This window comes from Corvus hawaiiensis, chromosome 3, assembly GCF_020740725.1.
Source record: "Corvus hawaiiensis isolate bCorHaw1 chromosome 3, bCorHaw1.pri.cur, whole genome shotgun sequence".
In the NCBI taxonomy this organism is placed as follows: Eukaryota; Metazoa; Chordata; class Aves; order Passeriformes; family Corvidae; genus Corvus; species Corvus hawaiiensis.
In genome coordinates, this window is record NC_063215.1 from 1,419,521 (window position 1) to 1,488,566 (window position 69,046).

Sequence of the window (69,046 nt, forward strand, 5' to 3'; positions counted from 1 at the left end):
GACAATCCCTGTTGTTATCCTGGAATGGGACAGAGCCCTTCTGGAATTTTTGGAGCACCAGAGGGGGAATATCCCTTGCTCCTTGAGGGAATGGCCTCAGGGATCACCACGCGAAGTTTCAGTTGGATTTTGGGAACAATTCCTGCCTGGAAAGGGTTTTCCAGCCCTCGCACAGCTGTCCAGGGCAGGGCTGGAGTCGCCGTTCCAGGTGGGATTTAAATCCCTGTGGATGTGGCCCCTGGGGACGCGGGTGTGGGGTGGCCCTGGCAGCGCTGCGGGAGAGGTTGGAAAAAACTCCAGAGGATTTTTCCAGCCCAAACAGCTCTGATTCCATGATTGCATGCCCAGAGATCCCAGATTCCATTCCCTGCTGGTCTCTGTGAGGGAGGAAAGCGGAGAAACCAAGGGAAAACTTGGATAAATTTGGGAGAACCCAGCTTTTCCTCGCCCACAGAAACAGCAAATCCCACCTGGAATTCCCCCTTGGAGAGAGCAGCTTTCCCTGGAAGGAGTGGGCAGGTGGGAAGATCCCAGCTCCAGCCGGCTGCCGCAGGATGTGTGGGTGGGAATGTCTCATCCCAGCCGGGCCAATGCCGGGAATCACCGAGGATGCAAAAAAAGGCGAAAAAATAAAGGAAAAGCATCGGGAATGAAGGAAGCGCCAGAATCCCAAATCCCGGTTGCCCGGACAATGACCCCGGAGCCCTTGGATGAGTCAGTCCTGGATAACGACACCGAGGATGGGCTTTCCCTGCTGGAATCTCGGCTTTCCCAAGGAGCCGGAGCGGGAGCAGCCGATGCCTCACCCTGGGCTCGCCTGCTCCGGACCCACATTCCCGGTTTCTGGCCAGACACGGATTTATCCCGAAGAACCAAAGGAATCCAAACAAGAATTGGGACAGGGGACATGGGACAGGAGGCTCCAGGTCCTGCAGGGATACCCTGGGAAGGGAATCCAGCATGGGAATCAGGAAGCAGCAGCAGCTATGAATCTCCATCTCCCACTTCCTGGGGAATTTTGGGATTTTCCTCCCGTTTCCAGCCTGGGAAAAAGTCACTGGCAGGATGTGCCTGTGGCCTGTGTTTAAAATTCCCTCAGGTGTTGCTTTTTTATTGGATATTTTGGATTTTCCACTTTCCGGCTGCTGGCATCCCTCCACTGACCCATGCTCCCACCGGATTGGGAATATTCCAGGCAGGAATAAATAATTCATGGAGCACGACCATGGAATGAGGCACCCGGAGGACACAGGGAGAGGCCAAATGGAATTCCTGGCTCCAGTTGGATCCCAATGCCGGCACCTGGCAGGGCTGGGAGCGGGATGTTCCTGCGGATCCATCCCAGCCGCTCCATCTGGGAGATCGGGATTTCCATCCTGGAGATCGGGGTTTCCATCCTGGAGATCGGGGTTTCCATCCTGGATATTGGGGTTTCATTCCTGGAGATCGGGATTTCCTTCCTGGAGATCAGGGTTTCCATCCTGGAGATCGGGATTCCCATCCTGGATATTGGGGTTTCCTTCCTGGAGATCGGGGTTTCCATCCTGGATATTGGGATTCCTGTCCTGGAGATCGGGATTCCATCCTGGAGATTGGGATTCCCATCCTGGATATTGGGATTTCCATCCTGGAGATCGAGATTACAAGCATGGATATTGGTATTCCGTCCTGGATATTGGGATTCCTGTCCTGGAGATTGGGATTTCCTTCCTGGAGACTGGGATTACCATCCTGGAGATCAGGATTCCCAGCACAGAGATCAGGATTCCCAGCACGGAGATCGGGATTTCCGTCCTGGATATCGGGATTTCCATCCTGGAGATTGGGATTTCCATCCTGGAGATCAGGATTCCCGTCCTGGAGATTGGGATTTCCTTCCTGGAAATCGGGATTACCATCCTGGAGATCAGGATTCTCAGCATGGAGATTGGGATTCCATCCTGGAGATTGGGATTTCCATCCTGGAGATTGGGATTCCCATTCTGGAGATCAGGATTCCAAGCATGGATATCGGTATTCCGTCCCGGAGATAGAGATTTCCATCCTGGAGATTGGGATTTCCTTCCTGGAGATTGGGATTCCCATCCTGGAGATAGGGATTCCATCCTGGAGATTGGGATTTCCTTCCTGGAGATTGGGATTTCCTTCCTGGAGATCAAGGTTCCCGGCATGGAGAGAGGGGAGGAACTGGGATTTGAGCTGGGGAAGCTGGAGGGTTTGGGATGGGGATTGATGGGAATTTTCGGTCAGGCTGGGGATGGATGGGAATTTTCCAGGGGCTTGGGAGGGAGGAAGAGCTGGTGACAATCAGGATATGGATCCCAAGGGGCCGGGATAAGGAATCCTCACTGGAGCCATCCATACCCAAATCCATGTCTAGATCCAGGGATGGGGTGAATCCAGGGAAAGTGTGGATCCAGCTGATCCCTGTCTGGATCCAGGGATGGTGTGGATCAGGGATGGTGAGGATCCAAGATGGTGAGGATCCAGGGATAGTGTGGATCCAGCTGGTCCCTGGCTGGAGCCAGGGATTTTGTGGATCCAGGCAAAGTGTGGATCCAGCTGATCCCTGACTGGATCCAGAGATGATCTGGATCCAGGGATGGTCTGGATCCAGCTGATCCGTCTCTGGATCCATGCTGTGTATCCAGGGATGATCTGGATGCAGGGATGATCTGGATGCAGGGATGGTCCCTGGCTGGATCCAGGGATGGTCTGGATCCAGCTGATCCCTCTCTGGATCCATGCTGTGAATCCAGGGATGATCTGGATCCAGGGATGATCTGGATCCAGGGATGGTCTCTGGCTGAATCCAGGGATGGTGTGGATCCAGCTGATCCCTGTCGGGATCCAGGATGGATCCAGCTGCTCCTTGTCCCGAAAGAGGCCATTGCCAGATCTGGTCCAGATCTTTGTAGGGAAGGAGTCCGGGATATTTCAGGAAAACCATTCCCAGTAGGATTGGCTGCTGTCCTTGATTCCCTTTGCAGGATCCTGTCCCACCTGGAATTCCCATCCTATCCCAGTTATCCCAGTGGGACAGTGACAGCCCTGGGGCCCGTAAAACCGGGATTCAATCCATCCTGGAGAAGGGGAACACCCCTACTTCCACAGCTTCCAAAGGCACTATTCCAGCCGGGAGGAGCTGGAGCCACTTTGGGATGTGCAGCTACAAATCCCAGAGCTTTGACTCATTCCTTGAGGAATTTTTCCCTGGAAAAAGCCCTTCCAGAGGGCTGGAATGTGGCGGGGAGGGGGGGCCTGGAATGTTTTTGTGTCACCTCCGCCGGAGCTTTTCCAGCTGCTCCCGTGCCTCTCCCTGGCGACAAGGAGGGAACACGGCACCGCCGGATAGGGATGAGCTCCCGGATTCCTGCTGGGAATGACATCCCTGCAGGCAGCCCCGGCGTGGTCCCGCTTCCAGCCGGGACAGGGAAATAAATCCCAAGGATCGGAGCTGGATCCCCACAAAAGCACCTGGATTCCTGGGAATTGCGTTATCCCTTGACTTCCTGGGGGAATTCTTTCTCCTTCTCGTTTTTTGGGTTATCTTTGTCTCATTATTCCAATAGTTTGGTGTTGGGAAGTGCCTGGATTTCTGCTGTGCAGGGAATGATGTGGTTCCAGAAAGGAAAGTATGGAATGGAATAAAATGGGTTTCAATAAAATGGGATGGGATGGGATGGCATGGGATCAATGAGGTGGGATGGAATGGGATGGGCTGGGATGGGATCTATGGGATCTATGGGATGGGATGGGATCAATGGGATGGGATGGAAGGGGATGGAATGGGATGGGATGGGATGGGATGGGATCAATGAGGTGGGATGAGATGGGGTGGGATCAATGGGATGGGATGGGATCAATGGGATGGGATGGGATAGAGTGGGATGGGGTGGGATGGGATGGGATCAATGGGGTGGGATGGGATCAATGGGGTGGGATGGGGTGGGATGGGGTGGGATCAATGGGATGGGGTGGGGTGGGATGGGATGGGATATTTTCATTTGGAAGGAACCTACATGGATCAAATGGCCTTGGATCAGGGACACCTCCCATGATCCCAGGGTGCTCCAGCCTGGCCTTGGACACTCCCAGGGGCAGCCACAGCTTCTCTGGGAATTCCAGCCCAGCCCCTCCCCACCCTCCCAGTGGGAATTCCTTCCCATTATCCCATCTATCCCTGCTTTTTTCCTCCTTGTTTGATTTCTGCTGGAGAAAATCCTGTTCCCGAAGTCCAGTGCAGGGTTTGGAGCAACTTCCACCCCCTCCAGTCCACCTGGAGCAGTGGGGAAGGCAGGAAAAAGTGGCAAGGAAAATCCATGGAAAAAACATTTCCCAGAGGGATCAGCCTGTCCTTGCCTGGAGGAGAAGCACAGGCGGAAATGGGGGAAAATCTGGGATAGTGGGAAGTGTGCCCTGCCCATGGAAGGGGTTGGGATGGATGGGCTTTGAGGTTCCTTCCCACCCAAACCATTCCACGATTCCCACCCAAACCATTCCATGATTCTTACCCAAGCCATTCCACGATTCCCACCCGAACCATTCCACGATTCCCACCCAAACCATTCCACAATTCCCACCCGAACCATTCCACGATTCCCACCCGAACCATTCCATGGTTCCAAGGGATTCTGCACTGTCCATGTCCCCCCATGGCACCAGCTTCCCACATCCCTCCCTGGATCCTGCTCCGGCTGCGTCTCCGCATCCCTGGAACCAGCAGCAGCCGGAGGCAAGGGCTGCCTTTGATCTTTTTCCAGGAAATCCAAGGACATGGAATAACCGGGAGAGGCCCAGCGGGGCCAGCAGGTGCCTGATGGAAAACAGAGACGGCTGCAGGCGCTTCCCAAAATTTAATTAGGGATTGTAAACAGCTCTGCTGGGCTGGGCCTGGACACTGGGAGAAACCCTGTGGAAAATGGTCCTGGGGGAAGGGCTTCCTGGGAAAAGGGGGATTTTTGGGGCAGCCCAGGGAGGTGGGGGAGGGAAAACGGGACCAAACTCAGCCCAGTTCGGCTCCGGGTCTTCCCCAGTGGTGGGGGAGGAGCGGAGGGTGGGAAAATGGGCGGCCGAAAATGGGAGCCTCTGGATCCTGGCATGGCTTTGGGAAGTCACTTGGGACACGGAAGTGATGCCACGGCCGGACATCCGGCGGGGATTTGGGTCCTCCACCTCTGGATTTGGGACCTCCACCTCTGGATTTGGATCTGCCACCTCTGGATTTGGATCCTCCACCTCTGGACTTGGATCTGCCACCTCTGGATTTGGATCCCCCACCTCTGGATTTGGGTCCTGGGATGGCCTGAAGTGCCACTGTCCATCCCATCCCATCCCATCCCATCGATCCCATCCCATTGATCCCATCCCATCCCATCATCCCACTGTGTGCAGATTCAGGGAATCATGGAATGGTTTGGGTGGGAAGGAATCTTAAATCCCACCCAGGGCCACCCCCTGCCACGGGCAGGGACACCTCCCGCTCTCCCAGGGCGCTCCAAGCTCCATCCAGCCTGGCCTTGGACACTCGCAGGGATGGGAATGGGACCCCAGCAAGGAATGTTTTCCTCATTTCCCGCTATTTCCGGGGCACAGGGACAAATCAATCCCTTTTTGTTGCAGTTTTGGGGGAGCCTTTCCCTGATCCCACCCTCCTCCAGCTGCTCCTGATCCTGCACATCCCTTTTCCAGCCACAGAAGGGGATGGAGATGGGATGGAGATGGGATGGGGGAACAGGATACGGGAGGAGGATGGAGCCAACGGGCTGGAGGGGCAGGAGGCAGGGAATGTCTTCCCAGTGGGAAAGGAGAGCTTGGGGTGGGATCTTGGGAAGGAATTCCTGGCTGGGAGAGTGGGGAGGAGCTGTGCTGGAATTCCCAGAGAAGCTGTGGCTGCCCCTGGATCCCTGGGAGTGTCCAAGGAAAGGTTGGAGAAACTTGGGGTCACGGAAGGTGTCGGCGCTGGACCGGGGTGGGATTTAAGGTCCCTTCCCACCTTTCCACGATTCCATGGAACATCAAGTCCCAGCATCCGGAGTGGTCGGAAGGAGGAATTGCAGCTGCTCCCTGTTCCAAGGGCTGCAACAGAGCTGGGATCCAGAGCCCGGATCCGATCCAACCTGGACCTTTCCAGAACCAATCTGCAAAGTGGGAGATCGTGGCTGGGAGCCGACATTCCCGATCCCTCTCCCGGACATTCCGGATGGACTCCCGATCCCTCCGCTGCCTGGTTTTCATTTGGATTTCACCTCCAGGCCACCCTCTCATTTTTCCACTCGAATCCTGGTTTTCTACCGCTGTCGGATCCGGTGTCCCAAGTGGCCAGTGGCACTGTCTGCTTCCCAAAGGGATGGATAAGGAGCTTTTTCCTGGGAGGGAATAGAATTAAGGAGCCTGTCGGGAATTAGGGAGGCACTCGCTGGATTTATTCTGGAGCTCAATCCAATTCCAGCCGCAGGAGAGTTTGGGCTCCGCATCCACAGCCCTTGGAGCAGGACAGGCAAATCCAGTTCCAATCCCCCTGGAAAACCTCGGCACGGGGTGAGGGTGGAGCCCCCGGGATGCTCCACAGCCGCCCTTCACCCAGAGCGGGAATCCTCGGAGCAGCGGGAAAATCCCCGGAGCTGGGAGAGGGGGATCCAAACTGGGATCAGGGTGCCCAGGTCATCCAACCTCCCATTCCCAATCCATGTGAGCAACCCCACCATTCCCAATCCATGGCACCAACCCCAACATTCCCAATCCATGTGAGCAACCCCAACATTCCCAATCCATGTGAGCAACCCCACCATTCCCAATCCATGGCACCAACCCCAACATTCCCAATCCATGTGAGCAACCCCAACATTCCCAATCCATGTGAGCAACCCCATCATTCCCAATCCATGGCACCAACCCCAACATTCCCAATCCATGTGAGCAACCCCAACATTCCCAATCCATGGCACCAACCCCAACATTCCCAATCCATGGCACCAACCCCACCATTCCCACTCCATGTGAGCAACCCCAACATTCCCAATCCATGTGAGCAACCCCACCATTCCCAATCCATGGCACCAACCCCAACATTCCCAATCCATGTGAGCAACCCCAACATTCCCAATCCATGGCACCAACCCCAACATTCCCAATCCATGGCACCAACCCCAACATTCCCACTCCATGTGAGCAACCCCAACATTCCCAATCCACGTGAGCAACCCCACCATTCCCAATCCATGGCACCAACCCCACCATTCCCAATCCATGGCACCAACCCCACCATTCCCAATCCATGTGAGCAACCCCACCATTCCCACTCCATGTGAGCAACCCCAACATTCCCAATCCATGGCACCAACCCCAACATTCCCACTCCATGTGAGCAACCCCAACATTCCCAATCCATGTGAGCAACCCCAACATTCCCAATCCATGTGAGCAACCCCACCATTCCCAATCCATGGCACCAACCCCACCATTCCCAATCCATGGCACCAACCCCAACATTCCCAGTCCATGTGAGCAACCCCAACATTCCCACTCCATGTGAGCAACCCCACCATTCCCAATCCATGGCACCAACCTCAATGTTCCCGGTTTGTGTCTTCCAACCTGAACTTTCCCAGTCCATGTCACCCATCCCCAACATTCCCAGTCCATGTCACTCATCCCCAACATTCCTAATCAATGTCACCCATCCCCAACATTCCCAGTCCATGTGAGCAACCCCACCATTCCCACTCCATGTGAGCAACCCCAACATTCCCAATCCATGGCACCAACCTCAATGTTCCCGGTTTGTGTCTTCCAACCTGAACCTTCCCAGTCCATGTCACCCATCCCCAACATTCCCAGTCCATGTCACTCATCCCCAACATTCCTAATCAATGTCACCCATCCCCACCATTCCCACTCCATGTGAGCAACCCCAACATTCCCAATCCATGGCACCAACCTCAATGTTCCCGGTTTGTGTCTTCCAACCTGAACCTTCCCAGTCCATGTCACCCATCCCCAACATTCCCAGTCCATGTCACTCATCCCCAACATTCCTAATCAATGTCACCCATCCCCAACATTCCCAGTCCATGTCACCCACAGAGAAGAATTCCTTCCCAATATCCCATCCATCCCTGCCCTTTCCCACTGAGAAGCCATTCCCTGGTTCCTGTCCCTCCACCCTTCTCCCAAGTTCCTCTTCAGCTCTCCTGGAGCCCCTTCAGGCTCGGGAAAAGGCTCCAAGGATTCCCTGGAATCTATTTTTGTTGTGCTTTGATCCCTTGGAACTTCATCCCATGGGATTTGTCTGCAGGGACACAGAATTCCAGCCTGGAGCCATCCCAGCAGCTCCAGAGGATCCTGGAATGGTTTGGTTTGGAAGGGACCTCAAATCCCATTCCAACCCCAACCCCTTCCCCTATCCCAGGCTGCTCCAATCCCATCCAACCTTTCCTTGGACAGTCCCAGGGATGGAGCAGCCTCAGCTTCCCTGGGAATTCCAGCCAGAGCCTCATCTGCTTTTCCCGAACTTTTGCAGAACCTAGGAAAAATTCACTGGAATTTGCCCTCTTGTTTTGACTCCAAATACAAACGGAACACCCGGAAAACTCAGCTCTGGTTTTCTGCTCTCCTTTTTCCTTTTTATTTATCCTCTTCCCTTGTTGGGTTTTTTTTTTTTTTTTTTTTTTTCCCTGCTTTGTGGCTCTCCCCACTCCGGGAAAGCTCTGGAGAAGGGAAAGGGGCTGCCAAACTTATTCCCTAAAAACCATCCGGTTGTTCTCCAGCCACTCCAGGATTTTCCTGCCTTTCTCCTGGCAGCTCCATGTTCCCAGTTAAATCCTGACCTTGCCCTTCCCTCTTCCCTCAAGGCAAATCCATCCTTTCCAGCAGAGACTCCTCCAGGCTTTTCCAGGAGAATTCTGGGAAGCAGCTGGGCTGGGGCTGTGTGGTAGAAATTCCAGGATTTGGGATGGATTGGTCTCACCTGGGCTCACCTGGAGCCAAAAGTGGGGGGAGGGGGGATGCCCAAGGTGGGAAAAAGGGAAAATAGGGGGGGCAAAAGAGGAGGAAAAAGAGGGGGAAAGAGGAGGAAAAAGAGGGGAAAAGAGGTGGAAAAAGAGGGGAAAAGAGGTGGAAAAAGAGGGGAAAAGAGGTGGAAAAAGAGGGGGAAAGAGGTGGAAAAAGAGGGGGAAAGAGGAGGAAAAAGAGGGGGAAAGAGGTGGAAAAAGAGGGGAAAGGAGGTGGGAAAAGATGGGAAATAAGAGGTGGAAAAAAGAGGGAAAGAGGTGGAAAAAGAGGGGAAAGGAAGTGGAAAAAGAGGGGGAAAGAGGTGGAAAAAGAGGGGAATAAGAGGTGGAAAAAGAGGGAAAGGAAGTGGAAAAAGAGGGGTGATGAGGAAATAAAATGATGATAAAAGAGATCCAGAAGGATGTTGATAAGAGAGATAAAAAGACACAAAGTGATGATAGAAGAGGTGTAAAATCAGGATAAAAGGGATGGAAAAGGAGGGTGAAAAGCGGTTTCAAAGGGGATTGATAAGAGACGGAAAAGGAAATAAAATGATGATAAAAGAGGTGTGAAAGGAGGGGGAAAGGTTTCAAAGGAGGAGTAAAAGTGGTTTAAAAAGAAGGTGATAAGAGGTTTAAAAGAGGATTGATAAGAGATGGAAAAGGAAATAAAATGATGATAAAAGAGGTATGAAAGGAGGGGAAAGGTTTAAAAGCAGTAAAAGGGGGTGAAAGAGGTGTAAGAAGGCAATGATAAGAAATAGGAGCTAAAACGATGAGATAAGAGGGGCAAAAGGAGAGAAAAAGGTGAAAAAGAGAAGAAAAGAGGTGCAAAAGGAGAATGTAAAATCAGAGGAGTAAAGGGAGGGCGATAAGAGATAGAGAAAGAAATAAAACTGCTAAAAGAGAGGATGGTGATAAGAGCTGGAAAAGGAGGGCGATAAGAGGTATAAAGGGGGTGGGAAGAGATAAGAAAGGAGATCAAATAATCATGAAAATGTGTGAAATGAGGGGGAAAGAGGGGGAAAAGGAGGGGAAGAGCGGAGTAAAAGTGGTTTGAAAGTGGGGCGAAAGGGGGTCACAAGAGGAGTGATAAGAGGTGTAAAAGGAGGGTGATAAGAGAGAAAATGGGGGCGATAAGAGAGAGAAAAGGAAAAAAATGAGGATACAGGAGGTGTAAAAGGAGGGGAAAAGTGGTTTAAAAGGAGGTGATAAGAGGTGTAAAAGGAGGGTGATAAGAGAAAAGGAAATAAATTGATGATAAAAGTTGTAAAAAGGGGGGGGAAGTACTGTGAAAGGGGGAGAGAAAGGTTTAAAAAGAGGAGTAAAAAGTGTAAAAAAGAAGTTGAAAAGGAGGGAGATTAGAGCTATAAATGGGGGTTGGTAAGAGATAGAAAAGGAAATAAAATGATGATAAAGGAGGTGTAAACTGAGGGTAAAAGAGGTGCAAAAGGGAGGTAAAAAGGTTTAAAAAGAGGAGTAAAAGAGGTGTAAAAGAAGTTGAAAAGGAGGGATATTAGAGCTATAAATGGGGGTTGATAAGAGATAGAAAAGGAAATAAAATGATGATAAAGGAGTTGGAAAAGGAGGGTCAAATAGAGACGAGAGGGAGGGTGGTAAGAGAGCAAAGGAAATAAAATGATGGTAAAAGAGGCGAAAACTGAGGGTAAAAGAGGTGCAAAAGGGGGGCAAAAAGGTTCAAAAAGAGGAGTAAAAGAGGTGTAAAAGGAGGCGTAAAAGGGGTCTAAAAGAGAGGTGATAAGAGGTAGGAAAAGGAAATGAAATGATGATAAAAGAGAGAATCCAGGGTGGTGCTGAGAGCTCTAAAAGGCTCTAAAAATGCTGATAAAAGAGCTCGAAAAGGGTGGGAATGTGGCCCCAAAATTCCCTGCGCTCCCAGGGCCGGGCAAGCCTTGCCCATGGAATCGTGCCCCTCTCCAGGTCCCATCCCGGGCAGGGATGAGGCTCCTCCTTTCCCAGGGATCGGCGGCATCAAGGACAAATTAATGAGCAGCTTTAATTAACGATTCCCCCCCCTCCGGAAGCCTGGGGGGGGGGGGGGGTGGGGGGTGGGGAGGTGTGTTGGACCCAGATGTTCTCCACAGCTGGATATGGAAAATCCCAATCCCAAACTCAGGAAAGGACTGGGAGAGACTGGGAAAAAGGATGTGCCTGCCCAGATCCCACTGGGAATGAGCCCGGCCTGGAACTGGGAATGCCCGGGAAGGGTGGTCTGGAAATTGCCATCAGCGATTTCCAACGGCCCCAAAGTGTAATTACAGGGATTAGAGGGATTAGGGAAAAGCAGGACACGGCAATTCCCTTAATTCCACACATTGGCACTCCGAGGGCGAACGGGAGCATCCGGGGACAGCCTGGAAAGGTTTTCCAGGGGGATTCTCCATCCATTATCCCAGCCCGGCCGGGGATCAAAAAGCAAATCCCCTGGAAGACAGAGCAGGGAATGGCTGGAGATACATGGGGGGAGCTCGGGGTGGGATCTTGGGAAGGAATTCCCGGCCGGGCTGGAATTCCCAGGGAATGCCCGGATCCCTGGCAGTGCCCAAGGAAAGGCTGGAGCAGCCTGGGATCATCGGGGGAGGTGCCAGCCTTGGAATGGGATGGGATTGAAGCTGCGGGGATCCCAGCCAAAGCATTCCGGGATTGTGGGATGCAGGAGGCTCCGAATCCATGCCCAGGGGTTTTTCTGGAAGTCGGGGATGGGAAAGGGAAGGGAGAGCCTTCCTGGAGTGCCGAGATTCCCAGGGAAGGGCCTGGAGGCCGGAATTCCTTCCCGCAGAGGAGTCGGGCTGGGGCTGGATCCAATGGCAGGCTGGGAGAGGCGGGAATGGAGGGATTTCCCTGGGAAAGGGGAGCTCGGGCTGGGATCTTGGGAAGGAATTCCCGGCTGCGCTGGAATTCCCAGAGAATCCCTGGCTGCCCCTGGATCCCTGGAATTTTCCAAGGCCAGGCTGGACGGGAATCTGGGATAGTGGGAGGTGTCCCTGCCCTTGGAATGGGATGGGATTTATGGTCCCTTCCCAGCCAACCCATCCCTTCATTTTGGGATTCATCCCTCCTGCTCATCCCAGGAGCATCCGAGGACTTGGCAGAATTCCTGCCGGGATTTGCAGAGCTGGCTGCTCCTTCCCAGCCTATTTGTGATCCTGAAAAAAAAAAAGGAAAAAAATGGAATTGTTCCTCTGGAAAGGCACAGAGCGGAGTGGCCCCGTCATCCCTGCCATCAAAGAGAGCCTTTCCTTGGGATTTTTCCAGGTTTTTCCTGCTGACGTCACCGGCATCCATCACCCGCCTGGGACTTCAAACACGGACGGAGAGATCCGTGCGGGAAACGTGCTCCGTGTCCCAGAAAAGAGTCCAAAGGAGGAATTCCGGGCTGTGCCGAAGGAATCCGACAACGGCGCCTGAGGATTTCATTAAAATCCAGGAATCTGAAGAGATTTGGCCGCGCTGGCCATCGGAATCCCCCCTCAGGATGGGAAAACCCCAGGGAATCATGGAATTGTTCAGGCTGGAAAAGAGCTCTGAGAGCAGCGAGTCCATGGGGAGTTTGTGCCTCTCTCCCGTTTCCCGGGAATGTGGATCCTGGAGAGGACACTGTGGACAACCCCATCCCGGAGGGCCAAAAGCTGGAATTGCAGCTGGGGTTCGGGAATTTCATGGAATCCTGGAATGGTTTGGGTGGGAAGGGCCCTTAAATCCCATCCCATTCCACCTCCCACGATCCCAGGGTGTTCCAACCCCATCCCTGGACACTCCCAGGGATCCAGGGGCAGCCACAGCTTCTCTGGGAATTCCAGCCCAGCCGGGAATTCCTTCCCCAAATCCCACTTTCCAGGATGAAACGATTCCTTTCCATGATTCCCCCGCCTCCAATCCCTGCTCCAGCGCTGCCATCCCGAAATTCCAGCGGCTGCGATCGGGAAGGATCTCCCGCTGCGGATCCCACACGAACGGGGAATCGCCGAGCGCCGGGACACCGGGAATGGATCCCACCGGCAATGGATCCCACCGGGAATGGATCCCACCGGCAATGGATCCCACCGGCAATGGATCCTGGGGCGGGCGGGCAGGGGTGGCTGGGATCTTGGGAAGCGATTCCTCCCTCCGGGAGCTTCCAGGGATGCAATTCCCGAGCTCCTGGGGCCCCCTAAAGGCCCGCATTGGGAGCGAGCCCGGGAGTGGGAAAAATCCACGGAAAGGCCCCAAAATCCCTCCCTTGGAATCTCAGATGGGAGCGCGGAGCCGGCCCGGATCCAAAGGGGGATTCGGGATCGCCCGTTCCAGGTGGGAACATCCCCGAAGCCCAAAAGGAGCTCCGGGATCAGATCCCGGCCCTGCCTGGCCGGGGCAGCGCTGAGATTCCGCCCTTCCCGTTAAAGATCCCACAGAATTCCCGGATCCCCGGGGGTTTTCCTGCATTTCCCTCCTCTTCCCTGCTTTTCCCAGCTTTTTCTTCCTCTTTTTGTTTCATTTTTCTTTGTCTTTCCCCTTTTTTTTTTTTACTTCATTCCTACCTTTCCCTTCTTTCCCCCTTTTCTCCCCTTCTCCCTCTCTTTTCCTCATTTTCCTTTGCTTTTCCCCATTTTCCTGCTGGTTTTCCTTCATTTTTACTCCTTTCCCTCAGTTTTCCCTTCGATTTTCTCCATTTTCCTGCTTTTCCTTCACTTTCCCCCATTTTTCCTTCACTTTTCCCCATTTTCCTGCTGTTTTCCTTCATTTTTTACCATTTTCCCTCAGTTTCCCCTTCGCTTTTTCCCCATTTTTCCTTTGCTTTTCTCCATTTCCCTGCCTTTTTTCTTCCATTCTTACCATTTCCCTTCAGTTTTCTGTTTCCCTTTTCCCCATTTTCCTTCGCTTTTCCCCATTTTCCTTCGCTTTTCCCCATTTTCCTGCTGTTTTCCTTCATTTTTACCATTTTCCCTCAGTTTCTCCTGTGCTTTTTCCCCATTTTTCCTTTGCTTTTCTCCATTTCCCTGCCTTTTTTCCTCCATTCTTACCATTTCCCTTCAGTTTTCTGTTTCCCTTTTCCCCATTTTCCTTCGCTTTTCCCCATTTTTCCTTCACTTTTCCTCATTTTCCTTCACTTTTCCCCATTTCCTGCTGGTTTTCCTTCATTTTTACCCCTTTCCCTCAGTTTTCCCTTTGCTTTTTTCACATTTTTCCTTCGCTTTTCCCCATTTTCCTTCGCTTTTCCTCATTTTCCTGCTGTTTTCATTCATTTTTACCATTTTCCCTCAGTTTCCTCTTTGCTTTTTTCCCATTTTTCCTTTGCTTTTCTCCATTTTTCTGCCTTTTTTCCTCCATTCTTACCATTTCCCCTCAGTTTTCTGTTTCCCTTTTCCCCATTTTCCTTCGCTTTCCCCCATTTTTCCTTCAGTTTTCCCCATTTTCCTGCCTTTTTCCCTCCATTTTTACCCCTTTCCCCCAGTAAAAGAGGGGGAGGGAGGGGGGGCGGTTGGGCTTTTCCAGCCCGAAGAATTCCAGGATTCCCGGAGCTTTCCCGCTCGCTCCTCTCCCTCTGGCGCTGACGCTCACCTGGGTTCGCTCTTCCCAACAGAGGCGGGGCCGGCTCAGCTCCTCCGCGACATTCCCGGGAATTTTGGGAAGGGCAGGCGGGGGGTGCTCGCCCTTATGCCGAGGTTGCAGCCTCGTGGAGCCGTGCCTCAGTTTCCCCATTCCCGGCCTCCCGCGGCTGGGAAGGGAAGGGAAGGGAAGGGAAGGGAAGGGAAGGGAAGGGAAGGGAAGGGAAGGGAAGGGAAGGGAAGGGAAGGGAAGGGAAGGGAAGGGAGCGGTGGGAGGGGTTCGAGGGAGGGGAGGGGCGGCCCCGCTGCTGAATAATTCAGCGCTGGCAGCGGGGGAAGCTCCGCACCGGGACCGGGACCGCACCGAGCCGAGCTCCGGAGCGCGGCACCGAGACCGGAGCGGCACCGGCACCGCACCGGGACCTCATCAGGCTCCGGGCACCTCACCGGGCTCTGCACCGGGCTCTGCACCGGGACCGCACCGGGACCGCGTCAGGCACCGGGAACCGCCCCGGGACCACCTCGGGCTCCGCTCCGAGACCGCCCCGGCACCACCCCGAGCTCTGCACCGAGCACCGGGCACCGCAGCTGGATCGCATCAGCCACCGGGACCGCCTCGGGACTGCCCCGGGCACCTCGAACCGCCCCGGGACCGCCGCGGGCTCTGCTCCGAGACCGCGCCGGGACCGCCCCGAGCACCTCGATCCGCGCCGGGACCGCCCCGAGCACCTCGATCCGCACCGGACCCGCCCGGAGCACCTCGATCCGCACCAGGACCGCCCCGAGCACCTCGATCCGCACCGGGACCGCCCCGAGCACCTCGATCCGCACCGGGACCACCCCGAGCACCTCGATCCGCACCGGGACCGCCCCGAGCACCTCGATCCGCGCCGGGACCGCCCCGAGCCCGCCCCGGCGCCCCCCGGCCCCGTCCCGAGCCCCCCGCAGGGTCCCCCCATGGCTCTGGTGCTGCAGCTCCGCTCCGTCTCCGGCCTGCGCGGCAAAGGCGACCGCATCGCCAAGGCGGCGTTCCGGGGTACCGGGAGCGGGGACGGGAATTTGGGATCGGGGTTTGGGCCGCCGGAATGTGGGGACAGGATTAGTGGAGCAGGATTTGGGGTGCAGGAATTGGGGGAGAGGGATTTGGGGGGAAGGATTTGGGGGAGTGGGATTTGGGGGTGAGGTTTTGAGGAACAGGATTGGAGGAGCAGGATTTGGGGTGCAGGAATTTGGGGAGCGGGATTTGGGGAGCGGGATTTGAGGGAAAGGATTTGGGAACAGGATTTGGGGAACGAGATTTGGGGTGTGGGATTTTGGGGTCAGGATTTGGGGGGCAGGGTCTGAGAGACAGGGTTTGGGGGGAAGGATTTGGGGGACAGGATTTTGGGGAGCGGGATTTGAGGGGCAGGGCTCGAGGGGGAGGATTTGGAGGCAGGAATTTGGGATTTTGGGAGCAGGATTTGGGGAGTGGGATTTGAGGGACAGGATTTTGGGAGCAGGGTTTGGGTGCAGGATATGGGGGGCAGGATTTTGGGGGGGTGCGGGATTTGGGATGCAGGATTTTGGGGGATCAGTATATGGGGAGTGGGATTTGGGGGACAGGATTTTGGGGGGACAGGATTTTGTGGGGGCGGGATTTGAGGTGCAGGAATTGGGGGAGAAGGATTTTAGGGGGGCAGGATTTGGGGAGCAGGATTTTAGGGGGGCAGGATTTGGGGGAGCAGGATTGGGGGATGGGATTTGGGAGCAGGATTGGGGGGTGGGATTTGGGAACAGGATTTTTGGGGGCAAGGTTTGGGGTCAGGATTTGAGGGCAGGAATTTGGGAGCGGGATTTTGAGGACAGGAATTTGGGAGTGGGATGCTGGGGACAGGATTTGGCAGACGGGATTGGAGGTCAGGATCTGGGGACCCGGAATTTGGGGGGTGGGATTCGGGGACAGGATTTGGGGATCAGGATTCGGGGAGTCCCAGCATCCATCCCTGCCTCAGTTTCCCCACGCACGACCCCAAAGCGGCTCTTTTGGGGGTCCCCTCCCCACGGGTTCATCCAGGGAAAAGGGGGTGAATTCCCGGGGTGAAATTCCCGCCGGGAGCCGGGATCGTGTCCCAGCTGGAATCCGGCTGTGGGATCACGGCTTTGGAGGACCGAGGGTGCCAAGGAGAGATCCCGAAGGAATCCTGGTCTGGGATCCGGGATCAGCCGGGATTTCTCCCGAGGATTCCGCAGCTTCCGATTCCCGCCGGGATCCGCAGCAGCTCCAAAGATTTCCACGGGAAGGAGGAACAATTCTCCCGGGGATGTGGAAGTTCGGGAGCTGCCGGAGCTTTTCCAAGGCTTGGGAAAGGCTCGGGATGGGATCCCGGCTGGGGCCGGATCCCTCTTCCAGCGGCTGGGAATCCGTGGAGGCGGAGTGGGATGAGGGCAGCAAGAGCGATCCCAGCTCAGGGAAGCGGGGGAATTCCAGGAATTCCATGGCCGGCCTGGATCAGCTTTCCCTGCTCTTAACGACCTTGCGATCATTAACCAGGGCCAATTAACCCTCAGTTCCCTGTGCTGCTTCCCAGCGCCAAGAAAATCCCCGGGAAGAGGTGGAATTCCCGGCTAACTCGGAGCCTGGAGCAATCCCAGCAGCGGGAATGGGATGCAGGGCGGGAAAAGCCACCTTGGATTTTCCCAGTGAGCTCTGGGAGATCCCAAATTTCCAGTTTGGAACATTCCCGGTCCCGAATCCGGCCCAAATTCCCTGTGGGACGGACAGGATCCATCCCAGGACAGGATACAGGGAATGGCTTCCCACTGGGAAAAGGCAAAGCTCCTGAAAAAACCTCTGGAGCCCCAAAAAAGAGGGATTTGGGAGGTGGAATCCATTTTCTTGGCATTCCAGGGGTCGGCATTCCTGATTTTTCCTCCTTGCTGCTCACGGAGTTCCTGGGAATGGCTGGAGGGGGAATAGGGAATGTTGGGTGGGGGCTGATCCATGCCCTGTTTTCCTGGGAATGGCTGCAATGGGATTGGGGGAATTTTGGGATCGGATCCATGCCCTTCGTCCCTGGGAATGGCTGGAATTGGGACAGGGAATGTTGGGGGGATCTAATCCATGGATATCTAGGAAAGCTGCTGGAAAAGCCGCAAGGTTCCATCCCAGCAGATGTTTCCCAACAAAAAATTCCTTTTTCCGGGCATTTCCCACTTGGGATTGCGGGAATCAGCCTCGGGAAGCTCTTTGCCTTAAAGGGGGGAAAACCCCACAGCCAACGGATTTTTCCAGGAGGGAATTCCCTGGTTTCACCTCCCATTCTTACGGCTGGATTAATTAGGGGCTCATTAGCATATTTCATTAAATCTCCCATTCCCGTGGCGGATTAATCCGCGCACTTAATTAGCATCCCTACGGCTGATTAATTAACCCACGGAATTCACGAGCCGGTGGACGTTATTCCCTCCCAAAATCCAGGAGCAAACCCTGGGATAGGGAATTAAACCCCAGCTCTGATTTCCGGTCTCTCAACAAGCTCGGCAAGCTTTCCCATAAAAACTCTGGGAAAACACATTCCCACCATAGGAAAACACATCTCCGGGCTGGGCCGGGGGGATTTGGGATGAGCAGGAGCCCTTCCCGGCTCCGGAGGCTCCGGAATAATCCGCCGGCTGCTGAGAAGGTCACGCCGGGCTCGGCTGGATCCTCCTTCCCGCTGGCGGCTCGCTCATCCCTATTTTTAGAGCCGTGAGAGGATCAGTGGGAATAAGGATTCCGTGGGCCCTGCTCCCCATGGCCGGCCGGAATCTGCCGCTCGCCGCTCCCGGACACTCCGGCCGGGACCACCGGAGGTAGGTTGGGAATTCCGGGAAGCTGCCGTGGGATCCGTGGGATTCCTCGTCTGTGCTTTTTCGTCGGGAGAAACCTTGGGAAGAGGCCCAGGGCTGGTTCCGAGGGAAGCGCGGTTTTTTGGGATAAAAGGGGTCAAGGGGGGTGTTCTTCCCGCTTGGATGGGGTCTCTCCTCATTCCCGTTGGATCCGAGCCCGGGTGGGAGAGCCAATACCAGGTTGGGATCCATCCAGGCTCTTCCTGGGTGGTCCGGGATTCCCATGGGGATAATTCCATGTGTAGTTATAAATCCCAAGGAAAAACCCTGCTCAGGGATATGGAGAGAGCATCAAATCCATGGATGGGCCTGGGAATGGCTGGAATGGGATCGGGAATGTTGGAGGGGAGGGGTCTGATCCATGGATATTCCTGGGAATGGGATTAGGAATGTTGGGGGGGGGTCTGATCCATGGATATTCCTGGGAATGGGATTAGGAATGTTGGGGGGGGGGGGCTCTGATCCATGGATGTTCCTGGGAATGGCTGGAATGGGATAGGGAATGTTGGGGAAGGGGGGGGGTTTAATCCATGGATATTCCTGAGAGTGGGATCGGGAATGTTGAGGGGAGGGGGTCTAATCCATGAATATTTCTGGGAATGTCTGGAGTGGGATCGGGAATGTTGGGAGTGGGGGTGTCTAATCCATGGATATTCCTGGGAATGGCTGGAGTGGGATAGGGAATGGGGATGGGGGGGGGGGGTGTCTAATCCATGGATGTCTCTGGAAATGCCTGGAATGGGAACCAGGAATTTTGGGATGTGGATGGACATCCCCTTTTCCACCGTCCGTCTCCTCGCTCTGATTCCCACTCCAGGAAGTGCTGGAATACCGGGATACCCAGTCTGGGGGAGCCATCTCCTTCCTACACCTGATCCCGAGCAGGCGGAATTCCAGAATTCCCTTCCCGAGGGAGCAACCACCTCATTCCAACTTCCACAGCCTCCAAGCCGCTCCGGAGGGAGGGAATCGCAGCCCACGGAGCCGGCGGAGAGCGGAGGATCCCAACCAATCCCAGCCGGGATTTTTATGGGATCAGATCCTTTTCCCGGATGACCGGAGCTCTGGGATCCTTCCGGATGCTCTGATCCCATAAAGCCGCATTTCCTGGGATCGTTACGCCCTGGGAATTCTCCCGTTTGGACACAACACCCACCCTGAGGATCACCCCCACTTCCCTCATGGAATTCCCCCCGGGAAAAGCGGGCTTGCTCTCTGTTCTCCTCATGGCCGTGCTGAGCCGCCAATCCCTGGAAAAATCCCTTCCCGTGGGTTACCGGGAGCACGAGGATCCTCGGGAAAGCCCGGGATTGATCCAGTGCGGGGAATACAGCAACCAGGTGCTTCCCAACGGGCGCTGCCGGATCGTGGCCACGCTTCCGCAGGGCGACGAGCAGCGGTGCCCGGATCTGTTCCGATGCACGGACGAGGTCTCCTACTGGCTCCACGAGAACGAGGAGCGCAAGCAGCAGATCCTGGAACTCCGGGAATTGATCTCCGAGCTCCAGGAGGAGCTGAGGAATCACCGGCACCGGATCAAAGCCCTGGAGATCCAGGTGAAAAAGATCCGTGGGGTTTTTTTTTTTTTGGCCGGGGGTGCTGCCGGTTGCTGGGTCGGAACTCGGATCGGGAGCATTCCCGGGATCATTTACTCGGTATCAAACCCAAATCCTTGAGTTTTATCCATGGGATCTCCTCCATCTTTGAGATTTCCGTGGAACGGCTGCGGATCCATCCCATTCCCAAAGCCCTGGAGATCCAGGTAGAAGTGTCCATGGGCCTTTTCCATGGGTGCTTCCAGCTCCTGGAATTTGGCACGGTTGGAGCTCGGATTGGGAGCATTCCCGGGATCATTTCTGCAATGTCAACCCCAAATCCTTGAGTTTTATCCATGGGATCTCCTCCACCTTTCCCGGAGCGGTTTCTCAGACCAAACCTGGAGTTCCACCCATGGGATGGATCAGGAGCATTCCAGGGATCATTTTCCTCAATATCAGCCCCAAATCCTTGAGTTTTATCCATGGGATCTCCTCCACCTTTCCCGGAGCGGTTTCCCAGACCAGACCTGGAGTTCCACCCATGGGATGGATCAGGAGCATTCCAGGGATCATTTTCCTCAATATCAACCCCAAATCCTTGAGTTTTATCCATGGGATCTCCTCCACTTTTGGAAGGGCTGTGGATCCATCCCATTCCCAAAGCCCTGGAGATCCAGGTAGAAGTGTCCATGGGCCTTTTCCATGGGTGCTTCTAGCTCCTGGAATTTGGCACGGTTGGAGCTCAGATTGGGAGCATTCCTGGGATAATTTCCTCAGCATCAACCCCAGATCCCTGAGTTTTATCCATGGAATCTCCTCGACCTTTGGAAGGGCTGCGGATCCATTGCCAGACCCGTGGGAGGGATTGGGAAGCGGGAGGGAATTCCCAGGCTGCTGTGGGATTTGGGAATTGCTGGCTAAGGCCTGCTCTGCCGTCTAACGGACAGGGAGCACGGAACGAGGCGAGAGCGGCACATTCCCGGTGGGATCAGGGTGTCCATCCCCTGGAACCAGCTCTGGGAATCTCCTGCCAGCTTCTCCCTGGATTGGGATCCAAAGGCTGCTTTTCCTAAAAAAACAAAGGGGGAAAGGGACGTGAACGTTCCTTTAGGGGCATCCAGGCTTGGAATTCTCAGCACATGGAGCTGCTGGAGAGAGTCCAGAGGAGGCCACGGAGGGCTGGGAGAGCTGGGAATGTTCAGTGGAGAAGGGAAGGATCCAGGGAATCCTTAGAGCTGCTTCCCGAGCCTAAAGGGGCTCCAGGAGAGCTGGGATTTGGGATAAAGGGTGGAGGGGCAGGAGGCAGGGAATGGCTTCCCAGTGGGAAAGGGGAGCTTGGGCTGGGATCTTGGGAAGGAATTCCCGGCTGGGCTGGAATTCCCAGGAATCCCTGGACCCCTGGGAGCATCCAAGGAAATGCTGGAGCAGCCTGGGATAGCAGGAGGTGTCCCTGCCCGTGGGATGGGATGAGCAGGAATATCCCGATGATGAAATTGTTTGGAAAGGATTCCCATATTCCCAACCTGCTCTTCCCTGCCCATGCCCTCCCTTCACGGAATCCTGGGAATATGAAGCCGGATGGGCTGGGAGCTTCCAAGAGACCATGGCACGAGAATTCCGACACCACCCTTGGAATGCTCGATCCCCGATCCCACCGTCCCCACCCATCGCTGGTGTCCCCATCATTCCCAATCCCGTTTTCCCTTCTTTTCCCGCAGCACGAGGAGGCGGCGGGGCACAACCAGAGCCTCCTCCAGAGGGTGCAGGACCTGGAGCAGCATTCCCGGGAATCCAGCACGCTCCAGCACATCCAGGCCACGCTGCTCTACGACATCCAGGCCCAGATCAACAACATCTCCGCCCTGGCCGACTGGGCCTGGAGGAATCCCAGCTGCCTCCATCCCGCCGATATCCGCATCCAGGAGGAGATGCAGCATCCAGGTGATGGGAATGGCATCGGGAATGGCGTCGGGAATGGCGTCGGGAATGGGGCCAGGAAGGGCTGCAGGAAAAACGCTTCGAATCCCACTCGATCCCAAGGGATTCCGGGGCTTTTCCAGCTCCGTGGATGTGGGAGGTGCTCGTAGGGAGTGGCTCAGGAGCCCACCTGGAGTCTGCCCAAATCCAGGGAATGTTTTCCAGGCAAAAACCAGCAGAAATCCTTGAAAACTGGGGGATTTCCCACAAAAAAATTCGGTTTTCCCCTTAAAAAAACCCCAACCATTTTTTGTGATTTCTCTGTTTTCAATGAATTAATTTGAGGGGTTTTTTGCCAATTTTTTGGTTGTTTTCCCTGGAATAATTTGGGATTTGCGTTCTAAAATTCCCAGCATAAAATCAGGGCTTCGCCAAAACTTTTCCACTTTGAAAAACAACATTTTTTTAGTATTTCTCTGTTTTTAATAAATTGATTTTGATTTTTTTTGGCCAATTTTTTGGTTGTTTTCCCTGGAATAATTGGGGGTCTTCCTTGGGATAATTTGGGATTTTCCATCAAAAATTCACAGCATGGAATTAAAGCTTGGGTAAAACTTTTCCACTTCAAAAAACAACAATTTTCTGTAATTTCTCTGGTTTTAGTGAATTAATCTTGATTTTTTTTTTTTTGCCAGGTTTTTGGTGATTTTGCCCAAAATAATTTCGGGTTTTCCTTGGGAAAATTTGGGATTTTCCATCAAAAATTCCGAGCATAGAAATCGAATTTTTAGTGAAATTTTTCTGCTTCAAATCATTCCATTATTTCTCTATTTTTAACGAATGAATTTCCATATTTTTTTCCCCAGGTTGTTTTCCCTGGAATAATTTCATATTTTCCCTGGAATAATTTGGAATTTTCCCTGGAATAACCCTAGAGCCCCTTTAGGCTCTGGAAAACTCTGGAAAAATCCCTTGTGGATGGTTGGACCTGGAGCCTCTTTGCCAAAAGTTGACGGCTGAACCTCCATATCTGGGAATTTTTTTTTCCCAGTTTTTCAGATTTGTAGGAAAAACGTTTCCCTCCTCCCTCCAGGCTGTAACCGCGGCTCTCCCTCTTCCCATTCCCAGAGACGAAACACGGCCGGAATTGTCCCATCGACTGCGCTTCCGTCTACTCCAACGGGCTCCGGAGATCCGGGATTTACAGCATCCTGCCCTCAGTCCGCGGCGTTCCCATCGAGGTCCTGTGCGAGATGGACACGGAAGGTCCGGGAAAAGGATCCTACGGCTTCTCCCGACGGAGCTTTGGGTGGGATTTGTATCCTGGTGATTCCCAGGGTGGTTGGGCGTTGGAATGGTGACATTCCCAAAGCTTCTGGAGCTCCAGGAGGGTTTGGACAACGCTGTCAGGGACAGGGTGGGAATTCTGGGGTGTTCTGGAGTTGGATCCATGATCCTGGTGGGTCTCATCCAGCTTGGGATGTTCCATGATTCCGTGGGTTTTTTCCGAAGCAGATGTAGGGAGTCCCAAATCCTGGAATGGTTTGGGTGGGAAAGGAAGCTCATCCCATTCCAATCCCAACATCGTCCCCAATCCCAGGCTGCTCCAAGCTTTCCCTGGACACTCCCAGGGATCCAGGGGCAGCCACAGCCTCTCTGGGAATTCCAGCCCAGCCAGGAATTCCTTCCCAAGATCCCAGCCCGAGCTCCCCTTTCCCACTGGGAAGCCATTCCCTGCCTCCTGCCCTTCCACCCTTTATCCCAAATTCCAGCTCTCCTGGAGCCCCTTTAGGCTTGGGAAGTGGCTCCAAGGATTCCCTGGATCCTTCCCTTCTCCTGCTGGACATTCCCAGCTCTCCCAGCCTGGCTCCAGAGCAGCCTTTGGATTCCCACGTTTCAGGAAGGAGAATCCCGGAGGAGCAGCTGCTCCCTGGGGGTGTCTGGAGCATCTCAGGGAATCTGAGGCCTTTGTGGGATCATTCCCATTCCCTGTGCTGGACTGAGGAGGTGGGAGGTGGATCCTTATCCACATCCCGCGGGAAGGGATCCAGGTGACCCACAAGTGATGGGAATCTTGGGATGCATGGAATTCATCCGGAATTCAGTCTCTGGCGTGTCACCGGGATTCTTCCCGTGACCATCCAAGCAATCCTGGACACTGGAGGGGGACAGGATGTGGAGACAGCTCATGGAAAGATGGCCCCGATCCCGCGTCTTCCTCCCGGTGAAAATCTTGGAATGAAGGGATTCGGACAGATGGGAGAGCAGATGGAGCCAGGGAGAGAATTCTGGGAGAGCTCCTGGGCTGCAGAAATGGGACATAAACTCTGGGATTTCCCATTTGTTCCAGTCCCAGACCATTCCCTTCCCGAAAAACATTGCTCCCTCTCACTTCCAGACACCTGAAAATCTGGGGTAATCCATAGGGAATCATCCTCATGAGCCCCTGCTGAGGTGGGATCCCTTTTCCATGAGTTGTGGCGTGACAAGGACACTTTTTATGGAATTATGGAATGGTTTGGGTGGGAAAGGACCCTAAATCCTATCCCATTCCATGAGGGAATTCCCACTATTCCAGGCTGCTCCAAGCCCTCTCCAACCTTGGGCACTGCCAGGGATCCAGGGGCAGCCACAGCTTCTCTGGGAATTCCAGCCCAGCCCCTCCCCACCCTCCCAGCCGGGAATTCCTTCCCAAGATCCCAGCCCAAGCTCCCCTTTCCCACTGGGAAGCCATTCCCTGCCTCCTGCCCCTCCATCCTTTATCCCAAATCCCAGCTCCCCTGGACTCTTCCAGGGATTTGAATCCCACACCTTTGCTGATGGATCCTCCCTAAAATCCTTGTCTGGGACCCTCTGGATTTTCCCGGATATTCCCATTTCCCGTCCTTTCCCAGCAGGTGGGGGCTGGACGGTCATCCAGAGGCGCCAGGATGGATCCGTGGATTTCAACCGGACCTGGAACGAGTACAAGGAAGGATTTGGGGACCTCAACGGGGAATTCTGGCTGGGGAACGACAACATCCACAGGATGACGAGCCAAGGGGATTATTCCCTACGGATCGACCTGGAAGACTGGAATAACAAACACAAACACGCCTTCTACCAGGTCTTCAGGTAAAACGCGGGATGATTCCCGGGATTTCAAACCCTGGGAGACCCTCAGGCAATGGGAATTCTCTCTAGAGACGTTTCCAGGCTGAGCCCAGTCTCTCCTTGCCTTCCCAGCAGGATTTGATCCCAAATTTGATCCCAAATTTGAAGTTGGGTGCGAGTTAGGGAATGTGCGGTGTCACCCGGCCATGCTCAAATTCCAAATCCATGGGAGAAGGGAGATGTAGGATCCAATGGATAATCCCTGCCTATCGCCTGGTTTTTATTCCCAGATTACTGAGCTCTGTGTCCGAAATCCAAGGATTTTGAGGATTTTGCCCTGGTTTGGATTTTGGTCCTCTCCACTCATTTATTTCCTGGCATCCTTTGGAATCTCCCGTGTTTTATTTTTCCAACCACATCAGCCACATCCTGGATTATTCCTGAGCGACCAGGAGTGTCTGGATTGTCCCAGAGGATCCCCTTCCCTTTTTTTCCTGGAAATGCTTGTGGCTCCTAAAATCCCGGAATGCTTTGAGTGGGAAGGGACCTTAAAGCTCATCCCATTCCCTGGGCAGGGATTCCACGATCCCAGGTTGCTCCAAGCTTTCCTTGGACACTCCCAGGAATCCAGGGGCAGCCACAGCTTCTCTGGGAATTCCAGCCCAGCCAGGAATTCCTTCCCAAGATCCCACCCCAAGCTCCCCTTTCCCACTGGGAAGCCATTCCCTGCCTCCTGCCCCTCCAGCCCTTTCCCAAATCCCAGCTCTCCTGGAGCCCCTTTAAGCTCGGGAAGGGGCTCCAAGGATTCCCTGGATCCTTGGAGCTGCATCCCATGGGATTTGTGTGCTGGGAACCCCAACCTGGAACCATCCCAGCAGCTCCAGAGGATCCCGGAATGGTTTGAGTGGGAAGGGACCTCAAATCCCATCCCATTCCATGCCCTGCCATATCCCAGGAGCAACCCGGGATAGTGGGAGGCGTCGGGGTTGGACCGGGATGAGCTTTGAGGTCCCTTCCCACCAAACCATTCCATAATTCCATGATTCCACTAATTATCTCCATCTCCGGGAGGAGCCGGATGCTCCTTGCATGGAGAGCGCTGGATAATTAAAGGGATTTTCCCAAAGCTCCCACATTCCTTTGTTGTGGCTTCCCGGTCATTCTCCGCCCATTTCATCCCGAAATTCCAACATTCCCGACCACGCCCATCCCACAGAAGGAAAAAATCTCCTCATCCTTGACTTTTCGAGGCGGTGAATCCCAGCAGGGAGGCGGCTGCGCCTCAGGAGCGCCGTATCCCGGTTGGAAAGCACAACCCCGCTGAAATTCCGACCATCCCAACGGAATATTCCTTTGCTTCCGGCAGCATCGAGGACGAGGAAAACTTTTACCGGCTGCACGTGGACGGATTCAGCGGCACCGTGGAAGATTCCTTCGCCTGGTACCACGACAAGAGGAGCTTCAGCACCCCGGATTCCGGGAATATCTGTGCCGAGATTTCCCACGGAGGCTGGTGGTACCACCAGTGCTTCTTCTCCAACCTCAACGGGGTTTACTACAAGGTAGGATGGGAGGGATTTGGGAATTTTTTTCCCGACCGGAGCTTCCTTTTTTCCAAGATCAGAGGGATGGACATCAAGGAAAAGTGGGATGGAGATGGTGGAATGTGAGGAGTGAGGCTGTTGCTCCTGGAATCATGGAATTGTTGAGGTTGGAGAAGCTCTCCAAGACCGAGTCCGACCATTCCCAACATTTCCAATCCCACCACTGATCCATGTCCCTCCAAATCCACATGGATCTGAAATCCCTCCAGGAATGGGGACTCCAGCACTGCCATGGGCTGGAAAATCCTTTCCAGGCAGGAATTGTTCTCGGTATCCAACTAAATTCCCCCATGGACAGCTGGAGGCCGTTCCCTCTCATCCCATCCCTCATTCCCTGGGAGATCATTCCCGATTCCCGCCTGGCTTCACCAACTGCTCCAGAGCGGGAATAAAAGGAGCGCTGGGCACCGGAGCGATCCAGCTTTTCCAGAGACGCCTCTGCTCGCTGGGGTTTGGAATGGCACGGAAACCTCTGGAATGGGTGACTCAGCCGCCGGAAATTCCAATGAGGCTCCAGAGGGACCTTTGGGAAAATTTAGGGATTTATGGGCTTTTTTATCCCACGTTATCCTTAAGGTCTTTGCTCCCACATTTCAGAGGAGTCGTTTTTCCGATATTCCCATCCCGGATGGTGCTTCCAAGTGTTTCCCTCTCCTGAGCCTTCTCCTTTCTCTGCTTCCCAGGGCGGCCGATATTCCATTAAAAACCGGAAGATGCTGGGTCCGGATGGCATCGTGTGGTATTCCTGGAAGGACACGGACTATTATTCCCTACGGAAGGTGGTCATGATGATCCGGCCGCGCACATTCCGGCCCCACCTCTCCCCGTGACGGATCCCGGGATATTCCCCCTTTCACATCCCATGGAATGTTGGGGAGGGAGGGCTGGGAATTGTGCAGGGAAACTGATTCTGGAAGGACCAAGCGGTCACTGTTGGATTTTGTGGGAATGGATCCAAGCAGGATTCAACAGGGAATTGATCCAAGTCCTCCGACGTGGGAGCTCTCCTGGGATTGTGGAGGTGATTCCTGGGAAAGGCTCTGTGTTCCACCAGGCTTGGGCATTCCCAAGACTAAATCCAGTTGTCTGGATGATGGGAATCAGCTCCGAACTGATCCGTGCGGATTTCTGTGGCCACCAACCCAACGGAATTTCCCAACGGAAGTAAAGATCCAGCCATACCGCGGGAGTTTTCCAGGTGGGATTTGATGGACCGGCTTTTATTCCAGATGATTTGCATCCCGTTCCCAAAGATCCTGAAGATCCATGACCACAGGGATGCCCGGAATTGGCTCTGAGGGAAGCCAGGAGATCCAATGTGCGTTCCCATGGATGGAATCACGGGAAAACGAGGAAGGATTGTGTTCCACACCTGGATATCAACCATCGGGAAGAGCAATATTCCAGATGAAAAGCTTCCCAAAAAAACCTGGGAAGTTTTCCATTTCTCCTTCCATTTTCACCTTCCCGCCCTCTCTCTGGCAAAGAATTCCGGATGGATTTTCCATCCATCCTAAAAAGGAATGATCGGAAGGGATTTAAAATCCACTTTTTCACTGCCTTACTCCAGATAATTAGAATTGATTGAATTAACTTGAATAATTAATTTGAATAATTAATTAATTTCCCACTGGTAGTTTCAGCAGGAAACCCTCCATTTTCCCTGGCTTTGCCTTTTCCCGGGATCCGGATTTGGAAGTTGGGACTCAGCCCCGCCCTTCCTGTGTTTGGTGATGAATATTTAATTTTATTTAATTAATATTTCATTAAATGACCTTTTTTTCTTATTCCATGTTTTCCGAGGAGGGAAAGTCGGATTTATTCCTTCCAACTGCTCCCTTCCCCCTTGGTGCTCTCCTGGTGGATTCTTCCCGGCTCTATTTTCCCTGGAATGTTGGTTTTTTATGGAGAAATCCATGGACAAGTTGCCTTCCAATTGTCCCAAAAATTAATAATTCCAAGATAATAAATGAGTATTATTCGGCTTTCGGTTTTCCTTGGAAGTTTTCCAAGGGTGCGGGGTATTCCCAATACTTTCCCGGATGTGTCTTGGAGCTGGCATTATTGTCGGATCGCCGGCTAAAATTCCATGATTCCTCCTGGATAATCAATACCCTGCTAAGGGATTAATTAATCACTTAATAAGCAACAGCTTAATTAATTAATGATCCCATTATCATTATTAATCCACCATCGGATTTCCCACATTAAATTTGGTGATTCCCAAACCTTGGGAATCACAAATGGCTGCTCCGGAATGAATTCTTCCATCCTTCGTTTCCCACAGCTTTTTTCCCAGGTGCGAATTCCTCCCTGTTATCCAAGTCTTGGATTGGGGAAGAATCCAGGGAATCCTTGGAGCCACTTCCTGAGCCTAAAGGGGCTCCAGGAGAGCTGGAGAGAAATTTGGGATACAGGATGGAGGGGCAGGAGGCAGGGAATGACTTCCCAGTGGGAAAGGGGAGCCTGGGCTGGGATCTTGGGAAGGAATTCCCAGAGAAGCTGTGGCTGTCCCTGAATCCCTGGGAGTGTCCCAGGAAAGCTTGGAGCAGCCTGGGATAGGGGAAGGCATCAATGGGAGAAAAATCATTCCCCAAATCCTTGTTCCTTAGGATTCTGGCCATGGAGAGGGATGATCCTGGAATCATGGAATGGTTTGGGGGGGAAGGGACCTTAAAGCTCATCCTGTTCCATGGTTAGGGACACTTCCCACCATCCCAGGTTTTTTGGGAAGTGTGGATGGATCCACATCCTCTTTTCCTGGTCCTTTTGGATAGGGCCCCTTCCCATCCCACCTGGACACAAAGGGAATCCCCATCGCACCCGTAGGGAAGTCCAAACCTGTTCCCAGGATTTGTCTGATCCCACACCCATGGGAATCACCCAACCTCAAAGATTCCCAGGATCGGGATCTCCTTATCCCAGGTCAAAGAGGATGGATCAGGAGGAACGAACACTTTGGACCTTTGGGAATGCCGCTCCTAAATTTTGGTGCTGTTTTCCAGTGGAGCAAAGTTTGGAAAAGAATCCTCCCATTGCTTCCTCCTTGGAGCTGGAGCAGGAATTCCCGGGATCTCCTCCTGGCCCTGAGGAATGCATGTTTTTCACCTATTCCATGGACATTCTGATGGATCATCCAGTCTCATCCAGCTCCCTCCCAGTTTCCTCCTCTCCCAGCACACGGACGCAATTGGGATCCAACTCCCTGCGCCAGGTCTGGGATGGGAAAACTTCATGGAATGAGCTTGGAGTGCTCAAATCTTCCAATCCCACCAGGTTTTTGGGGAAGGGGGGGAAAACAGCCCAGCCTCCCACCCTAATTCCCTCCCTCTCGTCCTTTTCCCGACTCCAGGATGCCCCGATCCTGAAAAAACCACACGGGAAGCACGGTAGGGATCATGGAAACCAAAGGAAAGGCCAAGGCAGTTTTATTTACATCCGTTGTGTACAAAAAAAGGACAGCTCGCGCCACAATCCGTCCCCAGTCCCATTTTTCCCCTTCCCAGGATTCTCCCAGGGCTCCGGGATCCGGGCGGGCACCTCCTGGCACCGGGAAAGAGCCGTGATTCCCTCCGGACCTGGATCAGAGCTTGGAATGTCTCATCCAGCCATAGCGGAGACCAAACCCTTTGTTCACATCTGGGTTGGGATTTGGGGGTCCCACGGCACTGGGAACGCTTCCGGATGGCAACTGGGAATGGAGGGAATTCCCACCCCCTGGAAAATCCAGTATTCCTTCTCCAGCCCTTCCTGGAGGCAAAGATGCCCCAGGAATTGCACGGCAGCTCCCAAAAAACATCTCCTGGAATAGTGGGGGGTTTTCCACCCTCCCTGGTGTAACCAGGAGGTGCCACCGCTATCCCCAAGGGGTTCCCCATGGATATTTTTCCCTGTTCTCCACAGGGCTCCATCCCACCGAATTTTTCCATCCTCTCCGCCGAATTTTTCCCTGAATTTTCCCCAATCCCTTCCATCGTGGTCTCCACAGCCCCACCCTGGTTTCTCCTGTTGCTCCATTGCCGGGAGCCAATGGTTTTCCAGCTGGAAAGGGGGATTTCATCCAAGAATTCCCACCGGGATTATTTTTTGGGAAGTTCTTACAAAAAAGTTTCTTTGGGAATTCATGGGGCTTTCCAATGTCACCCTTGGGAAGGATCATTGGGCATCTCCAACAGCCGGAAAAAACCTTTGGAGCAAGGGAATTTCACTCCCTGACCACCTCCAACAGGGGAAGCCTTCTCCCCCTTCCCAAAACGGTGCTGGAAGGGCAAAAAACGCCGGATCTGGGAAGAGACCCCAGATCCAGGCAGGAACAAGGGAGGGAGGGACACCAAGAGATGCCGCAGCCCACGGATGGGATGGGATGGGATTGGATGGAGAAGACTCCAGTGGGATTCCCGCCCGCCCTGCCTGCCCAGCACCAAATTAAAGTCACACACGACGCACATTTTCCCACAATTCCCTCCCCGCCCGCTCCGTATTCCCGGGATTTCTCCTGGGGATCACCTCCTCAGCCCTCGGCTGTCCCCTCCAGACCTGGCTGACGGGCGGCGCGCGGGACCCACCCGGGTGGGCATCCCAAATCCCGCCCTCATCCCTTCCCTCCCCACCCTCCCCGGAACGACGACTCCGATGGCTTCACCCCTCGACTCGGCACATCCACGAACAAAGAAAGCAGAGGAACGTCCACCATTCCCACATCATTCCGACCTGGAGCTGCGGAAGCCTCCGGCACCTCCCCGGAGCTGTCAGTCCCAGCAGCGCCTCTTTACCTGGAGGCTTCTTCCTTGAGCTCCTTGTTTTTCCTCACTTCTTCCGCGTGTTTGTCCTGCGGGATTGGGAAGGAGGAGGGGAAGGAGGAGGAGGGGGGAGGAGGGACACGCGTTAGCCGGATTCCAGGGTTCCGGGATCCCCACGGACAGCGGCTCCGGAGGGGTTGAAGGCACGAGGTTCATCCCGAGGGACGCCACGGATGGGTCACCAGTGTCCTCTCCTCCCCTGGGGTCACTTAAGGGCTGCTGGTGGCACTTGGGGACACTTTGTCCTCGCCCTCTGGCTACGAGGGAGACGTCAACCGTCCCGGGAAGCCCCATGGAGCTGGGATTAGCTGGGATTTTCCGGCATTATCTGGCGCTCTCCGCCTCTGCCCCAACGGAGGCGCTCGGAGAAGGGCACTGGGCGGGCTCCGGATGTTTTGGAGGGAGCTGGAGGTGGTGAGGGTGGGATTTTCCATGCGGAGGTTGGGAACAGACCTGATTTGGGAGAGAGAAGAGGGCTGGAAAGGTGGGAATGGCTCCCAGCACGGAGCTGGGGAGCTGCCGGATCCATGGGAAGGGACCACGGGAAGATCCGCCAGCCCGGAGGTGGGAAAAGTACAAGGGCAGGGATGTGGCTGGGATGGAATTCCCAGCAAAGCTGTGGCTGCCCCTGGATCCCTGGAAGTGTCTAAGGAAAGGCTGGACAGGGCTTGGAGCAACTTGGGATAGTCCAAGGAAAGGTTGGACAGGGCTTGGAGCACCCTGGGATAGTCCAAGGAAAGGTTGGACAGGGCTTGGAGCACCCTGGGATAGTGGGAGGTGGTGGGGGTGGAACTGGATGATCCTAAAGGTCCCTTCCAACCCAACCATCCTGGGATTCCGTGATTCCTGGGATTCTGTGTCCCATCACAGCGGAACATGGGAAAAGGAAGGACTTTGCTTGTCCATGGACAAGACCCAGATCCCAACTCTCCGACCACTCCCAAGCCTACGGATCCACCCGGTCAGGACCCCCCCTCCCAGTGGGATGCTGCACCTGGATGGGAATGGAAGCGGGAGCCCCTCTTTGGTGGTGCCACCCCAATATCCCGAATATCCCAACCCATCCCAATCCCTCTTTTCCGGGCTCTCACCTTCTCCTGGAGGCGCTCCAACATGGCCGCCAGATGGGCCTCGCGGTTTTCCTTGTTGGATTCCATCTTCTGCGCCAGCTTCTCCTTGGCCATCTTGATGAAGTTGTTGTTCTCCTCGATGGCCTTCTGGATCACTTCCCGCTCGTGCTCCCGCTTTTCCGCCAGGTGCTTCAGCAGCTCCGCCTCCTGGTACTGGGGACACCATGGGGACATTCCCGGGATAAAGCCACCTCTTCCCAACCCAAAACCGGGGGGAATTTACTGGGTGTCGCACCCACCTTTCTCCTCTCCTCCGCTGCTTCCAGCTTCTTCTGGATCTCCTCCAGGGAAGGGTCGCGGCGCCGGGGCAGGGAAGCGTTGAATTCCGGAATTCCGTCGAAGGACGGAGGCTTCAGGATGACCTCGAAGGATTGGCCCGAGGTCCGTTTGTTGAGCTCGATCACTTCCATGTCGGAGATGACGCACCAGGTCAGGTCCACCGTGTCTGGGTGGGGAAAAGGGCATGGAATGAGCGCCGGGAATTCCCATCCCGGGATTCCACACCCATGGCCCTCACGGTGGGATTCCGCCTTTTCTGGTGTCCATGAATTTCATCCAAATTTAGCCCAAATGCATCCCTGGGGTTCGGGGATGTGGTGGGGTGGGGTAGAAATTCCAGGATTCCCATGGATGGGGCTGAGCTGGGAATATTTGGGAGGGCTGGGAATGTCCCCGTCTCTCCATCTCTCCCTGCTTTGGGAAGTGGGAATGGGACTGTGACCCCTTTTCCAGTGTAGATCCCCCTGGAAAACCTGGAGGAGCCTCCCAAGGCTCTTCCATCGCCTCTGGACGTGGATTGGGATGAATCACCTGGAGGTGAAAAATATGGAGGCCACATTCCAGGATGAAGGAATGAAGCCCTCCTGGATCCCAACCTATCCATGGGGCCAAGCTGGGAATATTTGGGAGAGCTGAGGGCTGGGAATGTCCCCATGTCTCCATCTCTCCCTGCTTTGGGAATGGGACTGCTATCCCTTTTCCCGAGTAGATCCCCCTGGAAAACACGGAGGACCCCTCCAAGGCTGGACATCCCATTCCGTGGCCTCTGGACATGGATTGGGATGAATCACCCGGTCCCAAAAAATATGGATATGGGATAAAGGGATGCCAGAGCCCCCCTGGATCCCAACCCATCCATGGGGCCGAGCTGGGAATATTTGGGAGAGCTGCGAGGGCTGGGTCTGCCCAAGCCTCTCCAGACCCCAACCCATCCTCCTGCTGAATTCCCAGAAAATTCCGGAGCCACCGCGCTTGGTTTGAGGGTGACCCCATTCATGCCAAGGGGGGATTGGAGCCCCCCGGAGATCCCAGAATTCCCAGAGCTGCAGTGGGATTGGGAATGGGGTCCCACCTTCGTAGGTGTAGGTGGGCTTGTTCAGGGGATCCGACAGGAAACAGGAGCAGAACAGGGAGACGAGGGGCAGCTCCTTCATCTTCTCCTTGTAGGCTGGGAAGAGACGTTGGGATTGGGATCAGAGGGATGGGGGCCTGCTCCGTGTCAGGGAATGGGTGGGATTGGGATCAGAGTGGGTTTTATGTGCCAGGGAAAGGGTGGGATTGAGATAAAAGGGATGGGGGAGAGGTTCCGTGCCAGGGAAGAGTTTGGGACTGGGGTCTGAGGGATGGGAGGGCTCCGCATTCCAGGGAAGGGCTGGGATTGGGATCAGAGGGATGGGAGGGCTCCATGTGGAAGGCAAGTGGTTGGGATTGGGATCAGAGAGATGAGGGGGCTGCCACATCTCAGGAAAGCTTTGGGATTGGGATCAGAGGGATGGGGGGATTGCTCCATGTCAGGGAATGGGTGGGATCAGGATCAGACGGATGCGGAGACTTCCACGTGCTGGGGAATGTGTGGCATTGGGATCGGGATCAGAGGGATGAGGGGATTGCTCAGTGTCAGGGAAGGGGTGGGATCAGGATCGGAGGGATGGGGGAGGGGCTCCCGTGTGACAGGGAATGGGCTGGGATTGGGGAAAAAGGGATGGGGAGACTTCCACGTGCTGCGGAAGGGGTGGGATTGGGATCACAGGGATGGGGGGGCTCCATGTGCCAGGGAAGGGCTGGGATTGGGATCAGAGGGATGGGGGGGCTCCATGTGCCAGGGAAGGGCTGGGATTGGGATCAGAGGGATGGGGGGGCTCCATGTGCCAGGGAAGGGGTTGGAATTGGGATCAGAGGGATGGGGGGGCTCCATGTGCCAGGGAAGGGCTGGGATTGGGATCAGAGGGATGGGGGGGCTCCATGTGCCAGGAAAAGGCTGGGATTGGGATCAGAGGGATGGGGGGGCTCCATGTGCCAGGAAAAGGCTGGGATTGGGATCAGAGGGATGGGGGACTGCCCTGCGACAGGAAAAGGGTGGGATTGGGGTAAAAGGGATGGGGGAAAGTTCTTGTGCCAGGAAAGGTGTTGGGATTGGGGAAAAAGGGGATGGAGGGACTTCCATGTGACAGGGAACGGGCTGGGATTGGGGTAGAAGGGATGGGGAGGCTCCGGGCGCTGGGGAAGGGGTGGGATTGGGATCAGAGGGATGGGGGGGCTCCCATGTGCCAGGGAAGGGGTTGGGATTGGGGTAAAAGGGATGGGGGGGCTCCATGTGCCAGGGAAGGGCTGGGATCGGGATCAGAGGGATGGGGAGGCTCCCATGTGCCAGGGAAGGGGTTGGAATTGGGATCAGAGGGATTGGGGACTTCCATGTGCCAGGGAAGGGGTGGGATCGGGATCAGAGGAATGGGGGGGCTCCATGTGCCAGGGAAGGGGTTGGGATGGGGGAAAAAGGGGTGGGGGGACTTCCACGTGTCAGGGAAGGATTGGGATTGGGGTCAGAGGGGTGGGGAGACTTCCATGTGCCAGGGAAAGGGGGGGATTTGGGTAAAAGGAATGGGGGAGCTGCTCCATGTGCGAGGGAAGGGGTGGGATCGGGATCACAGGGATTGAGGACTTCCATGTGCTAGGGAAGGGGTGGGATCGGGATCACAGGGATTGGGGACTTCCATGTGCTAGGGAAGGGGTGGGATTGGGATCACAGGGATTGGGGACTTCCATGTGCTAGGGAAGGGGTGGGATTGGGATCACAGGGATTGGGGACTTCCATGTGCTAGGGAAGGGGTGGGATTGGGATCACAGGGATTGGGGACTTCCATGTGCCAGGGAAGGGCTGGGATTGGGATCACAGGGACTGGGGACTTCCATGTGCCAGGGAAGGGGTGGGATTGGGATCACAGGGATTGGGGACTTCCATGTGCCAGGGAAGGAGTGGGATCGGGATCAGAGGGATTGGGGACTTCCATGTGCCAGGGAAGGGGTGGGATTGGGATCACAGGGATTGGGGACTTCCATGTGCTAGGGAAGGGCTGGGATTGGGATCACAGGGATTGGGGACTTCCATGTGCCAGGGAAGGGCTGGGATTGGGATCACAGGGACTGGGGACTTCCATGTGCCAGGGAAGGGGTGGGATTGGGATCACAGGGACTGGGGACTTCCATGTGCCAGGGAAGGGCTGGGATCGGGATCACAGGGACTGGGGACTTCCATGTGCCAGGGAAGGGCTGGGATTGGGATCACAGGGACTGGGGACTTCCATGTGCCAGGGAAGGAGTGGGATTGGGATCACAGGGATTGGGGACTTCCATGTGCCAGGGAAGGGGTGGGATTGGGATCACAGGGATTGGGGACTTCCATGTGCTAGGGAAGGGGTGGGATCGGGATCACAGGGACTGGGGACTTCCATGTGCCAGGGAAGGGCTGGGATTGGGATCACAGGGACTGGGGACTTCCATGTGCCAGGGAAGGGGTGGGATTGGGATCACAGGGATTGGGGACTTCCATGTGCCAGGGAAGGAGTGGGATTGGGATCACAGGGATTGGGGACTTCCATGTGCCAGGGAAGGGCTGGGATTGGGATCACAGGGATTGGGGACTTCCATGTGCCAGGGAAGGAGTGGGATTGGGATCACAGGGATTGGGGACTTCCATGTGCCAGGGAAGGGTTGGGATTGGGATCAGAAGGGTGAGAGGACTTCCATGTGCCAGGGAAAGTTTTGGGATGGAGGAAAAAGGAATGGAGGGACTTCCATGTGCCAGGGAAGGGTTGGGATTGGGTTCAGAGGGATGGGGGGATTTCCACATTCCAGGGAAGGGGTGGGGTCGGGAATGGTGGCTGGCCCCAGATGTTCCAAGCAGGATGAGCTGAGGATCCAGATGTGCAAAGGGAAAACGGGAAGCACTTGGGATCGTCTGGGGCTGTCGATCCCAGTTTGTCACCACTGGGATGCCGGGAACATTCCAGGGCAGGGATGAGCCCAGGAAACCTTGGGATGGGACCGGCCCAGTTTGGGGTGCCAGGGTGGGGGTGTCGTACCGGCCAGAGTCATGGCGAGGAAATCCTTGGAATTCTGCAGGAAGAGCGATGCTGGGGCCTGCGGAGGGAAGGAAGGGATCAGGTCAGTGGCAGGATCCTGGGAATGGGATGATGGGAACAGACTGGGATGATGGGATGGGATGAGATGGGATGGGATGGGATGGGATGGGATGGGAGCACAGTGGGATGATGGGATCGGATGGGATGGGAATGCACCAGAATGATGGGATGGGAATGCACTGGGACAATGGGATGGGATGGGAACACACTGGGATGATGGGATGGGATGGGATGGGATGGGATGGGATGGGATGGGATGGGGACACACTGGGACAATGGGATGGGAACACACTGGGATTATGGGATGGGACGGGAATGCACTGGGATAATGGGATAGGGATACACTGGGATGGGATGGGACAGGACGGGACGGGATGGGACGGGATGGGATGGGATGGGATGGGATGGGATGGGATGGGATGGGGACACACTGGGACAATGAGATGGGATGGGAACACGCTGGGATGATGGGATGGGAACACACGGGGGAATGGGATGGGGTAATGAGAACACACTGGTGTGATGGAATGGGATGGGAACAGTGTGGGGATGAGATGGGACGGGATAATGGGAACACAGTGGAATAGGATGGGAACACACTGGGATGATGGGATGGGAACACACTGGGATGGTGGGATGTTGGGATCAGATGAGATGGGATGGGATGGGATGGGATGGGATGGGATGGGATGGGATGGGATAAGAACCCACTGGGAGGATGGGAACACATTGGTGTGATGGGACAGGAACACAGTGGGATAATGGGATGGGAACATACTGGGATGTGACGGGAACACACTGGGATTATGGGATGGGAACACACTGGGATGTGACGGGAACACACTGGGATTATGGGATAGGAACACACTGGGATTATGGGATAGGAACACACTGGGATGTGATGAGAACACACTGGGATGTGATGGGATGGGAACACACTGGGATAATGGGATGGGACGGGAACACACCGGGATAATGGGATGGGATGGGATGGGATGGGATGGGATGGGATAGGAACACACCAGGATAACGGGATGGGAACACACTGGGATGTGATGGAATGGGAACACACTGGGATGATGGGATGAGACAGGAACACACTGGAATAATGGGATGGGATGGGATGGGATGGGATAATGGCAACACACTGGGATGATGGGATGGGACGGGAATGCACCGGGATAATGGGATGGGAACACACTGGTGTGATGGAATGGGATAATGGGAACACACTGGTGTGATGGAATGGAATGGGAACAATGTTGGGATGGGATGGGAACACAGTGGAATAGGATGGGAACACACTGGGATGATGGGATGGGAACATGCTGCAATGATGGGATGGGATGGGATGGGATGGGATGGGATGGGATGGGATGGGATGGGATGGGATGGGATGGGACGGGCACACACCGGGATGATGGACGCATCCCGTGGGATGTTCCTGGCACACGCAGCCCTTCCCACCTCCATATTCCCAACCCACACGTGTGAGGACACGTGCCGGGAGCCACACACGGACACACCTGGGCACACCTGGGCACACCTGGACCCCTCCCAGCCCTGGTCTATCCCAAATTCCCCCTCCAGTTCCCCCCACTCCTGTCCTGAGATTCTCAGTCCTCAAATTGCCCCTACTGATGCTCCAGGATCCTCTCCCGCATCCCACTGGGATCCTTCCCGGGGTCTCCATGGATTTAGGAGCATTCCCAGGACACCCCACCCACCGCCAGGGCTCGGAATGGGAATGGGGAGTCATGAAAACCGGGATAATCCAGGCTGTTCCTCTTTCCCAGGGGTTTTGGGTGGCATTCCCGGTGGAAACGCCCTTCCCAGCTGCACCAAAGCAGGGAATGAAGTGGGATTTGGGGATTTTCCCCGGATTTTGATCCCCAAATGCCTCCTTTAAAACGGGGATCCTTAAATGCCTGCAGCTCCCTAGGGAATGAGCATTCCAGGGCTGCACCACGCCCCACCCATCCCGAGAAATCCCAGCCTTCATCCTCCCAATCCTGCTGGGATCTGCCCCGGGGATCCCAAAAAGAACCCGGCCACAGCTTCCAGGGCTTGCTGGGAGTGGGAAGAGGGAGGAAATGTGGGAATATCCAACTGGGATCACCATCTCCTATTCCAGGTGCCCCCCGGGGCGGGGCCGGTCGGGATCGAGTGGGGATGCTCCGATGGATTCCTGGAGGATTCCTGGAGGATGGATAACCCGGCTGGAAGTGATTGCCGGACTCCTGCCTCCCTGCTGCCGGCATTCCCACCCCAAATCCCGGTTTTCCCTGGGATCTGCTGGCATTCCGTGCCCATTCCCCAAACCTCACGTGGCGCTCCCACAGGATAAAACGTAGGGATCGCCCACCAGAGCCAGGACGGATGGAAAATGGGATCCATCCCTATGGATACGGCTGGATGGGAGGGGAGTGGTCCAGCCCTGTTCCTGCCTGGATGGGGACGCTCTTCCAGGCGTTTGGAGGAGGGAATTCTCTCCCTGCCCCATTCCCGACGGGAACGGGGCGTGGTTGGGGACCTGTCGCTGTCTGCCCCAGATCCCAGCGCAGATGGAACGATCCCATTCCCGACCACGCGATCCCAATCCCACTGAGGTGATCCCATTACCAGTCAGGCAATCCCATTCCCGATCACATGATCCCATTCCCGACCACGCGATCCCAATCCCACTGAGGTGATCCCATTTCCAGTCAGGCAATCCCATTCCCGATCACACGATCCCATTCCCGACCACGCGATCCCATTCTCGGCCAGGCGCACGTGGCAGGGAGAGGGATCCCGATCCACCCCCCCAAAGGGCTGCACCCCCTTTTCCCAGCCTGAATTCCAAGGGAAAGCCCCCTCCCATCTCCCATTTTTTCCCTGGAAAAAGCAGCCGGCGATGGAAGGAGGGGATGGAAAAATGGGAAGGGGATGCGGGGGCTTCCCATTCGCTCCTGGAAGCTTGGGAGGCTCCAGAGGGGGAAAAGCGGGATGGCAGCGCCTTCTCCCTCCCTCCCTCCCTCCCCCTGGCTTTTTCCCTTTCCCTGGAATAAAAATTCCAGCGGCTGCTGCCACCAGCGGGAATTCGGGTCCTGCCCTCGGGGGGGCTTCTCTCCCACATTTTTGGGGGGCTCTGGGTGCGGCCGCGCAGCCCCCGAGGGGTTCCCAGGGGCGCGGCGGTAGCAAAATCCCGGGAATGCTGGAGGTCCTCCCAGGATAACGGGGTGAGGGTCTCCCAAAAATTCGGGCTGGGAGGGGAGGGCGGGATCCCGGGAATGCAGAGGGAGCAGGTCCGCCCCGGGAATTCGGGTCTCCGAGGATGCTGGGGGGCAGAAATCCTGGGATTTCGGGGGGTTCGGGTTTTGAGGGTGCAGAATCCCGGGATTTCGAGGGGTTCGAGTCCCCCGAAGGTTTTGAGGGTGCAGAATCCCGGGATTTCGGGGGATGCGGGTCCCTCAGGGATGCTGAAATGGGGGTCCCAGAGGTTACTGGGAAGGCGGGGGGGGGGGGTGTCCCCCAAGAATTCTGGGGGTGGGGGATGCGGATCCCAGGAAAATTCTAGGAATTCTGGGAATGCTGGGGGTGAGGATCCCTGGGGAGTTCTGGGGATGCGGAGCCCCCCCGAGGACGCTGATCCCCCATCCCAAATTGGGGGCGGCAGCCGAGGATGAGGATGAGGATGGGGCGGGGGAGGTCTCCAGCAGGAGCGGGATAAGGGCGAATTCCAGGTGGCTGGAAAACGCCCCGGGAAGAGCGGGACGAGCACCCCAAAAGGGATGGGGACCCCTCGGGGTGTCCAGGGGGACAAAAGAGTGGCCACGACCCCACCGCGACATCCAGAGCGAAACCCCCCCCTCCCCAAAACCTTTTCCCCCCTACAAACCCCACTCCCATCCATCAACCACCACCACTCTCAAATCCATCCGAGCCCTCCTGCCGTGAACCGAACCCGCCAAAATTCCCAAAAAATTCCCCCCAAAATTCCAGCGGAGCCCGCCGGACTCACCCACGGCGGTGGTCGCGCTGCTCCTGGCGCTCTCCCGGCTCCTTTAACGCGGCTTTGGAGCATCCCGGGCGGGGGGTCCCCAGCGCCCCCCATGACATCATCGCCGAGGCCGCTGATTGGTCGAGATCCCGTGCGAATGAGGGCCCCGCCCGGTGACGTCACAGCCCGCAGCTATTTTGGGGTTGGAGCAGCGAAGAAAAAAAAAGGATGGATAAAAAAAAAAAGGATGGATGGAAAAATCAAGGGGGATAAAAAAAGGGGGGATTTGGGCCAAAAAAAGAGGGATTTGGGGTGGAGGGTTGGATTGGGAAGAGAGCATGGAATGAAAGGTTGGATCCAGAGCAGGACAGAGCTGGAGAGGGACAAAGTGACAAAGGGACACGGAGGGGTTTGGGGGGGCCTGGGGCGTCGCGGGGGGGGCAAAGTGTCCCTGGTCCCCTCCTGTCACATCGCGGGGACATCGGGGTGCGCCCCAAATTTGGGGGACAATGGGGTGACAGCGATATGGGGGGACAGTGGGGTGACAGCGATATGGGGGACAATGGGGTGACAGCGATATGGGGGGATAGTGGGGTGACAGCGATATGGGGGACAATGGGGTGACAGCGATATGGGGGGACAGTGGGGTGACAGCGATATGGGGGACAATGGGGTGACAGCGATATGGGGGGGACAGTGGGGTGACAGCGATATGGGGGACAATGGGGTGACATCGATATGGGGGGACAATGGGGTGACAGCAATATGGGGGACAATGGGGTGACATCGATATGGGGGGACAATGGGGTGACAGCGATATGGGGGACAATGGGGTGACAGCGATATGGGGGACAATGGGGTGACAGCAATATGGGGGGACAGTGGAGTGACAGCGATATGGGGGGACAGTGGGGTGACAGCGATATGGGGGACAATGGGGTGACATCGATATGGGGGGACAATGGGGTGACAGCGATATGGGGGACAATGGGGTGACAGCGATATGGGGGGACAGTGGGGTGACAGCGATATGGGGGACAATGGGGTGACAGCGATATGGGGGGACAGTGGGGTGACAGCGATATAGGGGGGACAGTGAGGTGGCCCCTCCATCCTGGGGGACAGTGGGGTGACATCTCCAAAATTTGGGGACAATGGGATGTCCTGTCCACCCAGGGGGGACAATGGGGTGACACCAATATGGGGGACAATGGGATGTCCTGTCCATCCTGAGGGACACTGAGGTGTCCCCTCCACCCTCCCAGCCCCGGGACATGTCCCAATCCCATCCTGACCCATTCCCAGCCCCAAATTCCCACCCAGACTCATCCTCCTCCATTCCCAATCCGGGCCATGGGAACACGGAGAGGCCGAGTCCCAGATCCCAGAACTATTTAGGGGCCGTTCCTGGGGCGAGCGGAGGCTCCAGGGAATGCGGGTGAAACAAGAGCACCTCCGGAGTGCCGAGTCCTTCCCAAATTCCGGCTCTCCTTCCCCAAATCCGCCTCATCCCGGCCTATTTTCCGCCGGCGGATGCGGTCACACGCCTGGCACCTCTGGGAATCATCCCGGTATTTTTAGGCTCTGGGTTTCTCCATTACACACAGAACGCTGGGAGGGGTTTGGGAACATGGATCCCTCTGGAAAAGGGATTTAGGGTGGGTTTGGGGGAAGGACATCAGGAAGGACAGGATGGCCTGGTTGGAATTGGGGGGGAATTGCATATTTCGGCTCTGGAATGTTCGATTCCAGGTTGGATGGGGCTTGGAGAAATCTGGGATAGGGGAAAGTGTCCCTGGAGTGGAATGGGATGGGATCCTGCTGAAATCCCCAAAGGATCCTCCCGGGCTCCCAAAGGATCCTTTCCCACCCTTTCCCTGCTGGGAAAGTTCCGTGCAGGCAGGATTCAGGATTCCTTTGGGATGTGCTGTGGAGGGATTGGGATTGGAGCACATTCCAGAGGGACAAAAGCCAGGAAAGGGTCAAATCCCAGTGGCCAAACTGGGGACAAAGAGCCCTTGAGTGGCTCCGGGGACGTCCCGGCCGTGCCTGGCACCGGCGGCTCCTTTGAGATTCCCTGAATCCATGGGCTCTTCCCATGATCCTGGCTCTGGGCGCCACCCCATCCCTGTCCCCCTTAGTGGCCATGGATCAATTGGAGCTGGGAATGGTGCTGGGAGCACTGGGAGGGTCACACCTGGAGGTGGCTCCGTGTCCCCCTCCGTGTTTTTTAGGGATGGAGCTTGGGATCATCCCCTGGAGCCGGGAACACTTGGTGGCTGCCATCCCTAAGGATTGTCCCACTCCACCCGGGATGCTCCAACGCCTGGAATTCTTTTTTCCCAACGGCGCGTGCTGATCCCGACTGAAGGAAGCTCGGGAAAAGGAGGCCGTGGAAAGTGGGGAGTCCCCAGGGAGATGGGAACCGTGGGATGTCATCCCTTTTCCATAGGCGCCAAAGCACTCCCGGGATCCGTGGGATGCAGCTCCAGGTTGGAGGAGCTGCTCCCGAGCCTAAAGGGGCTCCACGAGAGCTGGAATTTGGGATTTGGGATAAAGGCTGGAGGGGCAGGAAACAGGGAATGGCTTCCCAGTGGGAAAGGGGAGCCTGGGGTGGGATCTTGGGAAGGAATTCCCGGCTGCGCTGGAATTCCCAGAGAAGCTGTGGCTGCCCCTGGATCCCTGGGAGTGTCCAGGGAAAGGTTGGGGCAGCCTGGGATCGTGGGAGGTGTCAGGGCTGGAATGGGATGGGATTTAAGGTCCCTTCCAGCCCGAACCATTCCTTTTCCATGATCCCTGTCCCTGGGAATGCCAGGGGCCCCAAAATCCCCCAAATCCCCCCTCCCGGGGGGGGGTTCCGCGTCCCCCAAATCCCCCAAATCCATAGGATGCTCCGGGTACCAGGAGGGAGGGAAGGGGCCGGGCAAAGGCGCGGCTTCGAGCGCTGATTGGTCAGAAATGACATCATCGGTGAGAGGCAGCCAATGGCGAGCCGCCGGCTGTGGAGGCCCCGCCCCTCGCGGGCGGGGGAAGGGGGGGGCAAAGGAGCCCCTCCCCTCCGACCCCCCGAAATCCTGGGATGGGATCCAGGGGATCCAGGGGGGGTCCCGGGGTCGGCTGGAGGAGCGGGAATGGGGTGGGAATGGGGGGAAAAATGGAGAAAAAATGATAGGATTTGTGTTGGAAAATGGGATAAGGATGGGAAAGTGGGATGGGGAAAATGTGGGAAAAATAGGGGGAAATTAGTGACAGTAAATGTGAAATAAACGTGAAATTAATTTTAAAATAAATATCAAAATGATCAAATTAATATAAAAATAAATATAAATTTAAAATAAATATAAATTTAAAATAAATATAAATTTTAAAGAAGTGTAAAATAAATATAAATAAATGTTAGAAAATGGAAATAAATAGAATTATAAAGCCCAAGAAAAATAGAACATAAATCTAAAAGCTAAATATAAAAATAAATATAAAAGAAATTTAAAATAAAGGCAAAGGTATTGAAAATAGAAAAATAAATAAATAAAATATGGCATTTAAAAGAAATAAATAGAAAAGATTAAATGACTGTGAAATGTTTATGTAAAATATAAATTACCGAATAAAATGGAAAACAAATATAAAAGGAGAAGTATATAATTTTTTTTAAATAAACAAGAAATTCTGTAAAATAATAATCAAAGCAAAGGTCAAAATCAAAATAAGCAAAAAAGAAAGAAAAATGAAAGGGAAAAAAGGAGAAAAATTTAAAAAGAGATAAAAATAAAAACTATTTTCAAAATTTTAGAAGTATAGAAAATGAAGAAATAAAAAGAAATCAACATTAAAAAATAAAAAGTGACATTTGAAAGAAAAGCAATTCAAAATGAAAATACATAGAGAACGAAAAATAAAAATTGAAAAGAAAATTAAAATTAAAACGAATGAAAAATTAAAATAAAATTTAAAATAAAAATGAAATAAAAATAGGTTAAAAAAAAGAATAAAACTAAGACTAAGACTAAGACTAAAGGAGACCCTTCCAAGCAAGGATCTACTTTTTCCCCTGGTGGAATTCCAGTTTTTGGGATGGAAAGGCTGCAGAGGAATCTCCGCACCACCCCCTCCTTTCCTGGAGCTTCCCTCACTTTTCTCCTCCAACATTCCGGGGAAAAGCTGGGAAAACTCGAGGCTTCACATTCCCAAACACTTCCCAAATTGGTGGCGATTCCAGACGGTGCCAGGATTTTGGGGTGATGGGGGATGTCGAGATATGGCACGGGGAGGGGGGATGGAGATGGGATGGAGGAGGAATGAATGGGGGTGGGATGGGATGGGATGGGATCAATGGGATGGGATGGGAGAAATGGGATGGGATGGGAGAAATGGGATAAATGGGATGGGATCAATGGGATGGGATGGGATGGGGTGGGATAAATGGGATCAATGGGATAAATGGGATGGGATGGGATGGGATAAATGGGATAAATGGGATAAATGGGATGGGATGGGATCAATGGGATGGGATGGGAGAAATGGGATAAATGGGATGGGATGGGATGGGATCGATGGGATAAATGGGATGGGATGGGGTGGGATAAATGGGATAAATGGGATGGGATGGGATGGGATAAATGGGATGGGATGGGATCAGTGGGATGGGATGGGAGAAATGGGATAAATGGGATGGGAGAAATGGGATAAATGGGATGGGAGAAATGGGATGGGATGGGATCAGTGGGATGGGATGGGAGAAATGGGATGGGATGGGAGAAATGGGATAAATGGGATGGGATGGGATGGGATGGGATCAATGGGATGGGATGGGATGGGGTGGGATAAATGGGATAAATGGGATAAATGGGGTGGGATAGGATAAATGGGATGGGATGGGATAAATGGGATCAATGGGATGGGATGGGAGAAATGGGATGGGATGGGAGAAATGGGATGGGATGGGAGGGGATGGGATTGGGATAAATGGGATGGGATGGGATGGAAGGGGATGGGATAAATGGGATAAATGGGACGGGATGGGATGGGATAGGATGGGATGGGATGGGATGGTGGGAGGGAAAGAATGGAAATGGATGGGATGGTGGGAGATGGAATGGAGATGGTTGGGATGGAGGGAAGGAGGACAGAGATGAGATAGAGGGAAGATGGAAATGGGATGGAGGGAGTGAGGATGAGGATGGGATGGAGAGAGGGAATGGAGGTGGGATGGAGGGAGGGAGGGAATGGAGGTGGGATGGAGGGAATGGAGGTGGGATGGAGGGATTGATGGAGGTGGGATGGAAGGAATGGAGGTGGGATGGAGGGAGGGAATGGAGGTGGGATGGAGGGAATGGAAGGAGGGACTGGAGATGGGATGGAGGGAGGGAGGGAGTGGAGATGGGATGGAGGGAGGAAATGGATGGAGATGGGATGAAAGGAGGGAGAGAGGGATGATGGAGGTGGAGGCAGAGAGGGATTGATGGAGATGGGATGAAGGGAGAATGGATATGGGATGGATGGATGGAACAGGACATGGGATAGAGGGAGGGAGAGGATGGAGATGGGAGTGAGGAGGAATGGTTGGAGATGGGATGGAGGGAGGGAATGGAGGTGGGATGGAGGGAGGGAATGGAGGTGGGATGGAGGAGGGATGGAGTGGGATGGAGGAGGGAATGGTGGGATGGAGGGAGGGAATGGAGGTGGGATGGAGGAGGGAATGGAGGTGGGATGGAGGAGGGAATGGAGGTGGGATGGAAGGAGGAATGGAGGTGGGATGGAGGAGGAATGGAGGTGGGATGGAGGGAAGGGAATGGAGGTGGGATGGAGGGAGGGAATGGAGGTGGGATGGAGGAGGGATGGATGGTGGGATGGAGGAGGGAATGGAGGTGGGATGGAGGGAGGGAATGGAGGTGGGATGGAAGGAGGAGGAATGGAGGTGGGATGGAGGGAGGGAATGGAGTGGGATGGAGGGAGGGAATGGAGATGGGATGGGGGAGGGAATGGAGGTGGGATGGAGGGAGGGAATGGAGATGGGATGGAGGGAGGGAATGGAGATGGGATGGGGGAGGGAATGGAGGTGGGATGGAGGGAGGGAGAGGATGGAGATGGGAGGGAGGAGGAATGGTTGGAGATGGGATTTAGGGAGGGAGGATGGAGGTGGAGGGGATGAATGGATTGAGGGAGGAAGGAGGGAGAGAGATGGGATGGAAGAAAGATGAGGATGGATGGAGATGGGATGGAGAGAAAGAGGATGGAGATGGGATGGAAGGAGGAAGGACGGAAAAGGGATGGAGGGAGTGAGGATGGAGATGGGATGGTGGGAGAGAGTTGGGATGCTCCCGCTGCTTTTCCGTCCTTTTCCGTCTCCAGGGATACGCCGTGGGAGGATCCTGGGGTGGCCCCCGCTCGCCTCCAGCTCCAGCGTCTCCCTTTTGTTTTCCCTCCTCCGGCTCTTGTTCCTAAGGATCTTCCCGAGCAAATGGTGGGAAACCATGGAAACCACCTGCTCCTGTTGGAATCCGGGCAGGAGGAAAGCAGGGAAAAGGCAGGAAAAGGGCAGGATGGGCCAGCCAGCCCCTTCCCTTTCCCCATGGAATCATCGGAAATCCCAAGGACTCACCCGGATTCAGGAAAAAGCCATTTGGATGGGATTAACTCCGGATAAAAACTCCAAACTTCCTCCACTTCTCAACACCAATGACACCGGATTCCCGGAGCTGGGAATTCAGGGAAAAGCCCCTCGGAGGGATAAAGCCCTGGGAAAAAGGGTGGAGGAGGTGGGATGCTCCCAGGGATGTTCCCATCGATGGTTTTCCATGTGGAGGGGATGAACCCTTTGTCCAGCCAAATCCTGTGGGGTTTTCCCATTCCAAGAGCCGGGATAAGGATCGCCGTCCACAGCAGGGATTCCTGGATCCCTGAAAACTCCAGGAAAAGCCCCTAAATGGTTTAATTCCTTATTTATATCCCCTGACAGGGAAACTCCTTGTTCCCAAAGCCTTCCCAGCCCGGATCCATGATGGAGAGGGGCAGGGAAAATTTGGGATTTGGGAACAGAACCACACGGGAAGAGTTTATTAACATTTATTAACGATAAAACCGAGGCGCTACAAACAAATGTTCTTCTTATCCCTGGGGTTTTTTTTCCTGGAAAAGCACCTGGAGAACCCCACCAGGAGGTAGGAGACCCTTAGACCGGGATATCCTCATGGACACGGACCCGGAGCGGACAAATCCTGAGCGTCTTTGCCGTGGCACCCCCCTGGGGCCCTCCCACGTAGAAATACGGGAAGACGACCCCGCCAAATTTCTCATGGAATGTGTAGATGTGGCTCCGGAGGTCGGCGTCGTAGAAGGACAATTCCCCCTCGGTGCAGTCCAGCTCCACCCGGATCCGCTGGAGGTTTCCCGGCGCCGCTTCCGAGCGCACGGCGTTGGACGCCCGGCACTCGTCTTTCCCGGGAAGGTGGTAGATGTACCAGAATCCGGAGCGGGAATCGTGGTGAAAGTCCAGTGGGAGCCTCTGTGGGGCCGGGACACGCCCACCCTCCAGTTGGTCAGCCCGCCCAGGTCCACTTCCCACGTGTGGAAGCCTTCGGAGAAGCCGCGGGATCCCAGGATGCAGGGGGCGGAGGTGAAGCGCTCCGGGTTTTCCACGGAGAGTTTGTAGCCGCGGTTGGAGACGCTGGAGAGGTCATCGGACACCGAGAGCCAGCCCGCGGCTGAGTTGGGATCCAGGCTGAAGGGGACTGGCCGGGAACGGGAATGTTTTACTGGAAATTCGCAGCTCGGCATCCATCCCTTCCATGGACCCCTCCTTGGATCCACCAGGGATGCGTGTATTCATTCATGGATCTATCTATGGATCCATCCATCCCTCCCCTCCATCCATTCCTCCATGGATCTGTTCATGGATCCATCCATCCATCCATGGACCCATCCGTACTTCCATCTATCCATGGATCCATCCATCCATCCATCCATCCATCCATCCCTCCTCTCCATCCATCCATCCATCCATGGATCCCTCCCTCCATCCATGGATCCATGTATTCATCCATCATCATGGACATCATCTATCATGATCCATCATCATGGACCCATCCGTACTTCCATCTATCCATGGATCCATCCATCCATCCATCCATCATCCATCCATCTTCCATCTATCCATGATCCATCCATCCATCCATCCATCCATCCATCATCGATCCATCCTCTCATCCATCCATCCATCCATGGATCCCTCCATCCATGATCCATTCATCCATCCATCCATCCATGGACCATCCATCCATCCATGGATCCATCCATCTATCCATGGACCCATCTGTACTTCCATCTATCCATGGATCCATCCATCCATCCATCATCCATCCATCCATCCATCCCTCCTCTCCATCCATCCATCCATCCATGGATCCCTCCCTCCATCCATGGATCCATGGATCCATCCCTCCCCTCCATCCATTCTTCCATGGATCTATTCATGGATCCATCCATCCATGGATCCCTCCCTCCATCCATGGATCCATTTGTGGATCCATTCATGGATCCATGTATTCATCCATGGATCACTCCATCCATCCCTCCCTCCATGGATCCATTCATGGATCCATCCATCCATCCCTCCCTCCATCTCTCCATGGATGGATCCATCCATCCATCCATCCATGGATCCATCCATCCCTCCATGGATCCATCCACGGATCCATCCATCCCTCCTCTCCATCCATTCCTCCATGGATCTATTCATGGATCCCTCCCTCCATCCATGGATCCATTTGTGAATCCATCCATGGATCCATGTATTCATCCATCCATCCCTCCCTCCATGGATCCATTCATGGATCCATCCATCCATCCCTCCCTCCATGGACCCATCCCTCCCTCCACATCTCCATGGATGGATCCATCCATCCATCCATGCATTGATTGATCCATCCATGGATCCATCCATCCCTATCCATGGATTTATCCCTAACCCACATCACCACGGGGGAAACGCACATTCCAAGGTTTCCCTTTTGGAGTGAAATCACCTTTGAGCTCTCCAGTCCCCATTCCAGGCCCATCCCAGCTCCATGCTTCCCATCTTTCCAGACCCCCCACAACCACCCGTTCGGGAGAAATGCATCTCCACCTTTCCCATCTTTCCACCCCTGGAAAAGCCCTGCTCCGGATGTTCCCGGCTTCTCACCCACGGTGATGGTGTCCAGCATCTTCTTCCACACGTTGTACTGGAGCGATCCCAGGTACTTGGCCACGTCCAGGAGCATTCCCGAGGGAACAGCCTCCGGCTCCTCGGCCGTGCAGGCGATCCTAGGGCAGGGATCGACCATGGAGAAAGGATCAGGATGGGGCTCCCAACATCCCGTGGTTCAGCAGGAGCTTCCCAACAGCACCCGGCATCTCCCAAGCTTGTTCTCCCTCAATTCCCACAAAACCTGGGATTTAATGTTTCCCCCAAACCCTGAAATTCCACTTGGTGTCCCCCATCCTGCCTGGAGCACCCAGGGGACATCCAGCATCTCCCAAACTCGGAGGGGACACTGGAATTTTCTTGGAGCAGGGACCTCGCTCCATCCAGGCAGGAGACCCCATCCAGCCCCCAGGAAGGGCTCAGCCATTCCCAGATTCCCATGGATGTGGCAAGATCAGGACCTACCTCCTCTTGCGGTTCTTGTGGGTCTGGAAAAGAAAAGAGGAGACACCGGGGATCAGATCCCGCTTGCCACCGGAATTCCGACAGCCAGCGGATCGCTCGGGGGAGACGGGATGCGGGCACGGGGTGGGATCCCGGTGGGAATTACCATCAGGAACGTGTAGTCGTCTTCCTTGAGATCCGCCTGGAGCTGCGCGGCCTCCCTGAGCAGGGCCTTGCTCTCCTCCATCAGCTGCTCCATCTTTCCCTGGATCAGATCCTGCTTCCGCCGCACCTCCTCCCGGAGCTGCGCCAGCACCGCCTGCTCCTCATCCCACAGGAACTTGTGCAGCTTCTCGAATTCCCACTTCACCTGCTGCTCCAGCCGCACCGACTCCACCTGGGAATGGCAGCACCTCGCTCCAGCTGGGAATGTCGGCGCCTCCTTCTGGAGCACCCGAATTCCCTGGGGTCCCCTTTGGAGCAGCTCCGGCGCTCAGGAATTCTCTGGGTTCGCTTGGATCATGCTGCCCTTCCCAAATTCCTGTCCCTGCTTCCCAAATCCCCACCACTCTCCTTTCCTGGGATGGGATCAGTGCTCCACCTCAGATCCATGTGCAGGATTGGATCGGGATCAATCCCAGCTGTGGAGTGACCAAATTCCCTGGACTCCTTCTTCCCAGAGTTCTCCGAGCAGCTCCAGTGCTCAGGAATTCACTGGGATCACTGGGATCATACTGCTGGGATCATACTGCCCTTCCCAAATTCCCATCCTAGCTTCCCAAATCCCCACCGCTCTCCTCTCCCGGGATGGGATCAGTGCTCCACCACAGCTGCATTCCCAATCAGGATCGAGATCCCACCTCTGGAGCACCCAAATTCCCTGGATTCCTCCTTCCCAGAGTTCTCCGAGCAGCTCCAGCGCTCAGGAATTGACTGGGATCACGCTGCCCTTCCCAAATTCCCATCCTCACTTCCCAAATCCCCACCGCTCTCCTCTCCCGGGATGGGATCAGTGCTCCCCCTCAGCTGCATGTGCAGGATTGGGATCGGGATTGGGATCAGGACCGGGATCAATCCCACTTCTGGAGCACCCAAATTCCCTGGACTCCCCTTTCTGGAGCTCTCTGAGCAGCTCCAGCACTCAGGAATTCACTGGGATCACGCTGCCCTTCCCAAATTCCCACCGCTCTCCTCTCCCGGGATGGGATCAGTGCTCCACCGCCGTGCACGTGCGGGATCGGGATCAGGATCGGGATCGGGATCGGGATCAACCCCAGCTCCGGGAGGGGAACACGCACCTCATTGTGCCGGGAGATGGATTCGTAGGAGCGGCGCACGGTCCCGAAATCCTTGGCCTTATCCCGCAGGGAAGATTCCATGTTCGCCAGCTTGGCCTGCGGGGAGGAGACGCCCTCAGGACTCTCCCATTCCCGGGATTTCCCGTATGGATAAAGACCCCCGGGGCCGGATCTTTGCTCGATCCCACCTTTCCCCTCCGCCAGCCGGGATCGGTGGAGCTGGGAGGAAGAGGAGCTCCGCTCCACAGGGAATCCTCCTCCCTGGTTTTTAGGGAAGTCCCATCCCCGCCTATTCCGGTGCCGTGGGCAGCCCCATTCCCATTCCCGGGAACCCCGGCCAAGTTTTCCCGCCGCGTTTGAAACGCGGCTCATCCCAGCGGGATGAGTCAGGGCTGCGCCGGCTGTTTTCCAGCGTGTCCTGGCGACATTCCAGCTCCTGGCTGCATCCCATCTCCTCCTCCTCCTGTCCGTGGCTGCCTCCCTATCCCCGTCCCTCCTTTCTGCGGGAATTGTGCAACTCCCAAATCCCAACGCCGCTCCAACCCCGCGGCGCCGCTGGAATAACCAGCGCGGCCGGATCCAAACTGGGATCAAGGAGAAACCACCGGGAAGCATCATCCGTCTCCGCTTTCCCCGCAGGATCCGGGGTGGATAATTAAACCACCGGATAATTAAAAGGCAGGACAGCACCCAGCAGCCGCCACATTCCCGCAGGGAAGCGTGGCTGCCTCATCCTAAATCCCGCCCTGGCAAATTCGGGACACGAATCCAGCTTTTGGGATGCGTCTCCCTGCCGTCCATCCGCCCCCCCTTTCTCACCCTAAAATCCGCCGCCGCTTCCTGCACCGGCCTCATCTTGTGCCCTTCGTGCTGCTTGGAATTCTGGCAGGCGAAACACGCCAGCTCCTTGTCTTCCAGGCAAAACAACTTGGGATCCTCGTGATGGATCGGGCAGAGGGCGGCGCCGCGTCTTTTCTGCTGCCCCTCTTCCTTCAGGATCATCTCCACCAGGTTGTTGAGGGTGTGGTTGACGCGGAGATCTTCCAGCGAGGAATTTTCCTTGCACACGGGACACGCGTGGCGCCGGTTTTCCCAGGATCGGCTGACGCAGCCCTTGCAGAAGTTGTGGCCGCACGAAAGGGTCACGGCTTCCCGGAAAGGGTCGTAGCAGATGGGACACAACAATTCTTCCTTCAGGCTGGGCGCCGAGGATGCGGCTCCCGAGCTGCTGGAGCAGGGATCGGCTCCTTTTTCCATGCTGCGGCAGGGATGGAGCGGGATTTTCCAGCTGCCCCGACCGGACGAGCAGCCCCGCTGCTGATGCAACCGCTCGGTTTCCTGCCGGTGACTCACCCGCGGCTCCCTCCCGCCCGGTGACACCGCCCCGGGGCCGCTGCCGGGGGGGCTCCGGGCCTCGGGGACGGCGACAGAAGCGGCACCGAGACCCTCAGCCCGGATCCTCCCGGGGGAGCCCCGGTAGCCGGTTCTGGACCCCGCCATGTCCCGGTCTCTGTTCCCCAAATTCGGAGCTGCTCCGCTTTCTGGAGCCCCGGCCTCGGGGCTGCTCCGCTCCCCCAAATTCGGGGCTGCTCTGGTGCCCGGATCGGCCCCCCCGCTCTCTCCCGGGGCAGTCCCGGTGCCCGGTTCCGGACCCTCGTGGCCCTGTCCCGGTCCCCACCTCCGGGGTTGCTCCGGTGCCCGGATGGGGCCCCCATTCTCTCTCCCGGAGTAGCCCGGTGACCGGAGCTGGACCCTCTGCCCCGGGACCCGAACCTGGACCCTCACCCCGGCGTTCTCCCCCGGTGCCCGCACCTCGGGGCAGCCCCGGTTCCCCAAATTCGGGGCCGCCGCGGTGCCCGGCCCGGTGTCCCCCAACCCGGGGGAGTCCCGGGTGTCCAGACCTCCAATCCCGCGGCTGCTCCTGTGCCAGGAGCCCTTTCTTTCCCGGGACCCCCCAACCCCGGGGTCACTCCGGTGCCCGGTCCCCCCACTCCCGGACTTCCTCCTCTTCTCCTGGGGCTGCTCCGGTGTCCGGTCCCGGTTCCCCACCCCTCCAGACCAGCTCTGTCCCCCCACTCCCGGTGTCCAGTCCCGGTTTCCCACCCCCAGACCAGCTCTGTCCCCCCACTCCCGGTGTCCAGTCCCGGTCCCCCATCCCCCCAGACCAGCTCTGTCCCCCACTCCCGGTGTCCGGTCCCGGTTCCCCACCCCTCCAGACCAGCTCTGTCCCCCCACTCCCGGTGTCCAGTCCCGGTTCCCCACCCCTCCAGACAGCTCTGTCCCCCCACTCCCGGTGTCCAGTCCCGGTTTCCACCCCCAGACCAGCTCTGTCCCCCCACTCCCGGTGTCCAGTCCCGGTCCCCCATCCCCCAGACCAGCTCTGTCCCCCACTCCCGGTGTCCAGTCCCGGTCCCCCATCCCCCCAGACCAGCTCTGTCCCCCTCTCCCGGTGTCCAGTCCGGTTCCCCACCCCCAGACCAGCTCTGTCCCCCTCTCCCGGTGTCCAGTCCCGGTTCCCCACCCCCAGACCAGCTCTGTCCCCCCACTCCGGTGTCCAGTCCCGGTTTCCCACCCCCAGACCAGCTCTGTTCCCCCACTCCCGGTGTCCAGTCCCGGTTCCCCACCCCTCCAGACCAGCTCTGTCCCCCACTCCGGTGTCCAGTCCCGGTTTCCCACCCCCAGACCAGCTCTGTCCCCCTCTCCCGGTGTCCAGTCCCGGTTCCCCACCCCAGACCAGCTCTGTCCCCCCACTCCGGTGTCCAGTCCCGGTTTCCCACCCCCAGACCAGCTCTGTTCCCCCACTCCCGGTGTCCAGTCCCGGTCCCCCATCCCCCCAGACCAGCTCTGTCCCCCTCTCCCGGTGTCCAGTCCCGGTTCCCCACCCCCAGACCAGCTCTGTCCCCCTCTCCCGGTGTCCAGTCCCGGTTCCCCACCCCCAGACCAGCTCTGTCCCCCCACTCCCGGTGTCCAGTCCCGGTTCCCCACCCCCAGACCAGCTCTGTCCCCCTCTCCCGGTGTCCAGTCCCGGTTCCCCACCCCCAGACCAGCTCTGTCCCCCCACTCCGGTGTCCAGTCCCGGTTTCCCACCCCCAGACCAGCTCTGTTCCCCACTCCCGGTGTCCAGTCCCGGTTCCCCACCCCTCCAGACCAGCTCTGTCCCCCACTCCGGTGTCCAGTCCCGGTTCCCCACCCCCAGACCAGCTCTGTCCCCCCACTCCCGGTGTCCAGTCCCGGTTCCCCACCCCCAGACCAGCTCTGTCCCCCTCTCCCGGTGTCCAGTCCCGGTTCCCCACCCCCAGACCAGCTCTGTCCCCCCACTCCGGTGTCCAGTCCCGGTTTCCCACCCCCAGACCAGCTCTGTTCCCCACTCCCGGTGTCCAGTCCCGGTTCCCCACCCCTCCAGACCAGCTCTGTCCCCCACTCCGGTGTCCAGTCCCGGTTCCCCACCCCCAGACCAGCTCTGTCCCCACTCCCGGTGTCCAGTCCCGGTTTCCCACCCCCAGACCAGCTCTGTCCCCCACTCCGGTGTCCAGTCCCGGTTTCCCACCCCAGACCAGCTCTGTCCCCCCACTCCCGGTGTCCAGTCCCGGTTCCCCACCCCTCCAGACCAGCTCTGTCCCCCACTCCCGGTGCCCGGTCCCGGTTCCCCACCCCCGAACATCCCCTTTCCCCCACCCCAGGACCGCTCCACGTGGCGTCTCGGTGGCTGCCGGCCCTTCCCGGTGCCGGTGCCGGTTCCGGGGTTGCCCCGGGCCGTGTCCCCGGTGCCGGGGGGTGACAAAGGGGGGGGGTCTCACCTGGCGGAGCGGACCTGGCACCGTTTGCAGCGCTCCCTCCTCCGGTGCAGGCGGCGCGGGGGGCTCCGCTCGGCCTCCTGCGGCATCCCGGTGTTCCCGGTGCTCCCGGAGGGTGGGGCGGGATGGGAGGGCTGGGATGGAGCTCCAGGGGGAGGTTCCCGGTCCTGGCTCGGCCCCCGCGGGTTCAGCGCTCCCGGGGCCGTGACCTCCCCCCCTGTTTGTCCCAGCGGGAATTTCGGGATCCCAGGGATCCCCATATCCAGTTCTCCCTCCCCTCTGGAAGCTGCTCGGTTCTTTCCTTCGGGACTGGGGTTCCCGATGATCCCTCCCCCTCCCCGGGATTTTCCAGGGGCAGCGTCCACCTGGCGTTGTTCCCGTTCCTGCTTTTCCCCCCTTCCCTATTTTCCGCCCGCTCCAACATTCCCAGTTTGTTCATGATCCTTCCCCGGGAGCCTCAAAACCCCCCCTGCCATGGGAACCAGGAGAAATCCCAAAATTATCCAAGGAAAGCCAAACAACAGGGGAAAAAAGGTGGGTTTTTTTTCCTGTGGAATGAGAAACCGCTGGAGTCGTGTTTTCCAAAGGCTGGGAGTCAAGGTTAAAGATAAAACCGACCGGGAATCAGCGCTGGGAATGAGATATAACTGGTGGGAACGGGGGGTGGAGGTTGGCAGGGATGGGAAAAATCCCTCCGGGAAAAATCTCGGCCTCTGGAGCTGCTTTGGGGCAATCCCGACCTGGAATGGTGGGAATTAGGGACAGGTGTAGGGCAGGGAAAGGTGATCGGGGTGGGAAGATCCAGAGGGGGAAAAGGTGCGGGGGAAGCAAAAGGGAACGCCGGGAGTGGGGTCATGGAATTATTTTGGGTGGAAAGCCTCTGGAATCAGCGAGTCCAAGCATTCCCGGCACAGCCAAGGCCACCCTGGATCCATGTCCCCCCCAAATCCATAGGGATTTGAAATCCCACCAGGAATGGGGACTCCAACCCTGCCCCGGGCAGCTGTGTCAGGGTTGGAAAAGCTTTCCAGGCAGGAATTATTCCCAGGTCCTTTCCCACCAGGCAGAATTCCAGCCTTGGGCATTCCATGGGGTTCTTGTGACCCACAGACACTTGGAGTTGTCAGGGGTGAGTGGGATATTGGGAAGGAATTCCCGGCTGGGAGGGTGGGGACGGGCTGGGCTGGAATTCCCAGAGAATTCCTGTGGCTGCTCCATCCCTGGGAGTGTCCAAGGAAAGGTTGGAGCAACCTGGGATGGTGGAAGGTATTGGGGTTGGAATGGGATGGGATTTAAGCTTCCATTCTGGAATTTGATGATTCCATGCCACGGATCCCATGGGTTTGGGGCACTTCCCACAGTTCCGGGAATTCCCTGGATCATGGGGACACCTGGATGTGCTCCCATTCCCGAGCTGCTCCTCATGGGCCGCACGCAGATCCAGGTTTGGGGAATGGTTTATTAATCCCTGGAATGGTTTATTAATCCCTGCCAGGAATTCCTGGCTCAGATCCAGGGAAATCCACGCCCCGGGGCACTGGCGATTCCCAGGTTTAGATCCATCCCGGTGGGATCCGTGTTGGGAGTATCCCCAGGGAAGGGATGCCGAGCTCACCGGCCAGGTGTGGATTCCAGATAATCCTCCAGCAGAATTCCCAGCTCTGAGTTCTGCTTCTGCAGGATGGTGGCCTCGGAAAGGAGCTCGGCTCTCCGGGTCAGCACTTTACTGGGAAGAGACAATGGGATCACATGGAAAACCCCCGGGATTGTCCCCACCCTTCCCTGTCCCCCCCTCCCAGGCACTCACTGATATTCCAAGAGTGCGGCTCCGAGCGCATCCCAAAGTTTGAGTGTCCGCTCGGGAATGATGTGGGTCAGGGCTTCCCAGTATTCCCCGTCCTTGGAGTTATCCCGGATGTCCAGAATCTCCTTGGGGGTCCATCATCCCTGGGGATGGAAAACAAAGCTTTGGGATGGAGGGAAAAACCTTGGGAGGGAGAAAAATTCCCAGGGATGGAGAAAAATTGCCAGGAATGGAGAAGAAATCCTTGGGATGGAGAAGAAATCCTTGGGATGGAGAAGAAATCTTTGGGATGGAGGAAAAGTCCTTGGGATGGAGAACAAATCTTTGGGATGGAGGAAAAATCTTTGGGATGGAGAAGAAATCCTTGGGAATGAGAACAAACCCTTGGGATGGAGAACAAATCCTTGGGATGGAGAACAAATCCTTGGGATGGAGAACAAATCCTTGGGATGGAGGAAAAACTGTGGGATGGAAAACAAATCCCTGGGATGGAGAACAAATCTTTGGGATAAAGATTAAACCCTTGGGATGGAGAACAAATCCTTGGGATGGAGAACAAATCTTTGGGATGGAGAACAAATCCTTGGGATGGAGAACAAATCCTTGGGATGGAGAACAAATCCTTGGGAATAGAGAACAAATCCTTGGGATGGAGAACAAATCTTTAGGATAAAGATTAAACCCTTGGGATGGAGAACAAATCTTTGGAATGGAGGAAAAATCCTTGGGATGGAGAAGAAATCCTTGGGATGGAGGAAAAATCCTTGGATAGAGAACAAATCTTTGAGATGGAGAAGAAATCCTTGGGATGGAGGAAAAATCCTTGGGATGGAGAACAAATCCTTGGGATGGAGAACAAACCCCGGTTTTTCCTCCCTTCCCAGGTCCTGGATCATCTCCTGCGTGGTTATTCCCAGCCTTGGGAATCTCCTGATCCTTTTGTGGTGGAGCAGGGAAGGTTGGGAAGTTCTTTCTCCAGCCAGGAAAATCCAGCAAGTCCCAGAACATTCCCTGTATCCCAGTTTGGCCCCATCCTGGTGCCACCAGCCCCGCTCTGTCCCTATTCCCACCTGAGCTTGTCAAAATCCCGCAGGAATTCCTTCAGGATCTTCAGGACATCGTCCACTTCGATGGATGCGTCGGAAATGGAGCTCCCGGCGGATTGGAGCTCATCCCTCCGGAAACGGGATCCGCCAATCCCTCGGTCCCCAGCCAGATCCGCGGGATCTTCTCCTCCTGGGATGTCCTGGAGGAAGAAAAGGCGGCTACGGAATTTTCCATCACCTCCCTAAGGATCACCTTCCGCTGGGAGCCTTTACCCTCGGGAAATTTCGGGATCCCAGGCAAAATCCCGATAAACCCTCATCCCTGGCACAGGCCACTGGGAAGAGTTTTGGGATGAACACACCAATCCTCTTTCCTGGAATTCTTGGGATCCCTTCCCTGGGATCCTTGGATCTGCTGGGCTCTCCCCGATGATCCCACCTCGCTGTCGATCTCTTCCCCAAATTCGTAGGCCAGGAAAAAATCCAGGAGCTGGCGCAGCTCATCCTCGTCTTCGATCCGGAGGGTCTGGAAAAGCAGGAATTCTGTCAGTGGTCCTTGGGATGGGGAGGGAAGGGAAGGGAATTTTCCGGGAGCAGAAGGAATTGCTGGTGGGAAGCGGTTGATGTGGGATAGCCGGGAATATCCGTGGATGGGAAAGTCTGGGAACGGGCTGGAGGAGTCCTGGAGGAGTTTAAATCATTGGGGTGGGCTGGAGCTGGGAATCTGGGAATCTGGGAATCATGGAATGCTTTGGGTGGGAAAGGACCTTAAATCCCATCCCAATCCATGGGCAGGGACACCTTCCATGATCCCAAACCTTGGCCAATCCCAGGGATCCAGGGGCAGCCGGGGATTCCCTGGGAATTCCAGCCCAGCCGGGAATCCCTTCCCAAGATCCCAGCCCGAGCTCCCCTTTCCCAGGGAAATCCCTCCATTCCCGCCTCTCCCAGCCTGCCATTGGATCCAGCCCCAGCCCGACTCCTCTGCGGGAAGGAATTCCGGCCTCCAGGCCCTTCCCTGAGAATCTCGGCACTCCAGGAAGGCTCTCCCTTCCCTTTCCCATCCCCGACTTCCAGAAAAAGCCCTGGCCATGGATTCGGAGCCTCCTGGATCCCACAATCCCGGAATGCTTTGGCTGGGATCCACGCAGCTTCAATCCCATCCCATTCCAAGGCCGGCACCTCCCCCGATGATCCCAGGCTGCTCCAGCCTTTCCTTGGGCACTGCCAGGGATCCGGGCATTCCCTGGGAATTCCAGCCCAGCCGGGAATTCCTTCCCAACATCCCAGCCCGAGCTCCCCTTTCCCACTGGGAAGCCATTCCCTGCCTCCTACCCCTCCAGCCTTTATCCCAGATTGGATTCCCTGGATCCTTGTCTCCAGCTGGACATTCCCAGCTGCACATCCTGGTGCTGCGCATTCCAGGTGGGAAGCCCAATCCATGGAGATCCAATCCCAACTCACCTCGAAGATGGATCGGATTTTCCGGACGGTGTTCCCGCCTCCCACCACCTCCCGCAGGGGCTTCAGGAGTTTGTTTTCCACCAGGAATCCCTGGGAAAAAAGCCGGGAAGGGGGAGCAGAGCCACCGTGAGCATCCCTGGGATCCCAAAGGGATCCAGAAAAATCTGGATTGGGGCAGCTCCAGGATCCCGAGCTCCAGCACCGCTCACCGACTCCTCGCTCAGGAGCTCCAGGATTTTCCGGAGGGTTTTCCTGGGGATGTTTGGCCAGGATGTGGCTCTTTCCTCGACCTTTTCCTGGTTTTCCTTCCTCCTTCTCCACTTCCCACTCCTTTCTTCTTCCTCCTCCTCCTTCCTCCTCCCGTTTTCCAGAGCGGATCCCTGAAAACCACAAAGAAAAGTGGGATCAAAAACCTTTGGAATTTGCTCCCTGGGGACATCCCTGGAAAACAAAGCTCCTGGGATCGAGAGCTGGTTCTTGGAACTGGGAAAACTGGGAAAAACCCAGTGGGAATATTCCTTGGAGTGAGCCAGCTCAGGGCCGGCGACTCCTGGAAGATCCCACCTGGAAATCCCAAGGATGGGAGGGACACAGAGGCCTTTCCTGGAGGAAGATTCCAAGGAATTTATGGATCCCACCTTCCAGCAGTTGCGCAGCCACCTGCATCGCATCCTTCTTTTCCTGGCAGCCTCCCAGGGGTCCCCCACGTTATCCATGAACCAGAAGTGAGGCTCTTCCCACGGCATTCCCAGCTGCTGGACGTGGATGATCCGATCGGCATCCAGCGCTTCCCGGATCAGCCCTTTGGCCTCTTCCTCGTTCACGATCCAAACCTGCCGGAATTTCTCGGCCCTGCTGCGCGCCAGGTGCCTGTGGAAAAGGATCCCAAAGGGATCAGATCCCCCTCCGCTGTTCTGGAGGCTCCACAGGGCAGAATTCCAAGCACTTCCCACCTCATCCGGCTCTGCGTCTCCTGGAATTGCCCCGTCACCCGCTCCAGTTCGGATTCCAGGCTCTGCTTTTCCTCTTGGAATTTCTTTTCCTGCTTGGCCATTTTGACCCTCAGGAGGCTGAGGGTCGACTGGAATCTGGGAAGGGACAAAGAGCCTGGATTCGGGAATGCCCGGATGTGGGAAAAGCTTTGGAATGGGAGGAGATTCCCGGGATGGGTTTTACCGGTTGATTTTCCTCTTCTGCAGGGATCGGAGCGTGGAATTTTCCACATCCAGCTGCCGGAGCACTTCCAGGTTGTATTCCAGCTTCACCTGGTTCAGGTGGTAAATTCCCTTCATCTGCTGGAGTTTCTTCTCCAGGTACTGGAATTCCATGGGAAAACAATCACAAAGACAAGCCTGGAGTTTAGGGAAAACCCAGGGAAGCTCCCAGAAGGGTTTGGATCCCCCAGGGAAAAAATCTGGAATTAAATCCCAGCAGGGCCAACAGTTCTTCCCTTTCCAGAGGAAGGAGAAAAGCCACAATCCAAGAGTTAATTCCCAAAATCCCACCTCAAGCAGCAATCCAAAGGCAAATCCTAAACAACCTGAACAGGGAAGTCCTTCCCACTTCCAGGCCCTCCCAGCTTGGAATTCCCACCCTAAATCCCAGCTCCAGCTTCAATTTTTCCCCTTCCAAGTTTTTTTCCCTCCCACGTGCGTGGTCAGAGAATTCCTGCTCCTCCTCCTTATGGAATTCCGCATTTGTTGGGATTCATGTCGGGATATTTTACACCTATTTGGGAAAGGAAATATTCCTAATATCCCATGGAAAATTTTCCCTGGAACAACCTGAGGGATTTCTCCACTATTTTCCCTGTTCCCAAGGCTGCTCCAAAAGCAGGATAAGGCCATGGAATACGGAGAGGGAAAATTATCTCCGGAGCCTCTCCCAGCCACAGCTCAAGGTTGTTTCTCCAACATTTTCCATCTTTCCAATGGCCCCACATCATTCCCTGGGAATGCTGAGCTCCAGCATGGAGTTGTCTCCATCCCAAAACAGCTCCGAGGCACTTGGAAGCATCCCACACTTCCAGGTTATCGGGAATTGAGGGTGTGGAGCTGTTGGAGCCAGTCCAGGGAATGCCACGGAGCTGCTCCGAGGCTAGAGCCAGGCTGGGAGAGCTGGGAATGTCCGGCTGGAGAAGGGAAGGATCCAGGGAATCCTTGGAGCCGCTTCCCGAGCCTAAAGGGGCTCCAGGAGAGCTGGGATTCGGGAAAGGGCTGGAGGAGCAGGAGGCAGGGAATGGCTTCCCAGTGGGAAAGGGGAGCTTGGGGTGGGATCTTGGGAAGGAATTCCCAGCTGGGAGGGTGGGGAGGGTCTGGGCTGGAATTCCTAGAGAATCCCTGGATCCCTGGGAGTGTCCAAGGAAAGGTTGGATCAGGGAAAGTGTGAGGGTTGGAATGGGATGGGATTTAGGGTCCCTTCCCATCGAACCATTCCATGATTTCTGGCGGTGATTCCATGATCTGGGGCCTTTCCCGGTACCTGCACATCCATTTCCAGCTGGAATTTCATGCTGTCGTAGCTCTCCATGCTCTCATCCTGCAGCTCATTCAGCTGCTGCTCGAACTGTGCCGCCTTCCCCATCTGCTCCCGCAGGAATTCCAGCTGCAGGAACAAGGAGAACCCCATCCATCCCCATCCATCCCCATCCATCCCCATCCAACCCCATCCAACCCCATCCAACCCCATCCAACCCCATCCAACCCCATCCAATCCCATCCAACCCCATCCATCCTCATCCAACCTCATCCAACCTCATCCAATCCCATCCAACCCCATCCAACCTCATGCAACCTCATCCAACCCCATCCAACCTCATGCAACCTCATCCAACCCCATCCAGCCCCATCCAACCCCATCCAACCCCATCCATCCCCATCCATCCCCATCCAACCCCATCCAACCCCATCCAACCCCATCCAACCCCATCCAACCTCATCCAACCTCATCCAACCTCATCCAACCCCATCCAACCTCATCCAACCTCATCCATCCTCATCCAACCCCATCCAACCCCATCCAACTTCATCCAATCTCATCCAACCCCATCCAACCTCATGCAACCTCATCCAACCCCATCCAACCTCATGCAACCTCATCCATCCTCATGCAACCTCATCCAACCCCATCCAACCCCATCCAACCCCATCCAACCCCATCCATCCCCATCCATCCCCATCCAACCCCATCCATCCCCATCCATCCCCATCCATCCCCATCCAACCCCATCCAACCCCATCCAACCCCATCCAACCTCATCCAACCTCATCCAACCCCATCCAACCCCATCCAACCTCATCCAACCTCATCCATCCTCATCCAACCCCATCCAACTTCATCCAATCTCATCCAACCCCATCCAACCTCATGCAACCCCATCCAACCTCATGCAACCCCATCCAACCCCATCCAACCTCATCCAGCCCCATCCAACCTCATCCAACCCCATCCAACCTCATCCAACCCCATCCAACCTCATCCAACCCCATCCAACCTCATCCAACCCCATCCAACCTCATCCAACCCCATCCAACCTCATCCAGCCCCATCCAACCCCATCCAACCCCATCCAACCTCATCCAACCTCATCCAACTTCATTAAATCCCATCCAACCTCATCCAACCCCATCCAAACCCATCCAACCCCATCCAACTTCATCCAATCCCATCCAACCTCATCCAACCCCCATCCAACCCCATCCAACCTCATCCAACCCCATCCAACTTCATCCAATCCCATCCAACCTCATCCAACCTCATCCAACCTCATCCAATCCCATCCAACCCCATCCAACCTCATCCAAACCCCATCCAACCCCATCCAACCCCATCCAACCCCATCCAACCCCATCCAACCCCATCCAACCTCATCCAACCCCATCCAACCTCATCCAAACCCCATCCAACCTCATCCAACCTCATCCAACCTCATCCAACCCCATCCAACCCCATCCAACCTCATCCAATCCCATCCAACCTCATCCAACCCCATCCAACCCCATCCAACCCCATCCAACCCCATCCAACCCCATCCAACCCCATCCAACCCCATCCAACCTCATCCAACCTCATCCAACCTCATCCAACCCCATCCAACCCCATCCAACCCCATCCAACCTCATCCAACCCCATCCAACCCCATCCATCCTCATCCAGCCTCATCCAACCCCATCCAAACCTCATCCATCCTGAGCCCAGCCTGTTCCCACCACAATCCCAGAAAATCCAGCTCCTTCATGGTTTCTCCCAGGGCAGAGCTGATCCCGGCATTCCAAGCTGGACACTGAGGGGCTGGAGCGTGTCCAGGGAAGGGAATGGATTGGAATGGGGTTGGAGCACCAGGAGTGGCTGAGGGAGCTCAGAAATGGGCTCAGCCTGGAGAAAAGGAGGATCCAGAGGGATTCTTCCCTCTCTGGAATTCCCGGAAAGGTTGGAGCCAACTGGGACCAGGCTCTGCTCCCACAGGATGAGCGGGGAGGAACGGCCTCAAGCTGTGCCAGGGGAATTTTAATTGGATATTGGGAATAATTCCCACCTGGAAAGGGTTTTCCAGCCCTGGCAGAGCTGCCCAGGCCAGGCCTGGAGTCGCCATTCCCGGATGGATTGAAATCCGTGGGGATTTGGCCCTTGGCCTTTGGTGCTGGGAATGGTTGGACTTGGAGATCCCAGAGGGCTTTTCCGCTCTCAGTGATTCCCATGATCCCAAAGCTCCCACGGGATTCACCTCTTGCTCGTTGTGGGCCTGGATGGCCTCATTCCACCTTTTCCGGTTGTTATCCAGCATTTCCCCGCCTCTCCTCCTCAAAAGTTTTCTGCGGAAAAGATGGAAATGCCATACTGGGATCACAGGGAATGGGAACAGCCGGGCGGCGACGCTTCCAGGTCGCTCCCAAAGTCATTCCCAGCCCCTCGGAGCTCTGGATTCCGGGCTCGTCCACCCGGATTTCACCCCAGCGACTCAAATCCGAGGTTTTTTTCCAAAAGATACGGAGAAGCAAAGCGGTTTTCCTGCATTTCCCGGTTTTCCTGGGAATTGGGTACCTCGATCTGCCGGAGGTGGTGCCGGTAGGTTTTGAGCATATTCCGGGTCTGTTCTTCCATCCTTTCCAGGAGCACATGGATCTCGCCCGACTGCTCCTTCAGGGCCTGCTCGTACTGCTCATCCTTGGCTTTCAGCTCCTGGAAAAACATGGGAAGGGGAGGCTGGAATCGGCGGGAATTGAGCGGGAATCCTCACGGAAAGGGCAGGACACGGAATTATCATGGAATGCTTTGGGATGGGAAGGGACCTTAAGGATCATCCCATCCCATTCCCAACATTTTCTACTATCCCAGGTTGCTCCAGCCTTTCCTTGGGCACTGCCAGGGATCATGGGATTCCCTGGGAATTCCAGCGCAGCCGGGAATTCCTTCCCAAGATCCCAGCCCGAGCTCCCCTTTCCCAGGGAAATCCCTCCATTCCCGCCTCTCCCAGCCTGCCATTGGATCCAGCCCCATCCCGACTCCTCTGCGGGAAGGAATTCCGGCCTCCAGGCCCTTCCCTGGGAATCTCGGCACTCCAGGAAGGCTCTCCCTTCCCTTTCCCATCCCCGACTTCCAGAAAAAGCCCTGGCCATGGGATTCGGAGCCTCCTGCATCCCACAATCCCGGAATGCTTTGGCTGGGATCCCCGCAGCTTCAATCCCATCCCATTCCAAGGCTGGCACCTCCCCCGATGATCCCAGGCTGCTCCAGCCTTTCCTTGGGCACTGCCAGGGATCCGGCCATTCCCTGGGAATTCCAGCCCAGCCGGGAATTCCTTCCCAACATCCCACCCCAAGCTCCCCTTTCCCACTGGGAAGCCATTCCCTGCCTCCTGCCCCTCCAGCCCTTTCCCAAATCCCAGCTCTCCTGGAGCCCCTTTAGGCTCAGGAAGCGGCTCCGAGGATTCCCTGGATCCTTCCCTTCTCCAGCTGGACATTCCCCCGCCTCTCCCAGCCTGGATTCCCGAATATTCTCCGAGTATTCCCGTATACCTGCCGGAGCTCTTGGATGAGCCGGTTCTTTTCCAGCAGGAGCAGCTCGCACTGATCCTGCTGCTGCTCCAGCAGCTCCCACAATTCCTGCGGGATCTTCATATCCTTGGCCAAGGCCCACTTGGAGTTGATCTCCTCCAATTTTTCCGTGCCGGCGCTTGGCTTCCGCCTCCAGCTTTTCCAACCTGCGGGAAGCCAGGGAATCAGGGAGCTGGGATAGGGCTGGAATTGCTCCAGACCTGGAGGCCCTTCCCTAAATCCCTTCCCTAAATCCCTTCCCATTCCCCTCCCATCATGGAATCCCCAGATGGAATTAAGCTCGGAGAAGGCCCTGGAATCCAACAATTCCCAGCACTTCCATGTCCCCATGTGCCCAATCCCTGGAGCAGCAGCAGCTTCCTGGGAAGTCCCTGGTGGAGCCACCCCCAAATTCCCAGTTCCTGGAATTCCCAGCAGCTGGTTCCTTAATGAAATTCCCACTGGGAATTCCCATGGAGCAATGGTTCCTATGGGTCCAGAGGCAGCGGGGAGCATGGATTTGGTGTTTCCTGGCTGATATCCCAAATCCTGGGAATGGGGGCTGATGGAAAAGCAGGATTGAACCAGCCAGGAAAGCTCCTGGGGAGAATCAGGGAATGCCAGAGGCTGGAAAGGCTTTGGAAAATCCCAGCAGGAAAAATTCTACTGTCACAGCAGGATGGGCAGGGTGTTTCCAGGAATGTGCTGGGGAATTCCAAGGAGGAATTTCAGAATGCTTGGGTGGGATTCATGGACCTTCCATCCCATTCCAATCCCAACACTTTCCTGTATCCCAGGCTGCTCCAACTTTTCCTTGGATACTCCGAGGGATCCCGGGGCAGCCAGGGATTCTCTGGGAATTCCAGCGCAGCCGGGAATTCCTTCCCAAGATCCCAGCCCGAGCTCCCTTTCCCAGGGAAATCCCTCCATTCCCCGCCTCTCCCAGCCTGCCATTGGATCCAGCCCCAGCCCGACTCCTCTGCGGGAAGGAATTCCGGCCTCCAGGCCCTTCCCTGGGAATCTCGGCACTCCAGGAAGGCTCTCCCTTCCCTTTCCCGTCCCCGACTTCCAGAAAAACCCCTGGCCATGGATTCGGAGCCTCCTGCATCCCACAATCCCGGAATGCTTTGGCTGGGATCCACACAGCTTCAATCCCATCCCATTCCAAGGCCGGCACCTCCCCCGATGATCCCAGGCTGCTCCAGCCTTTCCTTGGACACTGCCAGGGATCCGGCCATTCCCTGGGAATTCCAGCCCAGCCGGGAATTCCTTCCCAACATCCCAGCCCGAGCTCCCCTTTCCCACTGGGAAGCCATTCCCTGCCTCCTGCCCCTCCAACCCTTATCCAAATCCCAGCTCTCCTGGAAAGCTCTGGAAAACTCCCTAAAACCACCTGGGCCAGGTGGGATTTGGGAGCTCTTTATTGGCCTAAATTTTCCATCGGAATCCGGCGGCATTCCCGAATCCCTGGCTCCTTCCCCCTCACCTCCGGAGCTTGTCCTCGCCCTCCTTTTCCCGCCTCCGCGATTCCCGCAGGTCGGCTCCCACCCGGACATCTGTCACCAGCTGCGTCCCATGGAAAAGCAGCTTGGCCAGGACCTGCCAGGGAAGGGACACCCTTGGAATTTGGGCTTGGAATGCACCAATCCCAGATCCTTCCCAGCCATGTGTTGTGTGGGAATCAAATCCCAAGGATCCAGCCCCAAATCCCAATCTTGGGAGTTTTTCTCCCAGTTTTTGGTCCATGAATGGGACACCAAGGAGGAAAATGAGGGATAAGGAGGGATCCAAGAGGAGATTCCCATCAGATCCCAAATTCCGGTCCTGAGGAGTTCCTCTCCTGGGTTTTTGCCCCATCAAGGGGACACCAAGGATCAAAACAAGGGATAAGGGTGGATCCAAGAGGAGATTCCCACTGGATCCCAAGGATCCAGCCCCAAATCCCAGTCTTGGGGAGTTTCTCTCCCAGTTTTTGGTCCATAAAGGAGGAACACAGGGAATAAGGAGGGATCCAAGAGGAGATTCCCACTGGATCCCAAGGATCCAGCCCCAATCCCAATCTTGGGAGTTTCTCTCCCAGTTTTTGGTCCATAAATGGGACACCAAGGAGGAAAATGAGGGATAAGGAGGGATCCAAGAGGAGATTCCCATCAGATCCCAAATTCCGGTCCTGAGGAGTTCCTCTCCTGGTTTTTTGCCCCATCAAGGGGACACCAAGGATCAAAACAAGGGATAAGGGTGGATCCAAGAGGAGATTCCCACTGGATCCCAAGGATCCAGCCCCAAATCCCAGTCTTGGGGAGTTTTTCTCCCAGTTTTTGGTCCATAAAGGAGGAAAACAAGGGATAAGGAGGGATCCAAGAGCAGATTCCCATCAGATCCCAAATCCTGTCCTGGGGAGTTTCTCTCCCATATTTTTGCCCCATCAAGGGGACACCAAGGAGGAAAACAGGGAACAAGGATGGATCCAAGAGATTCCCAACCCTTCCTCACCTTCCCGGTGTCCTCGATCAGCTTCAGGCTCTTTCTCTCCTCTTCCTCCTCCTCCTCCTCCTCTTCCTGCTCCACCTCCTCTCCAAGGGCTTCCCTGGGTGGAAAACAGGGAAAACCTGGAATATTTTCCACCCCAAACTCTTCCCAAAGCTTGGGAACGGCCTGGATCTGATCCTAGCATGGCCCACCGGGATCTCCCTCCCCCCTCAGGAGGTTCCCATGGGAAGCAGGAAACAGGGAACAGCATTCCCGAGGGAAAACGGGATCCAGGATTGCCCCTCTGGAGCTGGGAATGCTGCCAGGAATGCGGGATCAGCCCCTCAGGAAGAGGGAAGGGACACAGGGTGGGAATTTTGGGATGGGAGGGGCAGGAGCTGGACTGGGATGATCCTGGTGGGATCCTTCCTGCTCGGCATATTCCAGTGGGATCAATCCCAGGTGGTTTCTTGGGATCGGGAAAGGATTTGGGAATGGGAAGAAGGAACCTGGCGGGATGGGAACGTGACAAATGAGATTCCATGGATTGGGAATAGGATCCACCTGGCTGTGCATCAGGCTGGCGGGAAATGGTGGTTCCCATCCCAGTTTTCCATAAAGACAGAG

The 69,046-nt window shown here is 55.8% G+C and overlaps 4 protein-coding genes across 6 annotated transcripts in view; 1 reads left to right on the forward strand and 3 right to left on the reverse strand.

Moving 5' to 3' along the window:
* The first annotated feature begins 15,490 nt into the window (after positions 1-15,490).
* Positions 15,491-28,540, forward strand: LOC125322745 (fibrinogen-like protein 1). The gene is made up of 8 exons (XM_048296815.1): positions 15,491-15,572; positions 18,260-18,367; positions 19,221-19,959; positions 21,660-21,882; positions 22,987-23,124; positions 24,756-24,972; positions 26,318-26,513; positions 27,239-28,540. The coding sequence occupies exons 3-8, from the start codon at positions 19,585-19,587 to the stop codon at positions 27,383-27,385; spliced, it is 1,296 nt and encodes a 431-aa protein (XP_048152772.1). The 5' UTR covers positions 15,491-15,572; positions 18,260-18,367; positions 19,221-19,584; the 3' UTR covers positions 27,386-28,540.
* A 1,411-nt stretch (positions 28,541-29,951) lies between these two features.
* Positions 29,952-41,005, reverse strand: STMN4 (stathmin 4). Of its 3 annotated transcripts, XM_048298920.1 has the most exons (7): positions 40,906-40,989; positions 39,022-39,101; positions 36,843-36,900; positions 33,836-33,931; positions 32,724-32,929; positions 32,446-32,637; positions 31,390-31,807 (listed from the first exon to the last, which is right to left on the reverse strand). In XM_048298920.1, exons 2-7 carry the CDS (start codon positions 39,022-39,024, stop codon positions 31,679-31,681), a joined length of 684 nt encoding a protein of 227 aa, XP_048154877.1. In that variant the 5' UTR covers positions 39,025-39,101; positions 40,906-40,989; the 3' UTR covers positions 31,390-31,678. The 3 variants fall into 3 exon arrangements, with proteins under 3 accessions (XP_048154875.1, XP_048154877.1, XP_048154874.1); XM_048298918.1 differs by lacking the exons at positions 31,390-31,807; positions 39,022-39,101 and adding an exon at positions 29,952-31,383 and having other exon boundaries at positions 40,906-41,003; XM_048298917.1 differs by lacking the exon at positions 39,022-39,101 and having other exon boundaries at positions 40,906-41,005.
* A 6,928-nt stretch (positions 41,006-47,933) lies between these two features.
* On the reverse strand, positions 47,934-56,805 carry TRIM35 (tripartite motif containing 35). Its single transcript, XM_048299008.1, is given in 8 exon segments — positions 47,934-48,378; positions 48,381-48,614; positions 50,066-50,187; positions 50,534-50,556; positions 50,679-50,909; positions 51,811-51,906; positions 52,630-53,068; positions 55,608-56,805. Coding segments are annotated over 8 exon segments (1,725 nt in total). The 5' UTR covers positions 55,865-56,805; the 3' UTR covers positions 47,934-48,055.
* Positions 56,806-57,045: 240 nt separating this feature from the next.
* DRC1 (dynein regulatory complex subunit 1) overlaps positions 57,046-69,046 on the reverse strand; it is a 13,702-nt gene continuing 1,701 nt past the window's right edge. Inside the window, 18 exon segments of the mRNA XM_048299009.1 lie at positions 57,046-57,092; positions 57,220-57,330; positions 57,412-57,533; positions 58,457-58,654; positions 58,894-58,980; positions 59,919-60,008; positions 60,128-60,298; positions 60,557-60,788; positions 60,872-61,006; positions 61,095-61,234; positions 62,400-62,522; positions 64,642-64,704; positions 64,706-64,729; positions 64,959-65,096; positions 65,933-66,088; positions 66,090-66,117; positions 67,437-67,549; positions 68,444-68,537. Coding sequence (XP_048154966.1) covers positions 57,086-57,092; positions 57,220-57,330; positions 57,412-57,533; positions 58,457-58,654; positions 58,894-58,980; positions 59,919-60,008; positions 60,128-60,298; positions 60,557-60,788; positions 60,872-61,006; positions 61,095-61,234; positions 62,400-62,522; positions 64,642-64,704; positions 64,706-64,729; positions 64,959-65,096; positions 65,933-66,088; positions 66,090-66,117; positions 67,437-67,549; positions 68,444-68,537 — 2,032 coding nt within the window. The 3' untranslated portion in view covers positions 57,046-57,085.

Coding starts and splice junctions, on each gene's coding strand:
- LOC125322745 (XM_048296815.1), top strand. CDS start 19,585: ATGGAATTCCCCCCGGGAAAAGCGGGCTTGCTCTCTGTTCTCCTCATG. Junction 21,883..22,986: donor GGAGGAGATGCAGCATCCAG/GTGATGGGAATG, acceptor TCCCATTCCCAG/AGACGAAACACGGCCGGAAT. Junction 24,973..26,317: donor GCCTTCTACCAGGTCTTCAG/GTAAAACGCGGG, acceptor TGCTTCCGGCAG/CATCGAGGACGAGGAAAACT.
- STMN4 (XM_048298917.1), bottom strand. CDS start 40,998: ATGGGGGGCGCTGGGGACCCCCCGCCCGGGATGCTCCAAAGCCGCGTT. Junction 33,932..36,842: donor CCTCGCCATGACTCTGGCCG/GTACGACACCCC, acceptor GTCTCTTCCCAG/CCTACAAGGAGAAGATGAAG. Junction 32,930..33,835: donor GCCCACCTACACCTACGAAG/GTGGGACCCCAT, acceptor TTCCCCACCCAG/ACACGGTGGACCTGACCTGG.